The sequence below is a fragment of the Aquarana catesbeiana genome, linkage group LG08 (genome assembly GCF_042186555.1).
Source record: "Aquarana catesbeiana isolate 2022-GZ linkage group LG08, ASM4218655v1, whole genome shotgun sequence".
Classification (NCBI taxonomy): domain Eukaryota; kingdom Metazoa; phylum Chordata; class Amphibia; order Anura; family Ranidae; genus Aquarana; species Aquarana catesbeiana.
The window spans coordinates 288,050,793-288,111,740 of NC_133331.1; the positions used below are offsets into that span (position 1 = coordinate 288,050,793).

The following is a 60,948-nucleotide window of genomic DNA, read 5'->3' on the forward strand; positions in this document are numbered from 1 at the left end:
AGCTGTCCAAGGATGTCAGGGAAAAGATTGTAGACCTACACAAGGCTGGAATGAGCAACAAGACCATCGCCAACAGCTTGGAGAGAGGGTGACAACAGTTGGTGAGATTTTTCTCAAATGGAAGGAACACAAAATAACGGTCAATCTCCCTCGGTCTGGAGCTCCATGCAAGATCTCACCTCGTGGAGTTTCAATGATCATAAGAACGGTGAGGAATCAGCCCAGAACTACACAGGAGAATCTTGTCAATGATTTCAAGGCAGCTGGGACCATAGTCACCAACAAAATAATTGGTAATACACTACGCCGTGAGGGACTGAAATCCTGCAGCGCCCGCAAGGTCCCCCTGCTCAAGAAAGCACATGTACAGGCCCGTCTGAAGTTTGCTAATGAACATCTGAATGATTTAGAGAAGAACTGAGTGAAAGTGCTGTGGTCAGATGCGACCAAGATCAAGCTCTTTGGCATCAACTCAACTCGCCGTGTTTGGAGGAGGAATGCTGCCTATGACCCCAAGAACACCATCCCTACCATCAAACATGGAGATGGAAACATTATGCTTTGAGGGTGTTTTTCTGCTAAGGGGACAGGACAATTTCACCGCATCAAAAGGACGATGCACCATAAAATCTTGGGCGAGAACCTCCATTTTCAATGCCAGGGCATTGAAAATGGGTTGTGGATGGGTATTCCAGTATGACAATGACCCAAAACACATGGCCAAGGCAACAAAGAAAGTCTCCAGACCTTAATCCCATAGAAAATATGTGGAGGGAGCTGAAGGTTCGAGTTACCAAACGTCAGCCTCAAAACCTTAATGACTTGGAGAGGATCTGCAAAGAGGAGTGGGACAAAATCCCTCCTGAGATGTGTGGAAACCTGGTGGCCAACTACAAGAAACGTCTGTCCTCTGTTAATGCCAACAAGGGTTTTGCCACCAAGTACTAAGTCATGTTTTGCGAACGGGTCAAATACTTATTTCACTCATTAAAATGTAAATAAATTTATAACTTTTTTGAAATGTGTTTTTCTGGATATTTTTGTTGTTATTTTGTCTCTCACTGGTAAAATAAACCGACCATTAAAATTATAGACTGATCATGTTTTTGTCAGTGGGCAAACCTACAAAATCAACAGGGGATCAAACACGTCTTTCCTTTCACAGTAAGGAAAAAAGGACCATAAAAAAAAACACAATATTTTCTACTTTCTGATATAAAACATATCCAATAAAAACGTAAAAAAAAAATACATTTAGGCCACTATGTATGCTGCCTTTACCTTTAGATGTTTTTAACCACTTGACCGTCACCTTTACTCTAACTGAGGGTCCAAGCCCAACCCTTCACCTTTGCCCCCCTTCATGGCCAGGCCATTTTTTTGCGATACTGCCTTACTTTAACTGACAATTGCGCGGTCATGCAACGCTGTACACAAATTAAATGTATATAATTTTCCCCCACAAATAGAGCTTTCTTTTGGTGGTATCTGATCAACACTGTGTTTTTATTATTATATACATGGGGAAAAAAAATGTAAATTAAAAGAAAAAAACAAAAACAAAAAAAAAAAAAAAAAACACAATATTTTCTACTTTCTGATATAAAACATATCAAAAAAAAAAATTAGAAAAACAAAAAAAACTAATTTCTTCATACATTTAGACCAAAATGTATTCTGCTACATATTTTTGGTAAAAACAAATTCCAACAAGCGTATATTGATTGGTTTACATGAAAGTTATAGCGTCTATGAACTATGGGATATATATTGGAATTTTTTTTTTAACCCCTTCCCGACCGGCGCACGCCGATGTACGTTGGCAGGATGGCACGGCTGGGCAAATGGACTTGCAGGTACGTCCATTTGAATTCCCCGGCCATTGCGAGCGCGCCGGCCGGGAGCTCCGTGAGTCGGGTCGCGGGTCCCGCAGACTCGATCGCAGCAGGGATACCGGCGATCGCCTCATGGAGAGGACGAACGGGGAGATGCTGATGTAAACAGCATTTCCCCGTTCTGCCTAGTGACAGTGTCACTGGATCTCTGCTCCCTGTCATCGGGAGCTGTGATCAGAGTAATGACACCGTTTGCCCATCCCCCCTACAGTTAGTTATCACTCCCTAGTACTGATTTAACCCCTCCCCACCCCCTAGTGGTTAACCCCTTCACTGCCAGTGTCATTTATACAGGAATCAATGCATTTTTAATCGCACTGATTGCTGCATAAATGACAATAGTCCCAAAAATGTGTCAAAAATGTCCGACATGTCCGCCATAATGTCGCAGTCACAATAAAAATCGCTGATCGCCGCCATTACTAGTAAAAAAAAAAAAAAAAAAATAATAATAAAAATGCCATAAAACTATCTCCCATTTTGTAAACGCTATAACCAATCAATAAACGCTTATTGCGATTTTTTTTTTTACCAAAAATATGTAGAAGAATACGATCGGCCTAAACTGAGGAAAAACATTTTTTTTTTTATATTTTTGGGGGATATTTATTATAGCAAAATGTAAAAAAGAATGCATTTTTTTCAAAATTGTCGCTCTTATTTTGTTTATAGCGAAAAGAATAAAAATTGCTGAGATGATCAAATACCACCAAAAGAAAGCTCTATTTGTGGGGAAAAAAGGACGTCAAACTTTGTTTGGGAGACACGTCGCACGACCGCGCAATTGTCAGTTAAAGCGACGCAGTACCGAATCGCAAAAAACACTCTGGTCAGGAAGGGGGTAAAATCTTCCAGGACTGAAGTGGTTAATACTAGTAATGGCGGTGATCAGTAACTTATAGTGGGACTGTGATAGTGTGGTGGGCAATCTGACACTAACTGACGCGGGGGGGGGGGACTGACACTGATATAATTAATGCTAAAAATATGCACTGTGACTGTACTAACTACAAATCTACCAGTATCAATATCATGTGCTACATTGGTTCTAGGCTTTTAATGTGAAACAACGAAACAGTGTGAACAACCATCTCATATTATATAAGTGCTATAAGTAGACCACTTTAATATACAGCACTATGTCCTTAGACAATATGACAAATCCATTAACCTTATGTTTTTGTACTTTAGATAAATCACTCTCTTCTCTTTCTCTCCACACCCCTGAAGAAGGAATATACTTTACCCCGAAACGTGTTGGGTGTGAGAAGAGTTCCCCCTTTGTTTCATTGTTTCATTAGTTTTTATATACTGATTTTTGTATGATGACATAAATGAACTACCTAGATTCTTCTATGTTTCGTTGTATTGTTTTTAATATTATCTCCTAATAAAAGTTGTATACTATTATAATGTTGCACATTTTGATATATTTCCAATCAAGCTTAAATATCAGTGCCTATAAAGTCCGCCTAGGGGAACCCTTATTCTTTATCTATATCTTGTATAGGGATGAGCCGAACACCCCCCTGTTCGGTTCGCACCAGAACATGCGTACAGGAAAAAAGTTTGTGCGAACACCATTAAAGTCTATGGGACACGAACATGAATAATCAAAAGTGCTAATTTTAAAGGCTTATATGCAAGTTATTGTCATAAAAAGTGTTTGGGGACCCGGGTCCTGCCCCAGGGGACATGGATCAATGCAAAAAAAAGTTTATAAAACGGCCGTTTTTTCAGGAGCAGTGATTTTAATAATGCTTAAAGTGAAACAATAAAAGTGTAATATCCCTTTAAATTTCATACCTGGGGGGTGTCTATAGTATGCCTGTAAAGGGGCGCATGTTTCCTGTGTTTAGAACAGTCTGACAGCAAAATGACATTTCAAAGGAAAAAAAGTCATTTAAAACTACTCGCGGCTATTAATGCATTGCCGGTCCGACAATACACATAAAAGTTCGTTGATAAAAACGGCATGGGAATTCCCCACAGGGGAACCCCGAACCAAAATTTAAAAAAAAAATGACGTGGGGGGTCCCCCTAAATTCCATACCAGGCCCTTCAGGTCTGGTGTGGATTTTAAAGGGAACCCCGCGCCAAAATTAAAAAAAAAACAAACGGCGTGGGGTCCCCCCAAGAATCCATACCAGACCCTTATCCGAGCACGCAACCTGGCAGGCCACAGGAAAAGAGGGGGGGACGAGAGAGCGCCCCCCCCCTCCTGAACCGTACCAGGCCACATTGGGAGGGTGCTTTGGGGTAGCCCCGCCCCCCCGTTATTTAAGAACCGTCAGAAGAGCAGACGCGTCACACAGCGGGAGCCTCCCACCATGCCAGCATGGATGCGGAGCGGCCCGGAGAGGAAGATGAAGAAGAGAAGAAGATGAAGAGAAGAGCGTGAGCTTCCCCCCATGCTATGGGTGTGGAGGAGATGCTGGACAAGAACACCGGAGGAAGAACCAGAAGAACGAGAAGAAGAAGAAGATGAAGGAAGATAGAAGAAAGAAGAAGCATTTAAATAAAGGAATTGTCAAAAACTGTCTCTTGTCATTTTTAACATTTTTGACAGTTTTTTAGTGAAATGGTAGGGGTAAGTACCCCCTTACCATTTCACACAGGGGGGGGGGCGGGATCTGGGGGTCCCCTTGTTAAAGGGGGCTTCCAGATTCCGATAAGCCCCCCGCCCGCAGACCCCCACAACCACCGGGCCAGGGTTGTGGGGATGAGGCCCTTGTCCTCATCAACATGGGGACAAGGTGTTTTGGGGTGCTACCCCAAAGCACCCTCCCAATGTTGAGGGCATGTGGCCTGGTACGGTTCAGGAGGGGGGGGGCGCTCTCTCGCCCCCCCCTCTTTTCCTGCGGCCTGCCAGGTTGCGTGCTCGGATAAGGGTCTGGTATGGATTTTTGGGGGGACTCCCAGCCGTTTTTTTTTTATTTTGGCGCGGGGTTCCCCTTAATATCCATACCAGACCTGAAGGGTCTGGTATGGAATTTAGGGGGACCCCCCACGTCATTTTTTTAAATTTTGGCCGGGGTTCCCCTTAATATCCATACCAGACCTGAAGGGCCTGGTATGGAATTTAGGGGGACCCCCACGTCATTTTTTTTAAAATTTTGGTTCGGGGTTCCCCTGTGGGGAATTCCCATGCCGTTTTTATCAATGAACTTCTATGTGTATTGTCGGACCGGCAATGCAATAGCCGCGAGTAGTTTTAAATGTCTTTTTTTCCTTCGAAATGTCATTTTGCTGTCAGACTGTTCTAAACACGGGAAACATGCGCCCCTTTACAGGCATACTATAGACACCCCCCAGGTATGAAATTTAAAGGAATATTACACTTTTATTGTTTGACTTTAAGCATTATTAAAATCACTGCTCCCGAAAAAACAGCCGTTTTTAAAACTTTTTTTTGCATTGATACATGTCCCCTGGGGCAGGACCCAGGTCCCCAAACACTTTTTATGACAATAACTTGCATATAAGCCTTTAAAATTAGCACTTTTGATTTCTCCCATAGACTTTTAAAGGGTGTTCCGCGGCAATCGAATTTGCTGCGAACACCCCAAATTGTTCGCTGTTCAACTCGAACTCGAAGCTCATCCCTAATCTTGTATATTAGGATGCGGCACTGCTACAATGACCTAGGTTAGCCTCCCGCCCCCCTTCTTCTGTCACTGTACTAATGCCACTGGCTGAGAATCGGGGTTAACATCAGGGGCGATCAAAGGGTTATCTGTGTGCCTAAAATGAGTAATATGTGTAGTATGTGCTGTTTTACTAAGAAATGTTCCAGTTATTACTCCCCCCCTTATCTGATTCCTCTTAAGCTGCAAAGACAACACAGCTATGGGTGTTCACATGGCGCAGCAGGAATGAAATTCCGTCACTTTCTGCAGCCACCACAGCCCACCGAAGGCGACCTATTCCAGTGGATGTGGCCGCTCTCCAACCACATGCAATACAGGCAACTTGGGGCATGGTAGTGCGGGATTTAGGGGGTGGAAACGGGTGGCCTCCTCACTGTCTGCCAAATGCCTCTAAAAAGCAATCCAATCACAGATCTCTTTTTCAGAGGCGTGTCCGTACTTGCCACTAGTGTAAGTGAGGCCTTACTGTAGACCACAAATTATGGAAGCAGGGGAATCAGACAGCCAGGTGAGTAACATTTTCAGAAGGTCAGTAAACACCCCCCCCCCCCCCCCCATTTCTCATTTGAGAGGTGTCTCTGAAGGGAATCGACAATGGTTTGGGATCTGTTTTATTTTATTCCAAAAATTAAAATTATTACTATTTATGTAAAATCTTAAACACACACTAAATAGAGGGTGCAGACGTTGACTAGGCACGGCAGCAGCTGTTTCCTTTCAGAACATCTCTCTCTAATTGAAACTGTATGGAGCCTGGTCAAGGAGTCGTTGCTCTGACTCAGTCAGCTGTTTGTGTAATCTAAGCTTCAACTTTTCAGCCGCTCTGTAAAGAGCTTGCTTTTTTTTTTTCTGAGCAAAGCAGTTAATATTAGCCCAGTAAATGTGTTAAAAGGTGCCAATGGCTCCCCCTGCTGGCTGGAAATCATAAATATGGAATTGCATGCACTTTTTTTTTTTCAATCCTGACCGTAAATAAGAAATAAAAAAAAAAATTCCTATCCCTTTAACCGGTTTCTACTGGATGAAAATATATATGGCAGCACAGCGGTGGGCTTTAACACCATGCTAAGTTATACAGTGCCTTGAAAAAGTATTCATATACCTTGAAATTTTTCCACATTTTGTCATGTTACAGCCAAAAATGTAAATGTATTTTATTGGGATTTTATGTGATAGACCAACACAAAGTGGCACATAATTGTGAATTTGAAGAAAAATGATAAATAGTTTTCAACATTTTTTACAAATAAATATGTGAAAAGTGTGGTGTGCATTTGTATTCAGCCCCCTTTACTCTGATGCCCCTAACTAAAATCTAGTGGAACCAATTGCCTTCAGAAGTCACCTAATTAGTAAATAGAGTCCACCTGTGTGTAATTTAATCTCAGTATAAATACAGCTGTTCTGTGAAGCCCTCAGAGGTTTGTTAGAGAATGTTTGCGAACAAACAGCATCATGAAGGCCAAAATACACACCGGACAGGTCCGGGATAAAGTTATGGAGAAGTTTAAAGCAGGGTTAGGTTATAAAAAATATCCCAAGCTTTGAACATCTCACAGAGCACTGTTCAATCCATCATCTGAAAATAGAAAGAGTATGGCACAACTGCAAACCTACCAAGACATGGCCGTCCACCTAAACTGACCGGCCGGGCAAGGAGAGCATTAATCAGAAGACCAGCCAAGAGGTCCATGGTAACTCTGGAGGAGCTGCAGAGATCCACAGCTCAGGTGGGAGACAACTATTAGTCGTGCACTCCACAAATCTGACCTTTATGGAAGAGTGACAAGAAGAAAGACATTGTTGAAAGAAAGCCATAAGAAGTCCCGTTTGCAGTTTGCGAAAAGCCATGTGGGGGACAAAGAAAACACGTGGAAGAAGGTGCTCTGGTCAGATGAGACCAAAATTCAAATTTTTGTCCTAAAAGCAAAATATATGTGGCAGAAAACCAACATGCACATCACCTTGAACACACCATTCCCACCGTGAAACATGGTGGTGGCAGTATTATGCTGTGGGGATGCTTTTCTTCAGCAGGGACAGGGAAGCTATTCAAAGTTGAAGGGAAGATGGATGGAGCCAAATACAGGGCAATCTTAGAAGAAAACCTGTTAAGAGTCTGCAAAAGACCTGAGACTGGGGCGGAGGTTCACCTTCCAGCAGGACAACGACCCTAAACCTACAACCAGAGCTACAATGGAATGGTTTAGATCAAAGCATATTCATGTGTTAGAATGGCCCAGTCAAAGTCCAGACCTAAATCCAATTGAGAATCTGTGGCAAGACTTGAAAATTGCTGTTCACAGACGCTCTCCATCCAATCTGACAGAGCTTGAGCTATTTTGCAAAGAAAAATGGGCAAAAATGTCCCTCTCTAGATGTGCAAAGCTGGTAGAGACATCCCAAAAAGACTTGAAGCTGTAATTGCAGTGAAAGGGGGTTCTACAAAGTATTGACTCAGGGGGGCGCTATACAAATGTACCCCCCACACTTTTCACATATTTGTAAAAAAAATTGGAAATTTTAGCTGTAATATTTATAGGACTTTATTTCTTTGTCATAGCACAGCAATTCTGTTTTGTATCTAATGGGATATATCGGGCAGCAAGTGAACGTTGTCCCTGAAGTTGAAAGCAGAAAAAATGGGCAAGTGTAAGGATATGAGCGACCTTTGACACGGGGGCCAAATTGTGACGTCTAGACGACTGGGTCAGAGCCTCTCCAAAACTGCAGCTCTTCTGGGAAGTTCCTGGTCTGCAGTGGTCAGGACCGACCAAAAGTGGTCCAAGGAAGGAAAACCAGCAACGGGGTGATGGGCAGCCAAGGCTCATGGATGCACATGAGGAGGGAAGGCTGGCCTTTATGTGGTCCAATTAAATAGAAGAGCTGCTGTAGCTCAAATTGCTGAAAGTTAATGCTGGTTCTGATAGAACGTTTTTAGAACACACAGAGAATCGCAGTTTGCGGTGTATGGGGCTGTGTAGCCGTAGACCGGTCAGGGTTAGGGTTACCACCTCATCCCTTTAAAACCGAACACATAATAATTACACAGTTCTGTGGCTGATTAAGGTGGTAATTAAACTCACCCGGTGCTTTATCTGCATTAAATTAGCCTCGGAACCTGTGTAATTAGTATGCGTTCAGGTTTAAAGGGATGAGGTGGCAACCCTAGTCAAGGTGCTCATGCTGACCTGTGTCCACAGCCAAAAGCCCCTACAATGGGAACATGAGCATCAGAACTGGACCATGGAGCCATGGAAGAAGGTGGCCTGGTCTGATGAAATTAGGAATAGTTTGAGGAACACAAGTTTGAGGTGTTAACTCGGCCTCCAAATTCTCCAAAACTCAATCCAATTGAGCATCTATAGGATGTACTGGAAAAACAAGTCCGATCCATGGAGGCCCCACCTCCCAACTTACAGGACTGTAAAGATCTGCTGCTGATGGGTTGGTGCCAGATATCACAGCATACCTTCAGTGGTCCACTAGGATCCATGTCTCAGCGAGTTATGGTGGGTGGTGATGTTATGGCTTATCAATGTAAGGCCTCATGTCTGGGTTAGGACAAAGACCTTGCACGATTATGGCTATGTGGCCTTATTAACAAGGGTAGAAGAAAATTCATATGAGCCGCACATCTCTGCAAGACCTTGAGCTTAAGTGTATGACACCCTCAGCCTGGGCTCCACCTAGGGCACACCCCCTTAACGCGTTTCGCTCTGACTCCGGAGTTTAGTCATGAGGAGCATCCCCATGGATGGACTGGCAAAATTACTATTTCTGTAAAATCTTAAATACACATATATAGAGGGTACAAACATGACATGCTTATAGTTCTAAGCATAGCAGCAGCTGTTTCCTTTCAGACCATCTCTCTTTAGTTAAAACTGTATGGAGCCTGGTCAGGGAGTTATTTCTCTAACTCATTCAGTTGTTTGTGTAATCAAAGTTTCAACTTTGCAGCTGCTCTGTACAGAGCAGGGTTTTTTTTCCCAGCAAAACAGTTAAGATTAGCCCAGTAACCATGTAAAAAAGGTACCAAGAGCTCCCCCTGCTGGCTGGAAATCAAATATGGAACTGCATGCATTTTTTATTTCTGACCATAAATATGAACATATACATATACAAAAAACACTTTCAGTTCCCTTTAAACCTGTTTCCGCTGGCCACATACATGGGGACGATCCCCATTACTAAGCTCCGGGGGCGGAGCAAAATGTGTTGGGGGTGTGTGGCCTGGCTGGAGCCCAGACTGAGGCTGTCATACACCTAAGCAAAGGTTTTTCCCAATATGTGCGGCTCAAAGAACCTTCTTTCTTCTTATGTTGACACTTGGAACTGAGACAAGCTCCATCCTTGCCTGCATGCCTGGCGGTTTGCCATAAAAAAGGACCCAGCGGCATCGGTTATTTTTGTTTTGGTTCACTATGTGGCCATATTAGGTCAACAATGTCACAACCAACCCTGCCCCTTTGTGTTCTTCAGCTGCGGGGTGAGGAACCCCCAGCCTGTAGCTTATTGGCCCAGAAATGACAGCCGACTTCTGGGTGTGAAGCAAACACAAGTTCATTCCTACTCAGCACACCTAGTACTGTGACTGAACTGTCATCCTTGTCAATCAACAGCTGTGTCAGGACCCCGGTCTGAACCTGCAACCTCTGCTGTGTCTGGTGAGGTCTCTTCTTGCTGAGCCATCCATGATGTTGGAGAGTGCCCTGGACAATTCCGTGAATGATCTTGCCTAGAACCTTATATCTATTGAACATTGAACCCTTTGCTCCTCCCATGAACTTCCTGCCTTTGCACTTCCTGCTTGCCAGATTGTTGTGCTCACTCCAGCCAATATCTTGCTCTTGTCGGTCCTGCTGCTATCCATATCTCCACTACCGCTCGTTACCGACTTTGGCTTGTTCCTCGACTACGCTTCTGCTTAAACCCAACCTGCAACCACTTGTTACCAACCTTCGGCTTGTCCCTCAACTACGCTTCTGCTTAAACCCTAGCCTGCTATATCTGTTACTGGACCCCGGCTTGCTCACCTTCTGTTGGGGCAATACGGAGGACCGCGACCTGGTACTAATGTGCAACAAAACCCACCCCCACCATCAGGAGCTCTGGTGAACACCAGTTACTCTGCACCATCTGCGAGGCTGACCTTCTCGTGTATTTATCCTGCTGGTCTGTGGGAGCTTTTCAACTGCAATAGCTACTGGTCTCCAAGCCTGACCCCTGACCGTGACAAGCCAGGAGGATTTGCTCCTGAACACATGATCACTCTGACAGCCAATCATTGGTCATATGATCAGGACGCCCAAGACCACTTCTGGTGTTAAGGGGTCAGCAGTAGGAGAGGTTACGTCATCCCCTTAAAGAGGAACTACTGTATTTACAATCCTTGTACCCATGGATAGGACGTAGCTACTTACCTACACAGGGGGCAGCCATGTATGCCCAGTCCTAGCAAGTAAGGCATTCTCGTGCAGCGTTCATGTGGTGTGGGAAATACAAAGTCCTGTCTCCTCCAAAGTGGAAATTACAACACGGACTTCAAGGTTCTTTCCAAATTCCAAACTGTGATGTCACCATCCTCTTTAACCAAAGTTCCGCCTTCAGGAAGCACAGACATTGGTTGGACAACTCCACAGTAAATGATCACGAATGGGTCTGCTGCACCTGCTATAAAGAGAACCTGTCGCCTTACTGACTACGGGCAAAGCACAGCTCCGCGTTGAGGAGCCCCAGGTGATTGCAGAAGCACGTGTTTTGTAGTTCTCGGACAAACACGTTTAGAAGGCTGTATATCGTGAGACCAGTCGTTGATGGGTGCTAATTCTTCGACTGGGAAGAAAGCAGACGACCCCATACACCCAATGGTAGTCCCCGGATGGCTGAGGCTCAGCGCAGCGGTGTCGCCCTCAGCCGTAATGGTTTATTGAGACGAGATAATGATATCCCCCACCCATCATTGTACAGAGTTGAACAAAGATTCCAGAAGAGCAGGTAGAACCAGCCTTACGATCTGCCCTTTGCTCCAATCACCCAGGCAACGGAATTCCGACCTACCCAAGTCTTCCTCTTAACTCTTCGCTCAGAAGGCCCCTTCAGGGAACGACACGTTGTAATTCCGGGTTATTTAAGCCTCTGTGCGTTCCAAACAGGGACTTCCGGCTTGTGCGTTTCACGGTGGAACCAGCGCCTGCTGTGCATTCCAAAGACGGACATCCGGCTTGTGCGTTTCACGGTGGAACGCAGCGCCTGCTGTGCGTTCCAAGGACGGACTTCCGGCTTTTGCGCTTCACGGTGAAACGCAGAGCCTGGGGCAAGCGGTACGGAACGCGCGGGGGCACAGAATAGTTCGGGAGAGTCCCCTTCCCTAGCAGGAAGTGGCCGTGATCGCCCTACGAGCTGCTCTGTGGCCCCCAGGAGACTTGGCAGTGACCCCCGGCCTTCCCTAAGGGAGAGGTAACGGAAATGATGAAAACAGGAACTTTTTTGGGGGGGATGTGGAGCTTTGCTTGTCTTCTGAGCAGGTCATGTGACCCATGCCAAGGCAAAGGCCCAGAGATTGTGAAGGGGCCAAGAGCTACTCAACTGGGCTGCATACATAAGTGGAAAGGGAACTTAACCGATAGGGGTCAGGGGGAACCACATGTCCCAGCATGCAAAAGCTTGGCGAGGAGTTTTTGCGAAGAGTAGGCCACACGCAGAACAGATTTTAATGGATGTTCTACCAAACGCATGTAGACTGTTGGCAAATGGAGAAGTGCGTAAGACAGACCCCCGTCCCTGTGTTTTTGGAATCCTTGTCCTATCGATGCTCCGAAAGACCGAGCCCAAAACAACCCAAAACCGTCGCCCCCGTAGAAAATGTTTCCGTCCTGTGAGATTGGCTTGTCCTAAGACATGGTGGTAGCCGAGATGTCCTCCGAACTTATCACTAACCCAAACGCCAAACTTTTTTGGCTACAAGTTGGGTCATTCCCTGCCCCCCAGCTCACTTGATCCGGCCCACAGCTCATTGGAGTACAAAAAATGCCGGAGTTCAGAGGATGCTTCAAGCTCTCCTCTAGCTGGTAGGTTAGTTTGGTCAGTTGAGTATGTCCAAGATGGTTGCCTTACCTCCTAAGCCAGCCATTCTCAACCAGGGTTCTGTGGAACCCTAGGGTTCCTTCAGAGGTTGCTATGGGTTCCTTGAGTTGTGGCCGATTGACTTCCAATTTGCTGGTGTCTGCATAGTTCTGGGGCCAAGTCTTCTTGGCAGAGCCAGCTGCATGACACCAATGGTCTTTTTAAGCTGTCTGTGAGGGTGGCGACTAAGGATGAGCTCAGACGTGTTCATAATTCCACGTGCCTGCGCCCGCCAGGAAGCTGACACTCCGCAGCGCTAATCACAGGTAGTGAGACATTTCCCGATCTGTGCAGCCACGGATTGGGAAATGTCACGCTGCAGAGTGTCAGCTTCCTGGCGGGCATGTGGACTTACAAACATGCCTGAGCTCATACTTGGTGACGGCTTCCTGGCGGGATTGCTCAGGTCGGTTAGGTCTACAATCCGAACACGCTTGAGCCCATCCCTATTGGCTGACTTCCAATTTGATGGTGCTTGCATAGTTCTGGGTAAGGATGAGCTCCGGCGTGTTCGCATGCTGCACGTGCCGATCCCGCCAGGAAGTCGGCACGGCGCAGCGCTAATCACAGGCAGTGAGACATTTCCCGATGTGTGGCTGCAGAGCTCGGGAAATGTCTCACTGCCTGTGATTAGCGCTGCGCCGTGCCGACTTCCTGGCGGGATCGGCACGTGCAGCATGCGAACACGCCGGAGCTCATCCTTAGTTCTGGGTACAAGTCTTCTTGGCAGAGCCAGCTGCATGGCACCAATGGAGTTTTTAGCTGTCTGTGAGGGTGGTATTCTGACCACCATTGTATGGGGGGCTTTCATACCACTGACCACCAACGTAATAGGAATTTTTACCACTAAACTCTAATGAATTTGTTTTAGCAAGGGTTCCCCGAGACCTGAAATCCTTGGTTAGTTTGACAAGGCACTGGTACCGATCCATAAGGGTTCCTCCAGGACAACCTCTGCCCCGTAGAAAATGTTTCCATCCTGTGAAATCGGCTTGTCCTAAGACATGGTGGTAGCGGATATTAGATTGGACATCCTCCGAAATCATCTCTAACCCAAACTTCAAAATCATTTGTGCTCCAATGAGCTGCAGGTTAGGTCATTCCCTGCCCCAAAGCTTATGTGACCTGGCCCACAGGTCATTGGATTACAAAAAAGCCGGAGTTCGGAGGACGCACAAACTCACCTCGAGCTTGTAGGTTAATTGGGTCAGTTTAGTATGCCCAAGATGGTTGAATTACCTCCTAAGTCAGCTATTTTTAACCAAGGTTCAGTGGAACTCAAGGGTTCCTCCAGAGTTTGCTATGGGTTCCTTGAGCTGTTGCTGATTGACTTCCAATTTAATGGTGTATAGTTCTGGGGTCAAGTCTTGGCAGAGCCAGCTACATAACACAATGGTCTTTTTTAGCTGTCTATGAGGGTGGTATTCTGACCACCACTGTAAGGAGGGGCTTTCTTACCACTGACCACTAACATAATGGGAATTTTTACCTCTAAACTCCAGTGAATTTGTTTTAGCAAGGGTTCCCCAAGACCTGAAAATTATTTCAAGGATTCCTCTGGGAAAAAAAAAATGGCAGATCATTGTGGGAACAAAGATGGTGGAGCTAATGTTTGGGAGTGGACAGAAGAACCAAGATAGGGAATTTTCTCCTGGGCAACAAGAGGAGAAAAGATGACACAAGAACTATCTGGAAGCGACAGGAATAAAAATCTTGGTACCGATACGATATTTGACCCAAAGTCTGCAAACAGCTGGTCATCACCCCACTATGAGCTTGTTGGACATCCCATTCCAAAACCATGGGCATTATTATGGAGTTAGCCCTTCCTATGCTCCTCTAACTGCCTCCACTCCTCTGGTAAGGCTTTTTTATGAGGTTTTGGAGTGAGAATTTGTGCCATCCAGCCATCCTTGCAGTCCACCTTCAAATTTATCCCAAAGGTGTTGAGAAGGTTGAGGCCAGGACTCTGTGTGGGCCAACTAAGTTCCTCCACACCAAACTGGTCAAACCATGTCTTGATGGAGCTTGCGTTGTACACATGGGCAAAGTCATGCTGAAACAAAAAAGGGCATTCACATCACAAAACTGTTGATACATGGTTGGAAGTCCACCATTGTAAAATGTCTTTGTAGGACATTGTTATTCCTTGGAGATTGCATAGCTATGTGCTTGATTTTATGCACCTGATTTTGGAATATGATGTCCAAAAAATTCATATAGTTGTGATGGTCAGGTGTCCACATACCTTTGGCCCTACAATTTATTTGGAAGAGGAATGAACTAAAATTATGCGGGAGAGAGACCGTGTCATGGGTTCAAATTGTATGGATCAGATTGGGTAGCAGGTACAGGTAGGTTTGAAAGCACCCTGGACTTAAGGTTCCCGGGTTAAGGTTGCCTCCGACAGCAATGGGCAGTGAAGTAACCAGACTTGATAGAAGTGAAAGGCAAGTTGTTTGGGGCCCCAGTGCACAGGCCGTGTTTCTGATACGGTCACCTTCCCATCCTCCCCAGCATTTAACAAAAAAGTTGCTCCTCAATAGGGACCAACGGAGTCTCTATTGGGAGCTGGCATTTAAGACGGGAGATGGCTAGTATTAGCCAAAGGGCTTCTATTCGAGAAATTAACATGTATGATTTCTTTAAGCACATTATGGTAGAAATTACATTTGTGCTTGATTTATTTACTTACAGAACCATCAGGCACCTGGGCAAGAAGTTTCTGCAGGCGGCACTTCTGACAGACACATCAAGTGAGTATATTTCATTGTTTTAATTGTTATGCGCTTGAGAAAGTTGTTTTTTCTGCAGTTTTATAAAGTTTATGCCTGTATTTTAGATATGCCGAAGTGTGTGGTGAAGGCATGTCCTCACGCTACGGGCCAGAAGACAGCATACCCAGATATCAGTCTCCACGCGTTCCCACGGAAGATTCCACAGATGCAAGCCTGGCTGCGCCTAGCTGGCATGGACGAGGAGATGGTTAAAGACTTTACTAAGATGATCCTCGAGGACAAACGGTCAGACAAGTTTCGGATGTGTTCCGCCCACTTCACAGAGGACTGCTACACCATGAAAGGTGTCCGGAGGGCTCTCAAAGAAGACTCCATGCCGACCATATTCCCCAAAGAGGTTCCAATCTTTGATGAGACGCTTGATCCTTGGGTGAGAAGGAACAACAGAAGGGCCAGGAACGAATTCCTCGCCATGGAGCTCTACGGCGAACGTTATAGGCAAAGGAGGTGCTCTTGTGATTGCCACAGGCAGAGTCACCTGGTGGACACGGCCACTCAAACGGACGCAGTCTTTATTTTAGCCATGGTGCAACAGGTGCCCTATACAAAGCTGGCAAGCCACAAGAGCATCACTATGGATCATGAGTACACCAGGAGTACGGAGCTTGGGTTAGCAGGGTCAGGGCCCATAACGACAACACAGAAGACCTTCATCCCTCACATTGAATTCCGACCAGCTGAAGACAATCAACGGGAGATGAAGTAAGTATACTTGCAGTGTTAATGGCGATTATCCAACCCACTATTCTGATGTCTCTTCATTTAGGAATAGAGATCTCTGTCCACTCCCAAACATTAGCTCCACCATCTTTGTTCCCACAATGATCTGCCTTTTTTTTTTTCCCAGAGGAATCCTTGAAATAATTTTCAGGTCTTGGGGAACCCTTGCTAAAACAAATTCACTGGAGTTTAGAGGTAAAAAATCCCATTACGTTGGTGGTCAGTGGTAAGAAAGCCCCTCTTTACAGGGGTGGTCAGAACACCTGACAGTTTTCTACTTGATTTCTCTCAGGAGAACTTCTGATAATGTTTTTATTGCAGTACATGACCTCAATTTTTTTTTCTTTAGAAAAGTCTCTGACAAGTGTACAGACCTGTTTGTCTGTATTCCTGGGCAGCCAAGTGTGACAGTTTGCAAAGTGCAAAGAGAGATTTAATACTACAGATAAAACAGTTTCCTCTCTAAACCGATGCATAATTAACCACTTCAATACCGGGCACTTTCACCCCCTTCCTGCCCAGGCCAATTTTCAGCTCTGTCAGATTTTGAATGACAATTGCGCGGTCATGCAACACTGTAACCATGTAAAATTTTTATAATTTTTTCCCCACAATTAGAGCTTTTTTTTGTGTGTTATTATTTGGAAAATGAAGAAGTTCAAAATAAACATTTTGTTCACAATTTTTTTTTTTTTACATACTGTAACCAGAGCAGTACAGCGTTATCATATAACTGTTGTGGCGCCACCAGGTACACTGACTGGTGACAGTATATAAAAAAATAAATAAAAAAAAATCTTTATTACATTTTTTTTTTTTTTTTTTTTACGAATTTGTTTTCTAACACACTGTGACCAGAGCAATACATTGTTACCATAGTGACACTGTACTACTCTGGGGAAGGGATCAGGATTTTTTTTTTTTTTTACATATTATGATTACCCCTCTTCATGACCAGGCCATTTTTTGTGATTTTTTTTTTTTTTTTTTTTGCGATATGGCACCCAAATACAATTTATGTCCTTTTTTCCTGACAAATAGAGCTTTCTTTTGGTGATATTTGATCACCGCTGCGTTTTTTGCGCTATAAACAAAAAAAGACCGACAATTTTGAAAAAAACAAAAAAAACAAACAATATTTTTTACTCTAGCTATAAAACATCCAATAAAAAAATCAAATTTCTTCATATATTTAGGCCACTATGTATTCTGCTATATATTTTTGATAAAAAATCCCAATAAGTGTATTATGATTGGTTTACACAAACATTATAGCTAGGGTTGTCCCGATACCGATACTAGTATTAGTATCAGGACTGATACAGAGTATTTGCACGAGTACTGTACTTGCACAAATGCTCCCGATGCCTTATCCGATACCTGGTCGGCGGGCGGCGTCAGGGGGCGGAGCAGGTGGGCAGAGTCAGCGGAGAGTGAGTCCTAACCTGCAGTGGAGCTAGCTAGGTAAGCTAGCAGGGCGCAGGGTGCAGCCGCATCAGGATCTGTAAACGCAGCCGTAAACATTCGGTCGCCGTCAGCTTGGACATCCCGGTGCCCATCTTGGTACACCCTGCACTCGGTCGTAGTAAGCCAGCAGCAGTCGTCTTGTTACACCCAGCCCATATAGTTTGGGCTGGGTGTAACAAGATGTCTGTTGCTGCTTACTGCGGCCGAGTGCAGGGTGTACCAAGATGGACGTCGCAGCATAGCATTTCAAAATAAATCCTTTCCTCATGTAATTTATTGCTGCATTTCAGTGCCTGCCCATAAGTGCCAGCCACCAGTGCCAGCCACCTGTCAGTGCCCATAAGTGCCATCTATGTCCAAGCAACCAATCAACCAGTCACCAGCTTATTAATGTGAAAAGTTAGCTCCAGCAGCTCCCACCCTCCATCCAGTACTTGGGGGGGGGGATAGAGGACATTGCTTTGGAGGGGCAGAGGACGCTACATGGGGGGTGGTTTGTAAACGGGGGCAGGGGATACTACAGTGGGGGAGGGGCTTGATGCGACATGGGGCAGAGGACATTGCTGTGAGGGGAGCAGAGGACACTGCTATGGGGTGCAGAGGAGACCACATTGGGGGGGAGGGGGGTGATATGGAGGGAGTAGAAGACACTGCTAAGGTAGTCAGAGGCTACTACTGTGGGGGGGGGACTACTGTGGGGGACAGAGGACAATACTGTGGGGGGATGGTGTGAAGGGGAACAGAGGACACTGCTGTGGGTGGGGGTGCACAAGACACTGTGCTGTGTTTTTATTGGGAGCTTTATAGTTGGTTATTTTTTTAAAGGGCACCCCCCTCTCTGGGGATCTTTGATTTCTTCCATGTTGTCCAGGTAGATTTTAACCAACCTCTGAAAGGTTGCCTACCCCTGATCCTGATGAGTCTTTGATTCGCCCCTGCTGGATTCTTAGGTCCCTGGAACATCAGTGAGCGAGATGTTCATGTTGGACGTCCATGCTCCCTACACTGAGAATATATTTAAACTACGATGATGAGGTCACATTTTGTGGCCACCCTGTTGAAGTCCAGGAACTAAATGATAAAACTTGTTTTTCATCCCTACAGATCCAAACAAAGTGAGAAAATTGAAGCAGACACCCCAACTGTGAAGAATGCTGGTACTTCCCCTTCATCTTATTCAAACACAGAGCACGGAAATTTCTCAAACATACATATTAAAGAGGAACCCCTCTCAGACGAAGAATATCCTCTGGACAGCTCCATAAATGGTATACAACATCCATCCACTCATATCAAAGAAGAACCCTGTGAAGAAGAACTGGTTCCATTCGAGATGGACTATACAACTGTTGTTGTCAATGATTGCCCCATGTCCTGTGAAGACATCACGTGTCCTCCCCATGCTGAAGTCTCCATGCCAACACACCAGGTGAAGGAGGAACTGCTTTCAGATGACGAAAACCTCCCCACATCTGCACGTCAGATGTGGTCTACATCTAGTCTTAAGAAGAAACGCCTTTCTGAAGGACATCTAATGCCGCCTGATACTTCCACACCTGACCCCCAACCACAGCACACATCAAAGAAACAGGCTGTAATCAGTGATACACGACCAAGAAATAACTTCTCAGACAGTCTTCCTCACTTAGAGGGATCTCAGTCAAGCCCTACCAATCGTGAATCCATGGAGATCACCGTGACAGTGAACAACTGTTCCAAATGTGAGGAAAGCTTCACCAGCAATGAGGAACTTCTGCTACACCAACGGATGTACCATCAGCAGAAACACATGAGCATCCATTCTGAGCCAGCGCAGGAGATGAATCCAGAGGCAGCTGTGGTGGCGGATGCAAAGGGTGTTCGAAGGACTCCTCTGTTCAAGTGTCAGTACTGCGGGAAGGTGTGCAAATCTTTGAATTTCCTGTCCAGGCATGAGGAGATCCATCAGAACAAAACCTACACCTGCTCAGAGTGCGGAAGGTGTTTCACCAGTTCCATTGGCCTCACGGTCCACCAGAAGACCCACAAGGTCGAAAAGGTGGTTGAATACCCCAAGTGCAGACAGGCCTTCCTCATTGACTCCAACCTAATTCTTCAACAGCAGGTCCGTACGGCTCAGATATCGATCATCTGCTTTGAGTGTGGTAAGGTATTCGAGGTCAAGCAAAGCCTCAAGGAACACGAGTCTTTACACGAGGAGAAAACCATTTACCGGTGCTCTGAATGCCAAAGCCGCACCAAGAGCTCCATTGATGGAAGAAAGCCACAACTCTTTAGGACTGCAGAAGACATTCTATTGCAGCGGAATGGATATTAAATTGTCGGTTGGATGATCACAAAGATGCATAATTTCTTGCGCCAAGTGGGACTGGATTTGACATCCACTAGAGCAGGGGTCTCCAAACTAAGGGCAAGTTCCATGTCCTTCAGACTTTGAGGGGGCCAGACTGTGGCCGGTGAGAGTGGAAAATGCCCTGGAGTCAATGAGAGTAAACAATTCCCCATCATTGGTGTCAGTGGAAGGAATAGTGCCCAATTGTTGGTATCCAGGAAGGAATAGTGCCCCATTGTTGGTATCAGGGGAGGAACAGTGCCTCATCATTGGTATCAGTGGGAGGAATAGTGCCCCATCATTGGTATCAGTGGGAGGAATAGTGCCCCATAATTGGTGTCAGTGGGGGGAATAGTGCCCCGTCATTGGTATCAGTGGGAGGAATAGTGCCCCATAATTGGTGTCAGTGGGGGGAATAGTGCCCAATTGTTGGTATCAGGGAAAGAATAGTGCCCCATTGTTGGTATCCAGGAAGGAATAGTGCTCCATTGTTGGTATCAGGGAAGGATTAGTGCCCCATCATTGGTATCAGTGGGAGGAATAGTGCCCCATCATTGGTATCAGTGGGAGGAATAGTGGCCCATAATTGTCAGTGGGAGGAATAGTGCCCCATAATTGGTGTCAGTGAGAGGAATAGTGCCCATAATTGGTGTCAGTGGGGGGAATAGTGCCCCATCATTGGTGTCAATGGGAGGAATAGTGCCCCGTCATTGGTATCAGTGGGAAGAATAGTGCCCCATAATTGGTTTCAGTGGAAGGAATAGTGCCCCATCATTGGTGTCAATGGGAGGAATAGTGCCCCATCATTGGTGTCAGTGGGAGGGATAGTGACCCATCATTGGTGTCAGTGGGAGGAATAGTGCCCCATCATTGGTGTCAGTGGAAGGAATAGTGCCCAATTGTTGGTATCAGGGAAAGAATAGTGCCCCATTGTTGGTATCCAGGAAGGAATAGTACCCCATCATTGGTATCAGTGGGAAGAATAGTGCCCCATCATTGGTATCAGTGGGAGGAATAGTGGCCCATAATTGTCAGTGGGAGGAATAGTGCCCTATAATTGGTGTCAGTACAAGGAATAGTGCCCCATCATTGGTGTCAATGGGAGGAATAGTGCCCCATCATTGGTGTCAGTGGGAGGAATAGTGCCCCATCATTGGTGTCAGTTGGAGGAATAGTGCCCCATCATTGATATCAGTGGGAGGAATAGTGTCCCATTATAGGTGTCAGTGGAAGGAATAGTGCCCTATCAATGGTGTCAGTGAGTGGAATATTGCCCCATTGTTGGTATCAGGGAGGAATAGTGTCCCATCATAGGTATCAGTGGAAGGAATAGTGCCCCTTAATTGGTGTCAGTGGTAGGAATAGTGCCCCATCAATGGTGTCAGTAGAAGAAACAGTGCCCCATCATTTGGTGTCAGTGGGAGGAATAATGCCCCATTGTTGGTATCAGGGAAGAATAGTGTCTCTTCAGTTGTGTTAGTAGGAAGAATAGTGCCTCATCATTAGTATCAGTGGAATGAATAGTGCCCCATCATAGCTATCAGTGGGAGGAATAGTGCCCCGTTGTTGATACCAGGGAAAGGAATAATGCCCCATCATTGGTATAAGTGGGAGGAATAGTGTCCCATAATTGGTGTCAGTGGGAGGATTAGTGCCCCATTGTTGGTATCAGGGAAGAATAGTGTCTCTTGAGTTGTGTTAGTGGGAAGAATAGTGCTCCATCATTGGTGTCAGTAGGAAGAATAATGCCCCATTATTGGTATCAGTGGGAGGAATAGTGCCCCATCATTAGTATCAGTGGGAGGAATAGTGCCCCATCATTGGTATCAGTGGGAGGAATAGTGCCCCATCATTGGTATCAGTGGGAGGAATAGTGCCCCATCTAGGGCTGCAACTAACGATTATTTTCATAATCGATTAGTTGGCCGATTATTGTTTCGATTAATCGATTAATCGGTTAATAACCTTAGAAAAAAGCGTTGTGTATAATTTAGTTAATATGTAAAGTTTAAAAAAAAAGGCAATTTATTCTTAAATATCTCTATGCAGTGGTAAATATAAATAACCAACTATATGGTTGGGGAGCAAAATATCTAATCCACTCTGAGAATAACAGACAGAAGAGAGATACTGTATATACTATTAGAGGAGATATACTGACTATATTGATCCGTGTGGCCAGCATAAGGCTCGGTACACACCTATGCAGTTTGCGTTTGATCTGTTTCTGCGGTGCTTTTTGCTGTGCGTTTTGATTTTTGCGCACGTGATTTTGCTGTGATTTGCGTTTTTGCAATTTTTTTTGGCCAATTTGTGGCCAATTTGTTGTTGGGCAGATTAAAAAACACAAATTGCTGCAAAAACACATTACATGCTTTTCTGCAGCTTCTCCATTGAAGTATATTGAACCAAAAAAGCACAGTTTTGCGTTAAAAGTCCTTGACCCTTTCCAAATACGCAGCGGCTGAAAAAGCATAGATGTGAACTTGTCCCGTAGGAAACCATGTAAATGAACTGTAGTGCGTTTATGCAAAAAGCACCAAAAAACACATAGATATGAACCAGGTCTAAGACGTTTAGTAAAATAATAGGGTTAAAAAAACTAAAATTAGTGCTTTATAGTACAAAAAAAGCAGATAATCACTGCTGTACGGGATTCATTTTTTTTATTGTAGAACTGTGAAAGTAATATTTATAGTAGCAATTATTTGCTCTTTTTGTACTATAAAGGACTCATTTTAGTTTTTTTTTTAACCCCATTATGTTACTGGCCGATTAATCGATTATGAAAATAGTAATCGATTAATTTCATAATCGATTAGTTGACGATTAATCGATTAGTTGTTTCAGCCCTAGCCCCATCATTGGTATCAGTGGGAGGAATAGTGCCCCATCATTAGTATCAGTGGGAGGAATAGTGCCCTATTAATGGTGTCAGTGGCATGAATAGTGCCCTGCCATTGAAGTCAGTGGGAGGAAGAGTGCTCCATAATTGGTGTTAGTGGGAGGAATAGTGCCCCATAGTTGGGGTCATTGGTAGAATTAGTGCCCTGTTGATGGTATTGGTGTCAGGAATTATGCCCGGCTGTTGATGTCAGTGTAAGGAATGGTGGCTTGCATTGATTGGAGGAATAGCACCCCAAGGGCCAGATAAAAAGAACCAAAGACCACGGTTTGGAGACCACTGTACTAGAATGAAAGAACGTCTGGGAATAGTCCTTGTCATAAATGTGGAAGGGCAAACTTGTGAGAATAAAAATATATTGAATTCTGTTTGAAGGTTCAAACTCCAGGTCAGGTCCTCATCCCTCTATCATCTTTGATGTTGAGTCACAGACCTGGAATGGGCATGCGGCCAGTGAAGTGTCAGGTTGCTTGCAATGAACATGCTTGATCCAGATCAGTGACTCATCAAGTAGTGGAGAAAGGTATGGCAATCTACAATGGGATCCTTTCACCAATGGAGCCTTCCAGAGGTTTTTATTTCTCAGTTTTGGTGGGGTGATATACCTCTGTCGTATTCTGCATGGCTCTATAGAAAACACAAAGCCCCACCGCAGGCACACACTATTCTTATCATGACATTGGATTGGGCGGGGAAACCCACACGCATATAGGGACAGTATACAAACTATGAATTTAGGGTCATTCGCTGCAATTGAACCCAGGGCTCCAGTGCTACCATCCCACTGTGCTAGCTAGAGAGGCGGTAGGTGGTCCTTCTACAGCTTCTCCCCATTGGAAGATAAAGAGGTCAATTCATGAAATTGGTTTGAGATTCCTGCATTTTGCTATATAGATGCCATGTCAAAGGAAGATTAGGTCTTAACCCTCTGAAATTGGTGAAAACGCCCAGAACGGTTGTCATGTGTAGGCTGGCATTGTCTTCGACAGCATTTTACTATTTTCAATAAACGATTTGTATTTTCACTATGCGGTGGCTCCTGAACTGTCCTGTGTTCAATGCAGATTGAAGAGCTTCTAGGGCAGCCTTTCTCAACCGTCTTCCTACCAATTCCCCCGAAGGACCAAGCCCCAAACAACCCAAAAACACCCCCCCCCCCCCCTGTAAAAAATATCTCCGTACCATGGGATTGAACTTCAAATGTTTTTGTGCTCCATACTGCAGGACGGGTCATTCCCTGCCTCACAGTTCATGTGACCCAGCCCGTAACTCACTGGACTGACCAAGCCCTAAACAACCCAAATGTCTACTGTACGACCCGTGGGATCAGCTTGTCTTAAGACATGGTGGTAGTGGACATAATCTTGGGCGTCTTCCAAACTCATCTAACCCGAAATCTGAACTTTTTTGTGTTCCCTGTCCCACAGCTCATGTGACCCGGTCAACAGCTCTCTGGAGGACAAAAAAGCCAGAGTTTGGAGGACGCCCAAGCTCACCTGTAGCTGGTTGGTTAATTGGCTCAACTGAGTATGCCAAAGATGGCTGCCTTACCTCCCAAGTCAGACATTCTCAACCAGAGTTTTTCCAGAGGTTGCTATGGGTTCCTTAAGCTGTGTCTGATTGACTTCCAACTTGATGGTGTCTGCATAGTTTTCGGTCAAGTCTTCTTCAGTAAGCAATTTCTGCCTTTCAGATAAGTTCCCACTGACACCAATGATCTTTTCAGCTGTCTTTAAGAAGGAGATTCTTCCCAATGACCACAAATGTAAGGAGCATTCTTCATTCAGACCATCACACCAATGTACATGACCTTTAGATACAGTCATTTTTAGCAGACCGAAAAGATATTTCAAGGTTTTCTCCATGTTATATAGGCTGTTCTAGGCCCTATACCAGGGATATGCAATTAGCCAACCTCCAGCTGTTATAAAACTACAAGTCCCATCATGCCTCTGCCTCTGGGTGTCATGCTTGTGGCTGTCAGTGTCTTGCTATGCCTCATGGGACTTGTAGTTCTGCAACAGCTGGAGGTCCGCTAATTGCATATCTTTGCCCTATAATGTCAGAAGGAGGAGTATTTGGTTTCCCTCAGCAGCCAATCGGAATGTTGGCTTTTCTTTTTCTCAGTAGATGTTAAGCTGCCCCATACCTTGCAATACCACTGGATCATTTCATTTAGATTTACCAACAGTCATGCATCCAGTTGGTTCACAACCAGACAGGGTATCCTTCTGCATAGTCTGTGGACATAAAAGAGATTGGCCTATAGTATGGTAATAATACCCCCAGGTGAGGTATGAGGCACAATTCCTCCCCTCTCCTTGGATGTCTTATGGTATGGCACTAATACCCCAGGTGAGGTATGAAACACTGTTACAGCCCCTCCTCCATACTGCCCTATAGTACAATATTTATACTGCCAGAGGAGGAATGAGGTACAGTTACAGTCCTTTCTCCTGGATGCCCTATGATATGGTAATAATACCCCCAGGTGAGGTATGAGGCAGAGTTACACTTCCTCCTCCCGTATGCCCTATGGTATGGTAATAATACCCCCAGGTGATGTATGATGCACTTTTTTACTCCATCTTCCCGCCTGCCCTAAGGTATGGTAATACCTCCAGGTGAAGTATGAGGAACAGTGATACCTCTTCCCCCTGTCTGCTCTGTGGTATGGTAATAATACCCCCAGGTGAGGTATGAGGGACAGTTAAGCCACATCCTCTTCCTGGATGCCTTGTTGGTAAAGTAATCATACTGTTGTGTAGGACATACAGACCTTTTTATCAGTTTTATTTTGCCTTTTATTTCATAAATAAACTTAAGCAACCTTAAAAAAAAAAATAAAACTGAAAGGACATTTTGTTCTCACCCCTAACGCTCATCAAGCCAGATATCAGCTAGTCTAGCAAGGGAGGAGTGCAGGGTGTCACTCTTAGCCTGGTCCATCGCCTTAAGATCTGTCTTGCTGGGATGTCCCCATCAGGGGCAACGGCTCCTGCTGCTACAGGCTCACAAGCCAATCCACCTCAAGTTGGCAACACCATCGGGAAAGGGGGCCCTTCTTTTGCACCTATGTACACAGATGGGATGAAAGAGGGTAGGGAAAGGTTGACACTTTGGCCTACATCCTAAAATCGGGACAGGAATGTCCTACCATCGGTGCTTAGCTGACCCATTACTGTATGTAAGGGTCTCCAGGTAGTCTTGGTTTCTTTCAGTTTCAATAACTCTGTATTAGGCGGTTTATCAAATGAGTACAAATACGTAAAGAGGAGTTAGATATGAATAAATTATGTTGTCTTCTTTCCGGTTCGGTGAAATGTTCACATAAGACAGCAACAAGAATTACCTGCCCCCCCCACGGTTATGGGTAAAATGTTGGGGTTAGCTTGGACTATATTCCAACTATTATTAAGGCAGTAAAAAATAAAATGTGTACAACAAAGATAAAAGACTCTGGGCAGCAAAATGAGTGCATAGGAATGTTTTTGAGAATTGAACAGCACAAACAGATGAAAAACAGGAGGTAATGTGATGAGAGGTTTGCAATATAATAAAGCTGGACATGTCTTCCAAAGTTAGCAGGTCGTACACTTGACAAAAACCTTAATTATCCCACTACTGAAATCTCTCAGGCTACTCATAGCCAGGGTTTGGTTTAAAGAAGGGTTATTAAGTATTGTAGCTAGAGGCATGTGTGGTAATAACAAACTTCCTGAATATTTTACCGAGACCTATACTTTAAAAGAATTTTTAGGCACCAGGTTGGTGAAATGTATATGTACATCTAGAGTTGTCCATAAGACTGTATCTATAGCTATAGAGGCCATTATGTAGTCTTGGTTTCCTTCAAAGAGCTCAAGGGTGTTTTTCACCCAGGCTACTTAATCATATCCGGAGAATACATTTACATTAAAATCCATAGGTGCAACTAGCCAGATGTAGTATATAGTCAGTCAGGCAGCTTTTGGCCCTCAGGTCTGCAGACAAGGGGCTCAGGCTCTTGTCCATATGAGAAATGGCTACATCTAAATAGCTTTTTCCAGATGGATCATCTTGATCACCACTTTTTTGAGGATGTGCTCAAGGGTCTTCAGAAATACCGCCAGAAGATGCTCCAGGTTCCTTGTGGATGCGCATCAGGATCTTTAGAAACATCTTCAGAAGATGCTCCAGGTTCCTTGTGGATGTGCATCAGGGTCTTCAGAAACACCTTCACAAGATGCTCCAGGTTCCTTGTGGATGTGCATCAGGATCTTTAGAAACTCCTTAAGAAGATGCTCCAGGTTCCTTGTGGATGCGTAATCATGGTCTTCAGAAGATGCTCCAGGCTCCTTGTGGATGTACATCAGGGTCTATATAAACACCTTCAGAAGATCATTTAGGTTCCTTGTGGATCTGCATCGGGGTCTTCAGAAACACCTTCAGAAGATGCTCCAGGTTCCCTGTGCATGTGCATCAGGGTCTTTAGAAACTCTTTCAGAAGATGCTCTCCAGGTTCCTTGTGGATGTGCATTAGGGTCTTCAAAAACTCTTTCAGAAGAAGCTCCAGGTTCCTTGTGGATGCGCATCAGGATCTTTAGAAACTCATTCAGAAGATTCTACAGGTTCCTTTTGGATTTACATCAGGGTCTTCAGAAACGTCTTCAGAAGTTGCTTCAGGTTCCTTGTGGATGCGTAATCAGGGTCTTCGGAAACTTCTTCAGAAGATGCCTCAGGTTCCTTGTGGATGGGCATCAGGGTCTTCAGAAATACCTTCAGAAGATGCTCAAAGTTTCTTGTGGATGTGCGTCAGGGTCTATAGAAACCCCTTCAGAATATGCTTCAGGTTACTTGTGGATGTGCATCAGGGTCTAAAGAAACACCTTCAGAAGATGCTCCAGGTTCCTTGTGGATGTGCATCATGTTCTCCAGAAACACTTTCAGAAGATGCTCCAAGTTCCTTGTGGAGGTGCATCAAGATCTTCACAAACACCATCAGAAGATGCTTCAGGTTCCTTGTGGATGTGCATCAGGGTCTTCAGAAACACCTATAGAAGATGCGGATGAGTGTTTGCTTCCTCCTCTGTTGGGGACATGTTAAAGGGGAATCTGATGGGGGCCCTGATGTACAGGGGATTCTAATGAAAACTCTGATGAATGGGGGGACTCCAAAGGCATACTTGGTTGTGAGGGGGGCTCTAATGTGAATTCTGATGTAAAGGTGGGACTCCTAAAGTAGACTCTGATGTAAGGGGGCACTAATAGGGTGACTTTGATCTAAGGGAGTACTCCTAGGGTGGACTCTGATAGGTACCCTGCTGTAAGGGTGAGCTCCTAAGGTGGAGTCTGATGGGGACACTTATGTAAGGGGGGACTTTTAAGGTGGACTCTGATGAGGACCCTGATGTAAGGGAGGGCGCCTAAGGTGGACTCTAATGGGGACCTTGATGTAAGGGGGACTCCTAAGGTGGACTCTGTGGTAAGGGAGAACTACTAAGGTGGACTCTGTGGTAAGGGAGAACTCCTAAGGTGGATTCTGATGGGGACCCTGATGTAAGGGGGAACTCCTAAGGTGGACCCTGATGTAAGGTGAACTCCTAAACTGGACTTTGATGCAGGGGGGCACTCCCAAGGTGGACTCTGATGGGGATACTGATTTAAGGGGGGACTCCGAAGGTAGACTTAGATATAAAGGGGGCACTCCCAAGGTGAACTCTGATGAGGACCATGATGTAACAGGGGACTCCTAAGGTGGACTCTGATGGGGACCCTGATGTAAGGGGGAACTTCTAAGGTGCACTTTGATGGGGACCCTGATGTAAGGGAGAACTCCTAAGGTGGACTTTGATGTAAGGGGCACTCCCAAGGTAGACTCTGATGGGGACCCTGGTGTAAGGGGGGACTCCTAAGGTAGACTTTGATGCAAGGGGGCACTCTTAAGGTGGACTCTGATAGCTACCCTGTTGTAACATGGGACTCCTACGGTGGACTTTGATGGTGACCCTTATGTAAGGGAAAATTCCTAAGGTGGACTTTTCTGTAAGGTGGCACTCCCAAGGTAGACTCTGATGGGGACCCACAATGTTATAGGAGACTCCTAAGGTGAACTTTGATGGGGACCCTGATGTATAGGAGAAACTCATAAGGTGGACTCTGATGGGGACCCTGACGTTAGAAGAGACTCCTAAGGTGGACTTTGATGGGGACCCTGATGTAAGGGAGAACTCCCATGGTGGACTTTTCTGTAAGGTGGCACTCCCAAGGTAGACTCTGATGGGGACCCACAATGTTATAGGAGACTCCTAAGGTGAACTTTGATGGGGACCCTGATGTATAGGAGGAACTCCTAAGGTGGACTCTGATGGGGACACTGATGTTATAGGAGACTCCTAATGTGGACTTTGATGGGGACCCTGATGTAAAGGGGGGGTGCCTAAGGTGGACTTTGAGGGGGACCCTGATGTAAGGGAGAACTCCTAAGGTGGACTCTGACGTTATAGGAGACTCCTAGGGTGGATTTTGATGGGGACCCTGATGTAAGGGAGAACTTCTAAGGTGGATGCTGATGGGGACCTTGACGTAAGAGGGAACTCCTAAGGTGGACCCTGATGTAAGGGGAGCTCCTAAAATGGGCTTTGATGAAGGGGGGCACTCCCAAAGTGACCTCTGATGGGGACCCTGATGTAACAGGTGACTCCTAAGGTGGACTCTGATGGGTACCCTGGTGTAAGGGAGAACTCCTAAGGTGGACTTGGATGTAAGGGGGCACTCCCAAGGTAAACTCTGATGAGGACCCTGATGTAAGGGGGGACTCATAAGGTGGACTTTGATGTAAGGGGGCACACCCAAGGTGGACTCTGATGGGGACCCTGACATCATAGGAGACTCCTAAGGTGGACTTTGATGGGGACCCTGATGTATGGGAGAACTCCTAAGGTGGACTTTGATGTAAGGGGGGACTTTGCTTTTTTTACTGAAGTGTTTTAATTTTTGTTTTGAATTTCATGTTGATTCCAGAAAAGCTTCCCATCACCCCCGTCCATCCATCCATGTACGATTCATAGATTGGTAGAATGGACTTCTCAGCCAGCGGATATTCAGTAGAGCGCAGGATGAGCTCCTCCTACTGAGAGGTTTGGAGATCTCCGGACTAAACCAACACTCTGAGACCAGGATCCGGATTATAAAAAAAAAGTGACATTTTCAACTCCCAGCCAATGAGATTGGAAAGTTCCAGTCATGTGACTAAAATAAAGATCCTTATCTGCTTTCGGGGCTCTGATCTGCTTTCAGAGCCCCGACCATACACACCTTAAAGGGGCACTCCGCTGTGGGTTACCCTTATCCCTGACCCTCTTCTACACCCCATAAAGGGGCACTCCACTGTGGGTTACCCTTACCCCTGACCCTCTTCTACACCCCATAAAGGGGCACTCCGCTGTGGGTTACCCTTATCCCTGACCCTCTTCTACACCCTATAAAGGGGCACTCCGCTGTGGGTTACCCTTATCCCTGACCCTCTTCTACACCCCATAAAGGGGCACTCCGCTGTGGGTTACCCTTACCCCTGACCCTCTTCTACACCCCATACAGGGGCACTCCGCTGTGGGTTACCCTTACCCCTGACCCTCTTCTACACCCCATACAGGGGCACTCCGCTGTGGGTTACCCTTACCCTCTTCTACACCACAAAGGGGCACCCTGCTGTGGGTGACCCTTATCCCCCTACACACCTTAAAGGAACGGTATATAGATGACCCCCTCCCCCCTCACTGGGTACAGTGGAGCCCAGATCTCCGCACAGAGGCTGCTGCTTCCCATCTTCTCTCTGCACAGGAGCCATTATCTATGGGAGTGGGCGGAGTCTGGGATGAGTGGGGGCGGCACCACAATAAGACAGAAGCCGTCTGTAAGGGGCGCTGGGCGGGGCCTGCGCCGCTCTTGAGGCACAGATCATTCCGTCTAAGCCTGGCCCACTCTCTACCGCGTAGGGGGGGCGGAGCCCCGAAGCTGATCCGTGTCGGGCGAGGACGCGCACGCACAGCGCTCACCGCTTCCCACTGATCCCAACCAAACTTCCACTTCCGGTTCCTTTGTTTGTTTCCGCCCACCGGATATCCGGTGTGTTTTGTAGCCCAGAGGAGGCGGACTGGTCAGTGTGTCATTATATAGAGGGGACGGTACGGGGCTCATTATTATTATTGTGGGTGGCTGGGTCACATTTATTATAAATATTATACTTTATTGTTTTATATATAGATTGTATGGATGTGTGTACCATTTTATCATATATCTATGTATTATATTGTCCTTTATCTCAAGACTCAGACTCTGTCATTATTATTGTATTACATCTACATCATATAATAATACATGATAGTAAAATGTGAAGATATATTATTAAAACATATTAATATTATTTATAAATAATATAATAATATGTATTCATAATATGCACTCCGTTCTCATTATTATTACTGTTATTGATAATCTCACATTTCTCCCCCTAACAGGGATAAAATTACAGATTTGGAATCCTTTTTATGCATTATAAAAAGTCACTGGAAAGATGAAAGAGTCAGCGTTCCAGCGACCAATCGAGGAGACGGACCGGGGTCATGTGACCGAGAGGATAATACGGCTCTCCCTGGAGATCATCTACCTGCTGACCGGAGAGGTGAGGAGGATTCTGGGAGATCACATGACATCACTCTTATCTCTATTAATAAAACACAGACCTGACCGGAGAGGTGAGGAGGATTCTGGGAGGTCACATGACTTCAACTCTCTGCAAAAAAAGAAAAACACACCAAAAAGTAAAACATAAAACGTGCACAGGGTGTACACATAGTCCTCCCTCCAAAGAGAAAGGACCCTTGCCCTGATCCCCCGGGGCGTTAGGCTCCAGACGGGGACTGGGGTACTTCACTGGTCTATCTGGCTAAAACCAGACGGACCCGGTTCTCTGGGAGGTCTGCCTAAACAGACCACCCCAAGTACTAGGTGGGGCTCCCCCGAAGGGAGACCCCATAAGAGAGGGCGCACTAAGCCAGAAGGCCTATCCCCTCCCAAGACTTTCAGGGCAGGCCCAAGCACCTACACCCTACCAGTCGGATGTGACAAATGTGTACACCAATCGAAAAAAAAAAAAAAAAAAGTGACAAACGCACAAATAAAAGTGGGGGGAAGGAAAGTGGTAAAAGTGCCATTGTGCAATGCAGTGGCCAGGAATACAAAATTCCTCTTGTCCCAGCCAAAAGGCTCGGCCCTAGAGGCAGGTGCGAAAAAAAAGTGTGTGTAGTGCAGTGACCTTGGTGCCAATAAAACTCAAACTGCCCCCCACCCCACCCCACCCCAGTGAGATTTACAGCACCCCTGGACTGCCACTCCAGGGGCAAATGCACCACAAGCTTCTTTTGGGACCTGGCCTTCGGCCAGATCAGTGCAGCCCCCATCCCTACCAGGAGTACCTTTCCGGCTTTCTCAGGGAGAGCCTACTCCTGATCCCAGTTCGTCGGACACAACCGTTTCGGTTCCTGCCGATACTAACCTTCTAGGTTGTATAGTCAGGAAAGTAATTTAGTGGGATTTTATGGGTGCCGGGCAAATAGATACCAACCAATAACCTTCTAGGTTACCATTAAGACCAGTGGATTTGCATAGCCACCATCCCAACCTCCACCCTGGTCGGGATAGTAGCACAGCACCTACACTTGGCAACTGATAAGAACAGATCCTACACTTGATCTTAGCCAAAAGGCCGATCTCTATTAAATTGGAGAGATGAGAAGGATTCTGGGATGTCGCATGACATCACTCTAATCTCTATTTACCATTTTCCGATCAACGTACTATATATAAGTCATTGAGAAGTGGTGGTGATATCTGGATCATGGCTGGCTGACCGGAGAGGTGAGGAGGATTCTGGGAGGTCACATGACATCACTCTTATCTCTATTAATAAAACAGACCTGACCGGAGAGGTGAGGAGGATTCTGGGAGGTCACGTGACCTCAATCTTATCTTTATTAAAGTGGTTGTAAACTCTTTATAACCACTTTTTGCTACAGGTAAGCCTATAATAAGGCTAACCTGTAGCTCCCCAGGATTTCTCCTAAACCTGCACGGTTTAGGAGATATCCCCTGTATCAGCATGTGCCGACGTCATCAGCACATGCGCACTGATGCAATGGCATGTCCGTGCCGTTGCTTCAGCTAGTATGCCGTTACCGGCGGCTCCCGCGTGCATGCGTGGGAGTGACGTCATCGCCGATCCAGCCAATCACAGCGCCGGAGCCTGCGATACCCGGAAGTAACTCCGGGAGCGATGTCGCCGGCCGGAGCGGTGTATGAGGACCGCTGTGGGGGCTTCGATCTAAGGTAAGTAATTCATAATGAGCTAGTATGCTACGCATACTAGCTCATTATGCCTTTGTCACTGCCTTATGCCACTTTAATACAATACAGCTGTCCATGCAGTTGGGGAGGATTCTGGGAGGGTAATCTGATGCGTGATACTTTTTTTATCTCATTATTTAGGATTATGGACCAATAAAGAAGCTCAGTGATCCTCCACCTCCCTCCCTAACCGCTGAGAGAAAAAACGATAAGAAAATCCTGGATGTCACCCAGAAGATCATTGAGCTGCTGACAGGAGAGGTGAGCGGTGCCGGGAATTCTGGGACATTATCCAGTAACAGACAAGGGATGTGTCTGGATGGTGACTGTATCATTGTGTGTGTCAGGTTCCTATAAGGTGTCAGGATGTCACTGTCTATTTCTCCATGGAGGAGTGGGAGTATATAGAAGGACACAAGGATCTCTACAAGGACGTCATGATGGAAAACCAGCCGCCTCTCACATCACCGGGTAAGAGGAGACGTATTTATGGTGGTGTTTGTGTGTTCAGGTTTATAATATTATGCTCTAATTGGTCCCATTCCTGTTCATTAGACTTACCTCCGGCCACTGAAACCTCTGAAGATGTTGAGGCCCACATGTTGAAGCACCCAAATAATGACAAAACTCTAAAATTACCAGAACCTGGTGGAAGTTCTCACATTGTCTCAGACATTGCTTCACATGAGGAAAAAAGCTGTGTAGAAAACAGGAGCTCTACACCGCCGGGTGCAATAGTGTGTCCAGCCTCTAACATCAAAGAAGAACCACCAGAAGATGATGACGTCATCATCACCAAAATCCTGATATCTACAGAGCAGGGCCGCAGGGATTGCAGCTTCAATAAGGAACAGAACAAGTCGGTTGTACGTGAAAGACGGGACCTAAATAAGAGACATAATGGCGGTCTGAAACCTTCAAAGACCCACAACGGTTCATCTATCCACTCTGTACGGGTTCAAAAGCCAGAGAGGACGTGGACCTACGAGTGTCGGCAGTGTGGGAAATGTTTCATGAGTGACTCTGAACTTTCCAAACATCAGCTGACCCACACGGAGTCTCAAGCCTTTATCTGCTCAGTCTGCAGCAAGTGTTTCTTCACAGAGTCGGATCTCGGTGACCACATGGAGAGTCACTTCAATGCCAAGACCACCTACGATGTGCCTTATGACCCAGACTCTGTGCTGTACTCCCGCTTGGTCCAAAACCAGCCCTTTCGATGCCACTACTGCGGAGAAAATTTTGACAGCAAGTTGGAGCTGACTACCCACCAGCTGGTCCACTTCAAGAACCCCTATACATGCACAGAGTGCGGAAGGAACTTCCTAAGCAAGTCAGGCCTCGTCACCCACCAGAAAACCCACTCAAAGCAGTTCGACTGCCCCACATGCGGGAAGAGCTTCTTGTCGAAAGCCAACCTTCTTCTCCACCAGGAGGTCCACCTGAACAGCAAGCCTGATGTAGTTCCTGATACGGAGGTCAGCTTCAGTGGGGATTCAAACATCATTGTGTGCCAGATCGACGACCTCTTCTCCTGCACCGAGTGCGGGGAGTTTTTCGACAGCAAGGACAGCCTTCTGCAGCACCAGCAAAGCCATGTGAGCGCCAACTCGTACGCGTGCCCAGAATGCGGGAAGGTTTTCAATCGAAAGTCGAGCCTGTCCTTGCACCACAAGGTCATCCACCAGGGAAATGCCCTCTACGCTTGCCCAGACTGCGGCAAGGGCTTCAGCTGCCATTCTGAGTTGGCCCGTCACATTCGGGTTCACACGGGGGAGCAGCCGTACTCCTGCGCCGAGTGCGGCAAATGCTTTTCCTTCAAGTCGGCTCTCGTCCGTCACCAGAGGATTCACAGCGGCAACAGACCTTATGTCTGCTCCGTGTGCCGCAAAGGTTTTTCCTGCAACTCGGCTCTTCAGAGGCATCAGTCCGTCCACTTGAAGGACAGCTTTGTGCTGTTTGTGCCCAGTTAAGGAGGCAACTAATATAAAGAAGGACTCTTTTGGGCACTGTTAGTGTGGGATAATGCTAAGTGGCATAGCTCCATCATACATTTAGAAACACTACAACAGTTTACTTCTGACATCTCCGTGTTTCTAACAATTGTTTCTGGTCACTCCTCCTTACCATGTAATAGCGGATCTTGTCCAAACCAAGGTAGAAAGCATCCCTGTTGTAGCAGTGCAAGGGCAGGGGGCAGCTTGTCAGGGTGTCGTATAGTGGGTTGGGGCTGTGCCTACAAGCAAAAGGTGTAAGAAGTCTTATGCCCTGTACACACGACCGGTTTTCCCATCGGAATAAACTCTGAAGGTTTTTCCGACGGAAATCCGCTCAAGCTGTCTTGCCTACACACGGTCACACCAAATTCCGACCGTCCAGAACGCGGTGACGTACAATACGTACGACGGGACTAGAAAACGGAAGTTCAGTAGCCAATAGCTTCCGTCTCGTACTTGCTTCAGAGCATGCATCATTTTTGGTACGTCAGAACAGCATACAGACGATCGTTTTTCCCGATAGGAATTGGTTCCGTCGGAAAAATTTAGAACATGTTCTATTTCTAGGTCCGTCAGAATTTTTGACGTAAAAAGTCAGATGGGGCATACACACGATCGGAATATACGATCAAAAGCTCCTGTCAGACTTTTTCTGTCGGACATTCCGCTCGTGTGTACACGGCATTAGTTGGTTATAGCAGCTTCTCCTTTAAAATAGATATTTTGACTTTGACATTTAGTCCTCTATCTGTTGATACAGACTAAGGCAAGACCACCAAGTGGAAGCCACCAACTTATGACATTCACCTAAAATACTTGCCTTAATAATCAGTGAATCTCTATTTACAGCACCAGCTGAGGTCCTCCCAGATTGTAGTTGAAGGGAATGTGTTAGTTTGCCCATCAAAGGTGCTCTTGGTATCTCTCCCCCCCCGCCCACTGTTAGTCACTGTCGCCATGCTTCCTCTGTCAGAGGTGTGTCTAATCTCTGTTTATTGTTTAAGCACTGTGCCAGTCTGTGTTGGAGCTTACACAGGCTTAATGTCTTCCCTTCCCCACATGTTCAAGTTCAGGCCTGGTGGTCAGCAGCCTAAAGCAGTGTATTAGGTAGGAGTAGAAAATGTTCTGGTGTCTTTAAAAATGCCCCATCATTGTCATTGTGAGGAATAGTGCCCCTTCATTGGTGTCAGTGGGGGGAATAGTGTCCTATCATTGGTATCAATGCGAGGAATAGTGCGCCATTGTTGGTGTCGCTGAGAGGAATAGTGCTCCATTGTTAGTATCAGTGGGGGAAATAGTGCCCCATCATTGGTGTCAATGGGGGGAATAATGCCCCATCATTGGTGTCAGTGGGGGAAAGCATGTCCCATCATTTGTGTCATTTGGAGGAATAGTGTGCCATTGTTGGTGTGAGTGGGGGGAATAGCGCCCCAAGAGCCAGAGAAAAGCAAGCAAGGTCGCACAGCGGTCATGCCTTCACACCTTTGGGCAGTAGAATTTACATAGAGATATGTAGCTGGTAGGTATGTGATAGTGTTGGAACCAATAGGAATGAAAAGAGGGGTTGTTCTCCTTGGAGGTTTTGAACCTCTAGTGTGTGTGTGTAGACCCCGTTCAGGCCCTAGGCTGCTGCCTCTCTGATCACAGAAATCGGTCATCAGAAGATCAAAATCTGGATATGTGCTTTTGGGAGCACCTAGTAGACACGATCATCTCGGTTGGAAGTTTGCTTTAAAATGTTTATGGAACGACAATATTAGATACAGCCAACGCGTTTCGGTGGTTGGGACTTCCTGGGGTGCCTCGAGACTTACATTTTTTTTTCAAGGACACCCTGACTGGAAAAATGGAAAAAGGTTGAGAAACACTGCCCCAGACTTAAGCAAACTCCACCTTGATTAAACCTGTTAACCATTATATAACCCTGAAGAAGGGGGAGGTCCATCCCCCGAAACCTGTCGTCTGTATATGACAATCTTGTTCTATAAATATTTTAAACAAACCTCTTCCGATTGAGATAGGTGGCAGTGTCACAGAACATATGAAGAAGGCCTCCAGCTCCGAGGACATTTGTCAGGAACGCATTGCACTCTCCACTGGCTTCTTGATGGTCTTCTACTGTATGTACTGTGAGTCACCATCTAGTGGTTGCAAATGAAAATGTGATTGTAAAACAAATATGCTAAGGTTTTCAAATGTGAAAAGATCTCTATGACTAGGCCCTGTGGGCGGGCCAAACACATCAGAAGGTGGGATGGCCTGGGAGGAGCTAGGCTGTGTCTCTTTTACTCTTACTTTCACTTTTTGCTGCTTTCTCTAAATGCGGTGTTCGATCTCCTTTTTTTCCTCCATGAAAAGAATTGCAGCAAAGATTTTCTAATGGTTGACTTAAAATGATTTAAAAATGCAGCGACCTCTATGACTACTGTAGGCGGAGTGAAATGAGGGGGGAGGGGCATTACCTTGGAGGAGCTAGGCTGAAGCCCCTTTTACTTTCACTTTCGCTACACTTGGGCCGTTTTCTCAGAGTGTAGTGTTCTATCTCCCCCCCCCCCCCATGAAAAGCATTGCAGCAAAAAATTTCTGATGGTTGACTTAAAATGATGTAAAAAAAAAAAAAAATTGCCGCAAAAATGTTGCCCTATGACGCAGCATTGTCGGAATCAACTTATTTGAGCTTTGTCCGTTCCGCCTCGGCTTCTCCAACTACCTCATAAACCCGCTGAAGAGATGTTGTAAGGGGAGGTGTGCACCAACGTCTTTTACTTCCGATGAAGATCCAATTTTTCACATTGTGGTTTTAAAAATGTCAAAGCTGCAGCATGCCGCGGTCTTGATACCGACGTTGAGCAGGAGGCAAGCGTTTGATTTAGCTCTTTAATTCATTCTTCCTCATTAGGTGGAAGAGCACTGAGAAGAAAAAAGATGGACTGGAGTGGAGTAAAGATTGTAACTGAATTTTAGTCGTGTTTTCATGGTGGAGTAAAATATTCCATATATGTGTGCACACCTTGCTATAGGGCTCGGGATATCAGCTTGACCATAAAAATAACGATTTCCCATTCTTTAAAGAGGACCTGTCACCTTCGTTGAATGGGGCACCTCAATCAGTGTGCTGTTCACTACAAAATGTTGTAAAATAATAATAATGATAACAAAACATTCTCAAAATATGAAAGATTGGTCAGGCTTTACCTTAGTCAAGTCTATGGTACTGATTTTAGGCCATACTTCTATTTGTCTACCTGCTAACCTACCTACTAGTAAAATATACTGTCCACATGCTACAGAGCTCAGGGCTCAGTTGTGTCACAAGTATGTGAGGGATCTGCTGGGAATGTATGCAGCTCGGCACGATTGACTGTTCATAAAAGTTACGGGCCAAAGCCACAAAGTATTAACCGTTAGTGGACACTTGTACATACTACAAACATAGAGAAAATATGTCATCAAAGTACACAGGATGTGTAAAGAATGCCCCGTTCCTTCTGCTGCTCCCTTCTCTCCTTGCACTTGCCAATTCCCTACTGTCAAAATGACAGCCCGGGCTATGCTGTCCATACAGGTTTCTTCTGTAAAAAAACAGGCCTCCTGACACGGTGTTTATGTACATTGTTCAGAGCCAGATAGAGAGATACAAAGTAAAATTGATACTTAAAGCGGATCTCCAGCCTCTCCACCCTTTTTTTTTTTTTGAGCCCTGTCTAAACGTTGTTATAGGTGCAACCGTTTCAGATACAGTGCTATGTGCCTCCTTGAAGTTTTTCACATTTTGTCATGTTACAACCAAAAACAAATGTATTTTATTGGGATTTTATGTTAAGGATCAGTGATGGCGAAACTTGGCACGCCAAATGTTTTTGGAACTACATTTCCCATGATGCTCAACTACACTGCAGAGTGCATGAGCATCATGGGAAATGTAGTTCCAAAACATCTGGGGTGCCAAGGTTCTCCATCACTGTGATAGACCAACACAAAGTGGCACATAATTGTGAAGTGGAAGGAAAATGATCATTGGTTTTCCACATTTTATACAAATAAATATGTGAAAAGTGTGGGGTGCATTTGTATAGCGCCCTCCCTGAGTCAATACTTTGTAGAACCCCCTTTCACTGCAATTATAGCTGCAAGTCTTTTTGGGGATGTCTCTACCAGCTTTGCACATCTAGAGAGTGACTTTTTTGCCCATTCTTCTTTGCAGAATATCTCAAGCTCTGTCAGATTGGATGGCAGCGTCTGTGAACAGCAATTTTCAAGTCTTGCCACAGATTCTCAATTGGATTTAGGTCTGGACTTTGACTGGGCCATTCTAACACATGAATATGCTTTAATCTAAACCATTCCATTGTAGCTCTTGCTGTATGTTTAGGGTCATTGTTCTGCTGGAAGGTAAACCTCCGCAAGTCTTTTGCAGGCTCTAAGAGTTTTTCATCTAATATTGCCCTGTATTTGGCTCCATCCATCTTCCCATCAACTCTGACCAGCTTCCCTGTCCCTGCTGAAGAAAAGCATTCCCACAGCATGATGCTGCCACCACCATGTTTCACAGTGTGGATGGTGTGTTCAGGGTGATGTGCAGTGTTAGTTTTCTGCCACACATAGCGTTTTGCTTTTAGGCCAAAAAGTTCAATTTTGGTCTCATCTGACCAGAGCACCTTCTTCTGCATGTTTACTGTGTCCCCCACATGTTTTCTCGCAAACTGCAAACCAAACCTCTTATGTCTTTCTTTCAACAATGTCTTTCTTCTTGCCACTCTTCCATAAAGGCCAGACATGTGGAGGGCACGACTAATAGTTGTCCTGTGGACAGATTCTCCCACCTGAGCTGTGGATCTCTGCAGCTCCTCCAGAGTTACCATGGACCTCTTGGCTGCTTCTCTGGTGAATGTTCTCCTTGCCCGGCCTGTCAGTTTAGGTGGACGGCCATGTCTTGGTAGGTTTGCAGTTGTTCCATACTCTTTACATTTTCGGATGATGGATTGAACAGTGCTCCATGAGATGTTCATAGCTTGGGATTTTTTTTATAACCTAACCCTGCTTTAAACTTCTCCACAACTTTATCCCTGACCTGTCTGGTGTGTTCCTTTGCCCTCATGATGCTGTTTGTTCAGTAAGGTTCTCTAACAAACCTCTGAGGGCTTCACAGCACAGCTGTATTCATACTGAGATTAAATCACACATAGGTGGACTGTATTCTCTAATTAGGTGACTCCTGAAGGCAATTGGTTCCACTAGATTTTAGTTAGGGGTATCAGAGTAAAAGGGGCTGAATACAAATGCACGCCACACTTTTCACATATTTATTTGTAAAAAATGTTGAAAACCATTTATCATTTTCCTTCCACTTCACAATTTTGTGCCACTTTGTGTTGGTCTATCACATACAATCCCAATAAAATACATTTACATTTTTAGTTGTAACATGACAAAATGTGGAAAATTTCAAGGGGTACGAATACTTTTTCAAGGCACTGTACTGATCCGCCCAGTGGTTTCCTGCAGAATCCTCTCAGAATTCTGCACCTGCTCAGTCCCGCGCCGCCATCTTTTTCTTATGTGAAGTCACGATGACATGTCACTAAGCCTACGCCCCCTTCTGCTTTTTCAAAGAAGGACTTTGCCTCCTGGGATATGTGATGTGCATATCCCAGGAGGCACAGTGGGCATAATGTACGTCATTCACCTAGACAAGTGAAGTTCATGAGGGGCAGGCTCAAAGTTTTTTCATGAAAAAAAAAGTGCACTCTGTGCAAAGAGGAGGGGAAAAGGGGTGGAGAGGAGGCAACTTAGATTTGACGGTGAAGATCCGCTTTAATATTTGTCTACAGGTCAAAGGGATGAGCTTTAGATCTGCATATGATGTCAGTTAAAGCAGACCGACAAAAAAAAAAGTTTATATTGAACCCTTAGTTTAGCCGAATTGGCCCAAATTAACTCCTTCTCTCATTAACCTTTTTTTTTTTTTTATAGTCCTGCAATTAAACTGCATAATTGTTGAAAAGGAGCCTTTTTTTCTAAATCAAGCAAATTATATAATAAAACTGGTTACAGAGGATTAACGTGATAGCAGGAAGAGCTCATGCAAAATTTGGTGATGTGGTGTGTGACGGACTCCGGACACCCTGTTGGGTATCTCCGCCAAGAAGCTGCTTCCCAAGTTCTGGAAAACGAGACCTGCAAGTCTGGCTATAGTTACCCCAATAACTAGGCAATACCAGTTTTGGAGTAAACCAGAATAATAACTGTTTATTTGAACAAGAATACAGGCTTTTATACACTTGGGAAGGAGCTTCCCCCTCCTGATCATATTACCCTAACAATACAAAATGTAACCAGAAACATAAATTAACATGAGCTAATTAACTAGTCATTTAACCAGCCTAGGAGACTCAGAGGTCTGACCTTTAAGGTCAGACTTGCTATCTTCTAGCTCAGAAGACACAATACACATTATAAGTATAAACACAGAACACCTTCACACAATAGTAGGAGCCCCCAGTAGCAGATGGACCGACTCCTACATTGAAGACCATAGCAGTGCTTTGATTATTCAGGGATTGCAGATGGCATGGCAACAGTCTACAAAACTCCTACAATGTTCCATCATTCTGATACAGTGGAATTAATGCATCATAGATTTCTTAAGCGATATTGTTGAAAAATATTACTGTTCCACTTTAAGTAAACCAAACCACATTCTCAGTGTCCATTATATTGCTGTCCATCATTTTCTCAGTCACCCTGTGCACAATACACAGAGGGTGACTTATACATAGTAGGTGCATGGGGAGCTGAAACAAGGGTTCCCCAATCTCTCCAAGGGATTCTGGGTTCCATGGGCCCCCCCGCCCAAAGTGACTCCCGTCACATGGTGGGTCACTCCTCTGGCATTTATTGAACCCGAAAAGACTTGTAGCAGGGAGAAGGTTGATTTGCCAAATTGTAGGAGGAAGACCGATGTGGAGTATCCTAAAATGGACATCTTAAGTCCAACTTGGCCAAGAGTCGGGCTGAACATTTCCATAGCAAGTGGTGTCTGAGAATATCCGTTATTGGCAGAACAGTTACACATTTTCTGTTTCAATCTTTTTATCAAGATTTCAAGTAACAATAGGACATTATAGGATAAGAAAATGAAGTACAAAATAGAGCTGTCATCCTAGTTAGTGTACAAACAATGGCGACAATAACATAAATGAAGGCTGAGGGGTTCAGCCATAAACCCATAGAAAGTCCATTTGTAGGTATGAGGAACTACATCAAAGTGACCAACCATGTAGAGTAACAGTTACACATTTTAATGATTTTAAAATATTGACCATTCATAAAAAGGCATCAAAGTCTACTGGAAAATGTCCTGATCCGTATTGACCTGATCACTGAACCAGACAGGTGCTCTTTAAGAATGAACGAAAAGCTTTAAAAGCGTCTACTGTAGATGATTCTCAAACTCAGGACTACTTCTTAGAATAAACTGGATATACTGGAGATTGCATTGTGGAAAATAAAATACATTTTATCCTTTATCGGTGTAGTGGTATTTGTTTTCTTCTTTTATTATTGGTTGAATTTGCTTTTATTGTGCCTTCCTTCGTTCATCCCTCCTCCTCAATATGCTAATGTTATTTTTTTTAAAAGAAACGGAACCCTCCTATCGTTTTCAGCCAAGGAAGCTGACACCTTGTCAAAAACTGGCTCTTTTTTTTTACTTTTCACTGCTTTTTTGGTGAATGGGTAGGGGTACGATGTACCCGAAACCCATTCACATAGGGTGGAGGGCCTATAAGCTCCCTCCCCGCAGACCCCAACAACCACCGGCTAGGGTTGTCAGGAAGAGGCCCTTGTCGATCATCAACATGGGGGCAAGGTGCTTTAGGGTGGGGGGCGCAGAGCGCCTCCTGCCCCAAAGCACCAGAACCCCCATGTTGAGGGCACGCAGCCTCATATGGTTCAGGGCAACCTCGTATGGTTTCCTGACCTGCCGGGCGGCATGTTCGGATAAGGGTCTGGTATGGATTTTGGGGGGGATCCCATGCCATTTTTTTTTTTTATTATTTTGGCGTGGGGGTCCCCTCCGAATCCATACTAGATCAAAAGGGCAACCAGCTTTATACAGTGCATTTAAAGAGAAAAAAAAACGCAAAATGCATGAAAACTGGTTTAAAAAACGCTGGTTTAAAAATGCACTGGAAAACGTGCCTGAAAAATGCATCAAGCGCAGCCGCATAGTTGTGAACCTTGACTTAACGTCCATTTACCTGCTGCCTTTACACACACATGAACTTTAATGGCTTCCCATTCTTAGTCCGTAGGGTTTAATATTGAGTTGGCCCACCCTTTGCAGCTATAACAGCTTCAACTCTTCTGGGAAGGCTGTCCACAAGGTTTAGGAGTGTGTCTATGGGAAGGTTTGACCATTCTTCCAGAAGCACATTTGTGAGGTCAGGCACTGATGTTGGATGAGAAAAGGAGGTTATAGGCGCAGAGGCTTGGTCATAATACCTAAAATACAAGCAGTGTAGTTATGAGGTATAAATCCATGATAAGTCTAAAAATGTCCAAAGATGATATTGGACTTCGAGAAGGCCTGGGTTGCAGTCTCTGCTCTAATTTATCCCATAGACACACTCCTAAACCTTGTGGACAGCCTTCCCGGAAGATTTAAAGCTGTTATAGCTGCAAAGGGTGGGCCAACCCAATATTGAACCCTACGGACTAAAGCCTCGTACACACAATCGTATTTTCGGCAGGGAATTGTGTGATGACAGACTACCTAAAATCTGGCCGTTAGTACGCTCCTTCAGACAATTGTTGCCCAACTTTCCGCCAACAAATGTTGGATGGCAGGCTAGTAAGTTTTCGGCGGACAATGGTCTGTTGTCAGATTTTCGTATCGTGTGTACACAAGTCCGTCACACAAAAGTCCAAAGTACAAACATGCATGCTCGGAATCAATGCTCACCAAAGACGACATTAGCCGAAGAGGCCCAAAGGGTGGAGCTCAAGAGCTGAAATTCTTCGTAGTACGTCACTACGTTCGTGTTTGTTGGCCGACGATTGTGTACCGTTAGTATGCAAGACAGGATCCCGGCACACGCCCTTCGGACAAAAGTCTGACGCTTTGTCTGTCGAAAATCCAATCGTGTATACGAGGCTTAAGACTGGCCCATACACTATACAATTTTCTTGTTTAACTTTCCTTTAGATTTACCAAAACCATATAATATGAGGTCAAACCTAAACCCTTTCAATGTGTATGCAATCAGACAGGCCCTGACACTACATAGTTGAAGGGAAATCTAAAGGAATTTGAATAAGAAAATGTTATAGTGTATGGCCAGCCTAAGACTGGGATGTCACAAGTCCAGCTTGGTGCTGAACCAACATTAAGCACTTCAGCTCCAGAACATTTTACTCCCCCCCCCCTTTATGACCAGGCCACTTTTTGATATTCAGCACTGCGCCACTTTTAACTGCCAATTGCACGGTCATACAACGCTGCACCCACATAAAATGTATTCATTTTTTTTTTCAAACAAATAGAGCTTTCTTTTGGTGGCATTAGATCACCTCTGCGTTTTTTTGCGATATAAATAAAAAAAACCTGAACATTTAAAAAAATATATATATATATATATATATTCTTCTTTCTGCTATAAAAGATATCCAATAAACAAATAAAAAAAACATCTTCATAAATTTTGGCCAAAATGGGCCACAATAGTGCGGCAGTCAATCTGACATTAACCACTTCCCTCCTGCAGGCCGTCATGTGACGTCCTCGGATTTCACTGGTGATATCTGAATGATGGGTGCAGCTTGTAGGCATCATTCAGATATCATTTTTATTTTCAGCCGGTGTCTTGCCGAGAAAGTTCCCCCTGCGGCTTGCACAGTACGAACTACTAGGAGCCGCCGAAGATAAGATAGCCGAAGCTGAAAATCTTCAATCAGCTGTACATGGCGCCTGGGTCCAGGTTCAAGCCCCACCATCCACGTGGACCTAGAGGGAGACTATAAAAGTGCCGAGCGAAGCGAGGCCGTGCCCGAATCGTGGTGAGCGAAGCGAGGGGCCCTCTTACAGGCGCCGTGTACAGCTGATTTCCAACTATTCCGCTTCGGATATTCCCGCCGGCTCCTACTGCGCAGGCGCTGCGCAGTAGAGGGGGGTCCTTATCCGCCGAGGGGAACTTTCTCGGCAGAACACCGGCGATTCCTTACACCAGGGATATGCAATTAGTGGACCTCCAGCTGTTGCAGAATTACAAGTCCCATGAGGCATAGCAAGACTCTGACAGCCACAAGCATGACAGGCAGAGGCATGATGGGACTTGTCGTTTTGCAACAGCTGGATGTCCGCTAATTGCATATCCCTGCCCTACACCATAAGAACAATCATAGAGGCTGTTCAGCCGCTTGATCGTTTTTACCGGTGGCGGGAGAGGATGTCCCCCTCCCCCCAATCCCGCCGCCCTCCCCTGCAATCAGCGAGCTGGGGAAGGAATCCGCCAGATGAGAGTCACAGAGAAAACCGAGGGACAGGTGGCCCCCTGGAAATCTCTATGGCTCTGGGAGGCCCGGGCGCGACGTTATGACGTCACATCCAGGCTGGATAAAGGTAAACAAAGCCAGGGACTTGGCTGGAAAGCATCAGATCGTTCTTTTTTTTTTTTTTTTTTTGGTCTGATGCTTTCCAGCCTGGAGGAGTGATGGGGGGTCTTATAGACCCCCCATCTCTCCATAAAGAGGACCTGTCACCCTATTCCTATTACGAGGGATGTTTACATTCCTTGTAATAGGAATAAAAGAGATCAAATTTTTTTTTTTTAAAGGGAAAGTGTAAAAATAAAAAAAAAATAATTAAACAATAAAAATGAAAAGCGCCCCCGTCCCCGTCCCCGCGTGCTTGCACGCAGAACCGAACGCATACATAAGTGGCTTCCGCAGATGTAAACGACATTTGAACCACAAATGTGAGGCATCACCGTGAACGTTACAGCGAGAGCAATAATTCTAGCCCCAGACCTCCTCTGTAACTTTAACCAGGTAACCTGTAAAAATTTGAAAGCGTCGCCTATGGACATCTTTAAGTTCCGAACTTTGGCGCCATTCCACGAGTGTGCGCAACTTTAAAGTGTGACATCTGAGGTTACTATTTACTTGGTGTAACATCATCTTTCATATTATACAAAAAAATTGGGCTAACTTTCTTGTTTTGTTTTTTTATTCATGAAAGTGTTTTCTTTTCCCAAAAAAAAATCACATTTGAAAAATTGCTGCGCAAATACCGTGTGACATAAAAAGTTGCAACGACCGCCATTTTATTTGACCACAATTTTATTCCCTTGGGTGCCTGCTAAACTATATATATATATGTTTGGGGGGGGGGGGGGGGGGGTCTTAGTAATTTTCTAGCAAAAAAATAAAGATTTTTACAGGTAGGAGAGGAGTGCTGGAATTTGTGCTGTATGGAAGTGGTTAACTGATGCTGGGGGGGTGGGGAACTGACTAATTGTCACTGACATCACCAGCGATGCTAATACAGTGATCAGTGATAATACCAATACACCAGGGATATGCAATTAGAGGACCTCCAGCTGTTGCAAAACTACAAGTCCCATCATGCCTCTGCCTCTGGGTGTCATGCTTGTGGCTGTCAGAGTCTTGCTATGCCTCATGGGACTTGTAGTTCTGCAACAGCTGGAGCTGCGCTAACTGCATATCCCTGCTATACACTGTCACTGTATTATTGACACCGGCTGGAAAGGGGTTAACTGTGTGCCTAACAATGTGTACTGTGTGCTGATTTTATCTGCTTCGGATCCGCTCTATAGCCGAATGACGGCTACAGCGTGGACCTTCTTTGCCGGGAGTACGTCTATTGACGTCCTCCCGTGCCCAAGCGGCCTGCGCGCCCCCTGCAGGGCGTGCGCGGCACGCTCTTTGATCAGCGAGTCTATGAGACTCGGCTGATCACAGATCGGAGTAAAGGGATGATCCTGACCCCATACCACGCAATCAGCTGTCAGCCAATGACAGCTGATCATGTGATGTAAACAGAGCCGGTAATCGTCTATTTTTTTCTCCTAGCGCTGATAACGTGAGGAGAAAAAAAAAAGCCGATCACTGGCGACTCTCAGAGGGACATCGGTCCCGATCAAGGAGAGCTCCTGCCAGTGCCACTTACCAGTGCACAACAGTGCCGCCTACCAGTGCCCACCAGCACCACCTACCAGTGCCCACAATGCCACCCATCAGTGCCCACAGTGCCACCCATCAGTGTCACCAATCAGTGCCTCATAAACAGTGCTGCCCATCAGTGTCACCTACCAGTGCCACCTATCAGTGCCATCTATCAGTGGTACCTATCACTAACACCCATCAGTGTCACCTTACCTGTGCCCATCAGTGCAGCCTATCAGTGCCCACCAGTGCCGCTTCATCAGCGCATATCAATGAAGGAGAAAAATTACCTGTTTGCAAAATTTTATAACAAACTATCAAACATGATTTTTATTTTTCAAAATTTTCCATCTTTTTTTGTTTGTTTAGCAAAAAATAAAAACCCCACTTGTGATTAAATACCACCAAAAGAAAGCTCTATTTGTGTGAAAAAAATGATAAAATTTTAATTTGGGTACGATGTTGTATGACCGCGCAATTGTCATTCAAAGTGCGTCAGCGCTGAAAGCTGAAAATTGGTCTGGGCAGGAAGGGGGTTTAAGACCCCAGTAAGCAAGTGGTTATTAAGCAATGGGCCTGTTTTTACTCCAAGCTTTGCAGGGAGAAAAAAACAAAAAAATGGGCACATTGCTGCTGTCCTTATCAACACAGGGCTCTCTTCCGTCATTCGCTCAGCCGATCAGCGAATCTCGGACATAACTCATTGGCCAGGATCAGCTGATTAGCTTGTGCTACAGCGAATGGCAGCTCAAGCTTCCGGGTGTGCGAGTGGACCCAGAAAAAAGCCGCGACGTACAGGTACGTTATGGTGCCTGTAAGAGCCGACGGGTCGGCTAGCAGTTCAGCATACCTCCACAAAGCCCTGAACTCCCAATTAAGCAAACCTTGTCTTCATTCAGGTCGGTTCCTTCATATAACACTGGAGATGTCCTGATACTGCCTCCAGCAGCCGGAATGTGGGTGATACCCCACTCCGCGGGGCATTCTAATACGTAAAACACAGATCATATTCCTCTGCAAGATGGAACCTGCCACCTTTGCCTCACTATTGGCCCATCTATATGGTAAGGAACCCCAATGGCCAAGAATGAGTCACAGAAGGAAGGTGTCTGGTGTCAACCACAGAAGATGGTCCTTCATTGCATGTTGGAGCCGCCTGGTGGTCTAGGGCTCCTGAGATCCTGCACTAGTCTGTGCTAGCATGGATAGGCGTATAATATTTAGTCCGTCGTATCCAACTCTTGGTGGCAACTTTTTTATGAGGTAATAACACATGTGTAAAGCCAATCTGTACACACATACCAGGGCCAAGTTTGACAGGAGCCAGGTAACCTACCAACATGTCCATGCAATGTGGCAGAAAACTGGAATACCTTAAGACAGGGTTTCTCATCCAGGGTTCCATGGAACTCTAGGGTTCCTCCAGAGGTTGCTAGAGGTTCCTTGAGCAATGAACAATTTTACGTCTTAGATAAGTTTCCATTGACATCATTGATCTTTTTATCTATCTGTAAGGGGCTAATTCTTCCCAATGACCACAAGTGTAAGGAGCATCCTTCCCACTATCACACTACACTAATCTATCATGAGTTGTAGATGGAGTAAGTTTTAGCAGGGGTTCCCTGAGACCGGAAAGTTGTTTCAAGGGTTCTTCTGTGTTAAAAGGGTTGAGAAAGGCTGCCTAAGTGCCGGTTCACACAGGGGCGGCACGACTTGCAGGTCGCCTCAGCGAGGCGACCTGCAAACGACTTCTGAGGCGACTTGCAAAACGACTTCTGTATAGAAGTCTATGCAAGTCGCCCCAAGTCGCCCCCAAAGTAGTACAGGAACCTTTTTCTAAGTCGGAGCGACTTGCGTCGCTCCTATTAGAACGGTTCCGTAGCACAGAACGGGAGGCGACTTGTCAGGCGACTAGGTCGCCTGACAAGTCGCCCCTATGTGAACCGAGCCTTAAGGAAACCTACTCAAGGGAGAACATAAAAGCACCATGCAGGTAGTGTCTTGGCCCACAGACCCCAGTGCTGAATGTATAAGCCCTAACCAGGGATGTGCCTGGGTTTGGCCAAACCCAGAAGGCAGGTGCAAGTGCAGGGCCAATCAGCGATTTCCATATTCCACTGTATTCTCAGGTATGAAATATGCAAACTGATTTAATAATGTACAGTAGACATGTGCAATTCGTTTAGCTTCCAAATTCGTTTTTTAACGAGTTTCGACCAAATTCGCTAATTTGGAAATTCATTAAAAATCGGAAATTCAAAAAAAAAAAAAATCGTAAATTCGTAAAACAAAAACCCCGGAAATTCAGAAATTCTAAAAAAAAACGGAAATTAGGAAATTTGAAAAAAAAATTGGAAATTCAAAAAAAATCGGAAATTCGGAAATATCCGAATTAACAAAAACCTGTTTAACAAACTTTTCCGAATATTTGTAAATTCAAAAAAATTCGTACATTCAAAAAGAATTGGAAATTGAAAAAAAATCGGAAATTCTGAAGAAATTAAAAAAAAAATCGGAAATTCTTAAAAAAAAACCCCGGAAATTTAGAAATTTGGAGATTAGGAGATTTGAAAAAAAATGGGAAATTCAAAAAAAAATCGGAAATTTGGAATTTCGAAAAAAAATTGGTAATTTGGAAATTCGAAAACCCAAAAATTTGAAAATCTGAAATAATAAATAATAACTATTACTAACTATTAAATTATAGATATGGGAATTTCCTTTCAAATTTGGCTGTTAGTGAACATAACGAATACGAATTTATCGGAAGTTACGAATCATCCAAAATAACGAATGCCGCATCTTAAACGAATGGAATGTAACAAATGAATAATAATAAATGATGATAATAATAATACATTTTTTTTTTAATTATCATTATTATTATTGTTATTTATTATTAATTTGTTCCGTTCCATTTGTTTATATGCGGCATTCATTATTTCGGATGATTCGTAACTTCCGATAAATTCGTATTCGTTATGTTCACTAACAGCCAAATTTGAAAGTAAATTCCAATAATAGTTAGTAATAGTTAAGTTATTATTAGTTAGTTATTATTTCAGATTTTTGAATTTTCAGGTTTTCTAATTCACGATTATTTTTGAATTTACGATTTTTTTTCAAATTTACGATATTTTTTTTTTAATTTATGTTTTTTTTTTGAATTTATGTTTTTTTTTTGAATTTACGTTTTTTTTTTGAATTTACGTTTTTTTTTTAATTCTTTTTCAAATTTACGAATTGTGATCATAATGAATGACTCGAAAAAAGAAACGAAAACTAATGAATTTTTTGACAGTGTACTTGTCTAATGTATAGTAAGTATGCAATTAAAGTGTTAATGTTACCACAACAGTCAAATCAGTCTATATATGCAGTAAAGCATGCTTGTTATCAGGGGCGGAACGACAACTCATGGGGCCCCCGGGCCATAGGAGATCATGGGGCCCCCCTGTGTCCCTGCCACACTGCCCACATTACATACATTGGTCTCTACCCCCTTTAGCTGCAGAGGCAGCAGCTGAGGATGGACACATGCTGCGGCAGGAATTATACCCCCTGTTGCTTTTGGTGGGTGATCGTGACCCAATCAAGTGGATAGGGCCACTCTGCAAACACCCAGCAACCATGTGTAATGCACGCAGTAGCAGCATGCTAGTGTGGGATCCAAGGGCTTAGAGCAGGTTATGTGATGAGGCAATACAACACCTCCTTAATAGCCTGCTTTAGCCACTTGGTCGCTGCACTGCATAAGGTTGCACAACCTTTGCAGAGCAAGCCCCATGCCAAGCGTGACAAGGTGTATAATTTCTGCTGAGGCTGCAACATGTGTACACCCCTGGACCCCTAGGAGGGAGGCAGAGAGGGATCCCTGGGATGGAAGCAGAGAGGGGCAAAGGCTGCGGACATGATAGAGGAGGCGGACAGAGGCTGCGGACATACTGCAGGTGGACAGAGGCTGCGGACATACTGCAGGTGGACAGAGGCTGCGGACATACTGCAGGTGGACAGAGGCTGCGGACATACTGCAGGAGGTGGACAGAGGTTGCGGACATACTACAGGAGGTGGGCAGAGGCTGCGGACATACTGCAGGAGGTGGACAGAGGTTGCGGACATACTGCAGGTGGACAGAGGTTGCGGACATACTGCAGGAGGTGGACAGAGGTTGCAGACATACTGCAGGTGGACAGAGGTTGCGGACATACTGCAGGAGGTGGACAGAGGTTGCAGACATACTGCACGTGGACAGAGGTTGCGGACATACTGCAGGAGGTGGACAGATGTTGCAGACATACTGCAGGTGGACAGAGGTTGTGGACATACTGCAAGTGGACAGAGGCTGCGGACATACTGCAGGAGGACAGAGGTTGCGGACATACTGCAAGTGGACAGAGGTTGCAGACATACTGCAGGAGGTGGACAGAGGTTGCAGACATACTGCAGGAGGTGAACAGAGGTTGCAGACATACTGCAGGAGGTGGACAGAGGTTGCAGACATACTGCAAGTGGACAGAGGCTGCGGACATACTGCAAGTGGACAGAGGTTGCAGACATACTGCAAGTGGACAGAGGCTGCGGACATATTGCAAGTGGACAGAGGTTGCAGACATACTTCAGGAGGTGGACAGAGGTTGCAGACATACTTCAGGAGGTGGACAGAGGTTGCAGACATACTTCAGGAGGTGGACAGAGGCTGCGGACATACTACAGGAGGTGGGCAGAGGTTGCAGACATACTGCAGGAGGTGGGCAGAGGTTGCGGACATACTGCAGGAGGTGGAGAGAGGTTGCGGACATACTGCAAGTGGACAGAGGTTGCAGACATACTGCAAGTGGACAGAGGCTGCGGACATATTGCAAGTGGACAGAGGTTGCAGACATACTTCAGGAGGTGGACAGAGGTTGCAGACATACTACAGGAGGTGAGCAGAGGTTGCAGATATACTTCAGGAGGTGGACAGAGGTTGCGGACATGATAGTGTCCTCCTCACCCCCTCACAGTAGCCTCCTCCTCTATCCACCATCATATTACTTCTCTGCATCATCAGTGCTGTGTCCTCCTCCTGTGCCACTTTCACCTCTCCACAGATCAGGGCAGCACTTTGCTGCCCTGACCTGTGGAGAGGTGAAAGGGGCACAGGAGGAGGACACAGCACTGATGATGTGGAGAAGTAATATGATGGTGGACAGAACACATCAGTCTCTGTCCCTCCCCTGCATGCCACAGCTTCACCCTCTACCGCCTCCGGGCTCCCAGCGATGTCCCCCATTCTCACTCCCCACAGTTTTACTCTCCTCCTCCTTCTCAGTCCTCACCCCTGCTCGGCTCCTCTGTCTGTACCTCTGCCATAGTGTCCCGAGCATCTATTCAAAAATGGCGCCGGGAGGTGCCATTACATTACTGCGCATGCGCCGCCCGGCCGAGCGCGGATGAGTTTTCACAAGCCCGGCCGGCTTTGGAGCGGCGCATGCGCAGTTCCATGGTCTGCTCGCGGCCATCTTTTTTACGGGCACCGATGCCCATAGCGGAGTTTAACGGGCAGCCCCAAAAAGGGGTTAAATCTACGGGTGGTTGGCAACACTGTGGGGCCCCCTACTGGACACCGGGCCCTCGGTCGTCGCCCGAGTGACCTAATGGTCAGTCCGCCCCTGCTTGTTATATTCACTGTGGAACCTAAGGGGTTTATCCTCTGCATTGTGTAAAAAGGCTGCTTGATCCTACCTTCTCTGATCCTCCCCTTCTTCCACTGTCCCCAATCCATCTGCTGATAGAATAGGGCCTTGGAGGCACTCTGCACATGCTCAGTTTGGTCTGTATTGCTAGAGAGGTTTTTTTTGTTTGTTTTTTTTGTTTTTGTTTTTTTTTGGGGGGGGGGCTCATAGGACAGTCAGAGGAGAGTTAAAACTCCTCCTACAAGCTTTAACCAGACACTGATAGAAGTCATAAGACTGCTATATACTGCTGATGAAAAAAGATATTTAGCAGTTGATGTTTACTAAAATAATTTGTGCACTCTTGGAGACCAGATGTAGTGAACGCAGGCTGCTGGGTTTAGTAACACTTTAAGATCATAGCTGTAGTTCAGCGTTACCAAATAATGCACTTTTAGGGTGAAAATCAGCACAATATTATAATTTTGTCTGCAATATGCAGATTGAACACTAGATGGCAGTGAGATAACCCAGAATCAGCGTTACAGGCAAACCTGACTCTGTTTATGGTGCTGCCCTGCCATCTCCTGGTCAGATTCGGAATGGCAGCACAAGCAGGAAGCTAGTTGAAACGCAAAACCCGGAAGTCCGGTGGAACGCAGGGCTATCATGTGACATGCAGCTTCCTCCATTCATTTCAGCATTCAGCTGCCTGTTTTGTTTTGTGCTGCCATTTCCGGTGCCCTGCAGCCCATGGAAGTGAGTTTTCATGTAAGATCTCGGTTTGCTACCACCTAAAAAAATGAATGTTAGTTGACTTTGTTTTTTTTATTAAGGGTTTTATATAAAGACTCATAGCCTTTATATAAAACCATTGATCCATATAGGGGTTTACACAGAGGGGAAGAGGTGAATGGATGATTGGCAGGGCCCCTATTATAAATAATCCTGGTTAGTAGGAGGGGCCACAATGTGGAAGGTGACAATTCGACAATCTGGGGCCACAACTTCCGCTCCGCCATTTCCCAGAGTGCACTGCTGCCACCTCTCAGACATGCAGATGTTTCTTCATTGTGCAAATAGAGGCATTCTTGAGAAACTGTATCCAAAATCAGATATAAACAGATGCTTGCCTGTTTGTAAAATACGGTTTTACTGTCACCATTCTTCTCCGATGTTTCTGTATAGGTGGAGAACCCAACGCCCTCCGAGGCTCTAGAGATGGACAAGAAGAACTTTACGGAGAGGATGCTAAGCCTGACGCTGGAGGTCATTCACCTGCTGAGCGGAGAGGTGAGGAGGATTCTGGGAGGTCACATGACATCACTCTTATCTCTATTAATAAAACACAGACCTGACCGGAGAGGTGAGGAGGATTCTGGGAGGTCACATGACATCACTCTTATCTCTATTAATAAAACACAGACCTGACCGGAGAGGTGAGGAGGATTCTGGGAGTGTGTTACAGGCTGCGATTAGTAACATGTAACATTGTCTTTCGATGGACAGGAGTACATCGTTGTGGAAAAATCCATCAGCCGCCCCTGTGTATCCAGTGCATGGAGTAGGACCCAGGGCCCCAACATGGATCCTCCACCTGAGACGAGAAATGTCAAGAAGATTCTCCAGGTTGCCAACAACATTATTCATCTGCTGACAGGGGAGGTGAGCGGTGCTGAGAATGACGTTATCCAGGAGCAGGGAGAGACGGGTTTGGGGTTTCCTATATGGTGTCAAATCATCACTGTCTGTTCCTCTTTGCAGGTTTTGGGTTGTTTAGAAGATAATGAGGATCTTTGTGAAGATGTTGTGATAGTGGAACAGCAACCCTTGGCCTCGCTGGGTAAGAAGGTTGTCGTCGTCGCTTACTAGAGACATTTCTTTGGTGACAGAAAGGAAATTGTCTCCCCTTGCTTCTCCCCTCAATGTCCATAGGCACTTAAGACAACTTCCATAGAGTAGCTTGAAGTCCAAGTTCCTTATATGGAATACAACTCTTCTTCTCCTTTGATGTTCCCAATAAAGCAATGTAACCATAGGTTTTTATCTACCTTTATTTGAAGTTTGTCCCTTCCCCAGGCAATGGTTATGCATCCTTTAGTGCAGGGGTCTCCAAACTTTCTAAACAAAGGGCCAGTTTACTGTTCTTCAGACTTAAGGGGGGGCAGACTGTGGCCACTGGGAGCTGAAAAGGTCCTGACGTCAGTGGGAATAAACAATGTCCCATTGTTGGGGTCAGTGGGAGGAATTGTGCCTCATTGTTGGTGTCATGGGGAGGAATTGTACCCTATCATTGGTGTCATTGGGCCCCATTGTTGGTGTCATTGGGAGGAATTATGCCCCATCATTGGTGTTATTGGGCCCCTTTGTTGGTGTCATTGGGAGGGATTGTGTCCCATCTTTGGTGTCATTGGGAGGAATTGCGCCCCATCGTTGGGAGGATTTTGCCCCTTCATTGGTGTCAGAGGGGGGAATTATGTCCCATTGTTGGTGTCAGTGAATGAAAACAGTGCCCCAAGGGCCAGGTAAAAGCAAGCAAAGGGCTGCATCTGGCCACCGAGGTTGAAGACCACTGCTCTAGTGGCTTTCGTCCTTCCACATTTAGAACTAACATAAATTCAGGAGACCACCACATGACTATAGCCTGAGCTGGCTCAGAGCTATGAGGTACTAGGTTGGAATTCTGAGATATTATTTTAGCTCCGAGTTGAGTGAATTTTGGCTTTTCCTCACAAAGTATTTAAAATTTTGTCTTCGTTTTAAGTGGTCCTATGACTAGGTGCTGCCATGACTGCTTGAAACCTAGTTTTTCTATGTCTGGAAATTTCCCTCTAACTGGTCTTTATTTTCTTTCCCCAGATAATCCCAAGAACAAACATAAGGCGGAGGGACCGCACATTCAGATTAAGCAACCTCATGTCCAAGAGCAGAGTGAATGCATTAACCAATCCCACCAAGGAGCTAAATTACTGGAACAGCATGAAGGATCGAAATTATCAAAACATAGGGGTCAACAGAAATACTTCTCTCCAGGCATGGACACCGGCAAATTCCAGGACCATCAGTTAAGTTCATGTGCTCCGGTACTTTGTGATGTAGGGACAGAAGCCTCGGCTGATGATTGCGAGGATCTAGAATTCACCACGTTTCCAATTAAAGACGAGCGGGAACTGTGGGGCAATGGGGATGAACTTGAAGAAGACCATCTTGCCAAAGGTGAAAACTCAACACCCAAAGGCATTCCTCGATGCCATGAAAATGGACCAACAGGGGTAGACAGCGCCAACGTAAACAGTCAGCCTCTCTCAGACACAGAGATTGATAGTTTTATAGGTCAGTGCAACCCCATATCTTCTCCAACCGTACCCAATGCCAAGACCTATAAGTGCCCAGAGTGTCCAGAAGTCTTTAGTTGTCGCTCAGAACTTTTTAAACACCAGAGCCACCACCGTGGGTCACCGCTGTTCTCATGCCCGCTGTGCGGTAAAAACTTTACCAGCAAATCTAACCTCGCCAAGCACAAAAAAATTCACACCGGGGAAAAACCCTACTCTTGCCTAGAGTGCGGCAAGCACTTCCGAGAGAAGCACTACCTTGCCTCGCACCAAGCTGTGCACAGGGGGTCGCAGCTGATCTTGTGCTCCCAGTGCGGCAAAGGTTATACGTCAAAGTCAAACCTCGCTAAGCACCAGCGAATCCACACGGGGCAGAAACCATTCAGCTGCTCAGTCTGCAGCAAGTCCTTCAACCAGCGCTCTGTGCTCCTTGCACACCAGCGGACGCACACTGGGGAGAAGCCATTTTCATGTGACTTTTGTGCACGGCGCTTTACCGACAAATTGCAGCTGGTGCGTCACCAAGCCACACACTCAGAAGATAAACGATTCTGCTGCAATGAGTGTGGCAAAAGTTTTACCCGGAAGAACCTCCTGATCAAGCACCTGACCGCCCACTCAGTGGATGGTTTACCTGATTAAATGCTTTTAAAATACAATACTTAAGATTTCAAAAAAAACTATTTTTTTTTTTTTCAAAAACTATTTCAGTGAGTAGCCAATTACATTTTTCCACATTTAAAGCCATTTCAGTGTTTACTTGTGGAGTAAAGGGAAAGGTACACGGACATATAACTTCTTAGCATATATCAGGCCCTGGATTTGGCTGCAGGCAACAAAAAGATGAATAACGTTTAAATGTACCGTATATGGGTACTTCAGCCACTTCCCGATATACAACGTTCACTTTCACATTTCTTTTTTTTGGTTGGACAAGATCTTTAAATGGGAACTCTCACAAGCATTAATAAATTCAATACAGGTTTATACATTCCTGTTGAAATACCTTCAATGAAACAGTATCTGTGCTCCTTCTCTGACAGAAGCCCGATTTGTGGGCATAACTAACATTGAGGTTTATGCTTTCCTGTCAAAATACCTTCAATGAAACAGTATCTGTACTCCTTCCCTGACAGAAGCCCAATTTGTGGACTTTATTAACATTAATGTCTATACACTCCTGTCAAAATACCTTCAATGAAACAGTATCTGTGCTCCTTCTCTGATAGAAGCCCAATTTGTGGGCGTTAACATTGAGGTCTATACATTCCTGTCGAAATACCTTCAATGAAACAGTATCTGCTCCTCTGACAGAAGCCCAATTTGTGATCATTATTAACATTGAGGTTTATACATTCCTGTTGAAATAGCTTCAATGAAACAGTATCTGTGCTCCTTCTCTGACAGAAGCCCGATTTGTGGGCCTTACTAATGCTGAGCCCAGTTTCCACCTCCCTCTGTTCAGTGAGGATGCCAGGGGGAGAGGGTGTGCCACCTAGATTGCTCCCACCCAGTTTCCCTGTTCCATCCCCTCTGCCTTTTTAATGGATGCTAGGACTCAGAATGCCAGGCCACACAGAATGAATGGCTTTTGGGATGCAGGTGGCTGGGCTGCACAGCGTCTTTGGTTTCTAGGAAGCAGGCGTCATTGGTCGTTATGGTGCAGGCAGCTGGACGAGCATGACCCCGCATCCTAGCAACCAATGTGCAGCCCTGCTGCCTGCATCCTAGCAACCAGTGAAAAGCCAGTGGGACTAGAACAGGGGAGCTGAAGCCACCTTTTCTGCCTACCTAGTGATGATGCTTATGTGGAGGAAGAGGCAACATATAAAATGTTTGGTGAGACTTCTTTAATAGGAAAAATAAATTATTTTCTGGAAATAGTTTTTTGCTAGTGTTATTATTAAACTTGTCAGTACTGGAGAACCTGTAAACCTAGCTGTTCTAAAGTTCCATCATTTCCTACGCTTGATATCTTGAGTTTTAGGCAGCATGCAGAATTCAGACATACTTCAGGACAGCTGTACCGCTATACATCGAACTGCAGTAGTTACCAGTCTTGGTGCTGTGGAATGACTGGTGACATTTTTGCTCGTGTTCCCATGTCATTGGCTCCAGGTTGGTGTGTGGTCAAGAGAATTCCATAGGGTACTATTGAAGTCCTCCATCTGCCACGCAGTATGCTTCTTCCATCCCTAAATTTCTGCCAAAACAGTCTCACCCCTCCTGCAGGAAAGCGGAACCCTCTTGTAATGGCTGCTTTGCATTGGATCTCAGAACTCCAAAACTGGAGTCCTTTATAGGTATCAGAAACGGGAGGGTGCCTTGACCTAACGCAACAGTGTTTTTTTTTGGGCAGACTGATCCCTTTAAGCGAGCCAATCCAAGCAATTACCTTTATTATCAGTTTAGAGTTCTACCCTTTAAAGCTTTATTGTTCTTGTAACCAAAAATTCACGAAACAAACTTTGGGTTGGTTTCTAGAAAATAGTTTTTTTTATTAATAATGGTGGATAAAGGTGTAAATTTTTTTTGGTGAGGAACCCACCAAATATTTAACATGGAACTGATTTAGTTGGGGGGGGGGGGGATGTTGTCTTGCATGCACGGCCATCTTTCTGTTTAGTCATCCCATGGCTAAATGTAAACCAATGTCACTTGTTACTTTAAAATTGGAGCCACTATGGATGTCTCATAGCTAATTGTGGGTGAGGGGGGTGAGGGCGGGGCTTGAGATACCTATTTTGCATATTCATATCATAGTTCTTTCCTATAAGATAATGACTTTTTTGTAAATGAAAAAACAGGATTCCTTACCAGCACCTTATATCTCCCAGGGACACCGAAGTGAGATTTCACCAACAGGATTCACAGTTATGCACAGCTTTGGCTATTACAAAGGCAAATGATGGTGCCACTCTTTCCTGATGAATTGGGTGAGGGGAGCGGCCTGAGATTAGCATCCTCGTTATAAATATGAGAGGGGCGGTGACACAAATTACTGTTTGAAAAACTTCACCAGCAGTGTTTCAGAAAGCTGTAAGCAAATCCAAACCTTGCTTTGTGCACTGGTCCAAACCATTTGGTGGAGGGGGGATTATGGTGTGGGGTTGTTTTTCAGGGGTTTGGGCTTGGCCCCTTAGTTCCAGTGAAGGGAACTCCTAAGGCATCAGCATACCAAGACATTTTGGATAATTTTATGCTCCCAACTTTGTGGGAACAGTTTGGGGATGGCCCCTTCCTGTTCCCACATGACTGCGCACCAGTGCACAAAGCAAGGTCCATAAAGACATTGAAGAGCGAGTTTGGGGTGGAGGAACTTGATTGGCCTGTACAGAGTCCAGACCTCAACCCGATAGAACACCTTTGGGATGAATTAGAGCGGAGACTACGAGCCAGGCCTTCTCGTCCAACACCAGTGCCTGACCTCACAAATGCACTTCTGGAAGAATGATCAAATATTCCCATAGACACACTCCTAAACCTTGTGGACAGCCTTCCCAGAAGAGTTGAAGCTGTTATAGCTGCAAAGGGTGGGCCAACTCAATATTGAACCCTACAGACTAAGACTGGGATGCCATTAAAGCTCATGTGCGTGTAAAGGCAGGCGTCCCAATACTTTTGACAATATAGTGTATGTCGATCACAATAGTGGGCCAACATTATTTCACACATAAGCCTGTACACTAATAATGATAGAAAAAATTGTGTCCAGTCTTGTAAATGTTAGGAAATTAAACAGGTTATACGTGTAAATAGAATTTAATAGCCGCCAAGTTCATATACAACACTTCATAGTAACACCACCAGGGAGGTCAATATAATCATGAATGCTTCCTCAGAGGCAGACGTTGGCCACCAGTGGCGGTTCCTCAAGGGAAGTCATGATTTCAGCCGCTATGGCTGCTCACAGTAAGGTTGATAGGTACCTATGTTGGTGAGTCCATGTGTGGACTCTAGAAAAATATAGTTCCCGCCCTTCGAACAGTAAAAAAATTCTTTCCATTTAAAGGGGAACTCTGTTGTCTCATAAATGCGCTATCATAAGGCGGGACAGTGAAATCGGCAACTTGGTAAATGTATTTTATTACCTATCTTGTTCCCATAGGCCCGTATAGGCTGTTGAGGTAACATTTATGTGTTGCTAAAGTCATGTAATGTAAACAAACAGTAGGGAATGGTAGACAGACAAGCCTCCTCCACAAACAGTAGGGAACAGTAGACAGACCCGCCCCCTCCACAAACAGTAGGGACCGGTAGACAGACACACCCCCTCTACAGACAGTAGGGAGCGGTAGACAGGCACGTCCCTCCACAAACAGTAGGGAATTGTAGACAAACACACCCCCTCCACAAGCACAAGGAAGCGGTAATCAAACACGTTTCCTCCACACACAGTAGTGAATGGTAGAGAGACACGCCCCCTCCATAAACAGTAGGGAACGGTGGACAGACACGCCCCCTCCACAAACCATAGGGAATGGTGGACAGACATGC

At 45.4% G+C, this 60,948-nt stretch overlaps 4 protein-coding genes across 8 annotated transcripts in view; 3 read left to right on the forward strand and 1 right to left on the reverse strand.

Annotated features, from left to right (window-relative positions):
- Window positions 1–11,672, reverse strand: part of LOC141106630 (uncharacterized) — a 69,891-nt gene extending 58,219 nt beyond the window's left edge. Inside the window, exon 1 of the mRNA XM_073597561.1 lies at window positions 10,972–11,672. The gene's annotated coding sequence lies outside the window, so the exon portion shown is untranslated. The remainder of the gene's footprint in view (window positions 1–10,971) is intronic.
- Window positions 11,673–11,835: 163 nt separating this feature from the next.
- LOC141106631 (uncharacterized) lies at window positions 11,836–23,923 on the forward strand. Its single transcript, XM_073597566.1, has 4 exons — window positions 11,836–12,007; window positions 15,371–15,429; window positions 15,516–16,173; window positions 18,763–23,923. The coding sequence occupies exons 3-4, from the start codon at window positions 15,518–15,520 to the stop codon at window positions 19,973–19,975; spliced, it is 1,869 nt and encodes a 622-aa protein (XP_073453667.1). The 5' UTR covers window positions 11,836–12,007; window positions 15,371–15,429; window positions 15,516–15,517; the 3' UTR covers window positions 19,976–23,923.
- A 7,035-nt stretch (window positions 23,924–30,958) lies between these two features.
- LOC141106632 (uncharacterized) lies at window positions 30,959–42,804 on the forward strand. 4 transcript variants are annotated; one of them, XM_073597567.1, is made up of 5 exons: window positions 30,959–31,032; window positions 31,394–31,557; window positions 33,420–33,539; window positions 33,626–33,749; window positions 33,834–42,804. In XM_073597567.1, exons 2-5 carry the CDS (start codon window positions 31,450–31,452, stop codon window positions 35,249–35,251), a joined length of 1,770 nt encoding a protein of 589 aa, XP_073453668.1. In that variant the 5' UTR covers window positions 30,959–31,032; window positions 31,394–31,449; the 3' UTR covers window positions 35,252–42,804. The 4 variants fall into 4 exon arrangements, with proteins under 4 accessions (XP_073453668.1, XP_073453671.1, XP_073453669.1 ...); XM_073597570.1 differs by having other exon boundaries at window positions 30,966–31,032; window positions 31,408–31,557; XM_073597568.1 differs by having other exon boundaries at window positions 30,976–31,060.
- A 10,972-nt stretch (window positions 42,805–53,776) lies between these two features.
- LOC141106633 (uncharacterized) lies at window positions 53,777–58,320 on the forward strand. Of its 2 annotated transcripts, none has more exons than XM_073597571.1 (5): window positions 53,777–53,887; window positions 54,305–54,409; window positions 54,626–54,781; window positions 54,881–54,959; window positions 55,976–58,320. In XM_073597571.1, exons 1-5 carry the CDS (start codon window positions 53,870–53,872, stop codon window positions 57,091–57,093), a joined length of 1,476 nt encoding a protein of 491 aa, XP_073453672.1. In that variant the 5' UTR covers window positions 53,777–53,869; the 3' UTR covers window positions 57,094–58,320. The 2 variants fall into 2 exon arrangements, with proteins under 2 accessions (XP_073453672.1, XP_073453673.1); XM_073597572.1 differs by having other exon boundaries at window positions 53,777–53,875.
- Window positions 58,321–60,948: the final 2,628 nt, after the last annotated feature.

Coding starts and splice junctions, on each gene's coding strand:
- LOC141106631 (XM_073597566.1), top strand. CDS start 15,518: ATGCCGAAGTGTGTGGTGAAGGCATGTCCTCACGCTACGGGCCAGAAG. Junction 16,174..18,762: donor GACAATCAACGGGAGATGAA/GTAAGTATACTT, acceptor TCATCCCTACAG/ATCCAAACAAAGTGAGAAAA.
- LOC141106632 (XM_073597567.1), top strand. CDS start 31,450: ATGAAAGAGTCAGCGTTCCAGCGACCAATCGAGGAGACGGACCGGGGT. Junction 33,540..33,625: donor TTGAGCTGCTGACAGGAGAG/GTGAGCGGTGCC, acceptor TGTGTGTGTCAG/GTTCCTATAAGGTGTCAGGA. Junction 33,750..33,833: donor GCCGCCTCTCACATCACCGG/GTAAGAGGAGAC, acceptor CCTGTTCATTAG/ACTTACCTCCGGCCACTGAA.
- LOC141106633 (XM_073597571.1), top strand. Junction 54,410..54,625: donor TTCACCTGCTGAGCGGAGAG/GTGAGGAGGATT, acceptor TTCGATGGACAG/GAGTACATCGTTGTGGAAAA. Junction 54,782..54,880: donor TTCATCTGCTGACAGGGGAG/GTGAGCGGTGCT, acceptor TCCTCTTTGCAG/GTTTTGGGTTGTTTAGAAGA.